The 72,089-nt window shown below is 33.1% G+C and overlaps 4 protein-coding genes across 7 annotated transcripts in view; 2 read left to right on the forward strand and 2 right to left on the reverse strand.

Moving 5' to 3' along the window:
• Positions 1-1,821: 1,821 nt before the first annotated feature.
• On the reverse strand, positions 1,822-59,742 carry BomSIFR (neuropeptide FF receptor 2-like; the record flags this gene model as incomplete). Its single annotated transcript, XM_013308667.1, has 3 exons — positions 1,822-2,590; positions 27,837-27,936; positions 59,196-59,742. Coding segments are annotated over 3 exons (1,416 nt in total), but the record flags the coding sequence as incomplete, so codon positions are not given.
• Positions 13,317-13,992, forward strand: LOC106115309 (cuticle protein LPCP-23). Its single transcript, XM_013308671.1, has 2 exons — positions 13,317-13,412; positions 13,539-13,992. The coding sequence occupies exons 1-2, from the start codon at positions 13,401-13,403 to the stop codon at positions 13,935-13,937; spliced, it is 411 nt and encodes a 136-aa protein (XP_013164125.1). The 5' UTR covers positions 13,317-13,400; the 3' UTR covers positions 13,938-13,992.
• On the reverse strand, positions 36,100-39,971 carry LOC106115308 (uncharacterized). Of its 4 annotated transcripts, none has more exons than XR_001227748.1 (4): positions 39,470-39,971; positions 38,286-38,410; positions 37,149-37,198; positions 36,100-37,073 (listed from the first exon to the last, which is right to left on the reverse strand). XR_001227748.1 is itself a non-coding variant. In XM_013308668.1 (4 exons), exons 1-3 carry the CDS (start codon positions 39,810-39,812, stop codon positions 37,892-37,894), a joined length of 525 nt encoding a protein of 174 aa, XP_013164122.1. In that variant the 5' UTR covers positions 39,813-39,971; the 3' UTR covers positions 37,182-37,198; positions 37,867-37,891. The 4 variants fall into 4 exon arrangements, 2 of the variants coding, with proteins under 2 accessions (XP_013164124.1, XP_013164122.1); XM_013308668.1 differs by lacking the exon at positions 36,100-37,073 and adding an exon at positions 37,867-37,948 and having other exon boundaries at positions 37,182-37,198; XM_013308670.1 differs by having other exon boundaries at positions 36,100-37,198.
• A 9,541-nt stretch (positions 59,743-69,283) lies between the features above and the next one.
• The window catches only part of Pdhb (Pyruvate dehydrogenase E1 beta subunit), a 4,254-nt gene continuing 1,448 nt past the window's right edge, over positions 69,284-72,089 (forward strand). Inside the window, exons 1-4 of the mRNA XM_013308542.1 lie at positions 69,284-69,695; positions 70,437-70,590; positions 71,405-71,591; positions 71,793-72,017. Coding sequence (XP_013163996.1) covers positions 69,487-69,695; positions 70,437-70,590; positions 71,405-71,591; positions 71,793-72,017 — 775 coding nt within the window. The 5' untranslated portion in view covers positions 69,284-69,486. The remainder of the gene's footprint in view (positions 69,696-70,436; positions 70,591-71,404; positions 71,592-71,792; positions 72,018-72,089) is intronic.

A 72,089-nucleotide genomic window follows, 5' to 3' on the forward strand; every position in this document is an offset into this window, starting at 1 on the left:
AATGGTAAATAATTAAAAGATTAAAAAATAGATTTTTTAAAGCTAGATATAGTATTTATCTATATAAAATGAAACAGATTAAATCTTTACAAAACATTCGTTGGTAACTGTTCGGTTAATCAAATAATGTTCAAAGTTATTCGGATTTATTACATTCACAAGCTAAGCTTAGTGTTTATAAAATTAGCATAATTTAAAATCCCTCATAGTATCACAAATATTTCCTTTTAAAGGAATCATCCTTTGCTTTTACAGCATCAGTCTCGCAACGCTTCGACTTTATCTTTGATATTCGATGGATTTAAAAAAGAAACAAAAAAAAAAACAAAATAACAAAGGAGAGAAAATACTTTTTTAATGCAACATAACAGTGATACGCATGACACTGGCCACATACAATTGTTATTTTTAGTAGAAAAATATTAATCTGTTTTTTTTTGTTTTAAAATTTTAACTACTAATTCGTAACTATAATGTGCCATTAATGAGTATAGATTATTAACTTAATTATTAAAAAGATACAAAACTACATATTACTAACTTTTTTCCTAAATATTTGTATATATTTTATTTATACAAATTTTTGTTTATTACTTAATTAATTCCGTTTAGCCAGAAATGTACGATTAATTATTTTTGTGCATCGTAAGCGGCTTCCTGTCCACACCGGACAGACTAAAAATATATTTAGAATCAATAAAAATAACATAATCAATATGACATTTTTATCAATCCTAAAAAATTATAAATATATTATGTACACACAAACTTTTTATTACTAATTTCTAATTATTACTTTAAGGGATGACAGAGGGCGACAAACTTGTAATGAAGTCCATTATATTTTAAAGTATGGTCATTACATTTATGTAATAAATAAAAGGATATAGGTTTTGGTATATTATAAAGTGATAAGTGAGCGAGGGGCCGCCTGAATTCGCCGAAATAGCGAAGCGACGACCACTGCTCAAAGACATACGCAATTGCGTCTCTTTCTTTTAAGAAATAGTTCATATTACAGTTGAACTAGAAATTTTGAAAATAAGGATATTCATTAAATTACTCTTGAGGGATTTAAAAGAGACATTACTTTAATGTTTTTACTTTTATATTATTCACTTTTTGTTATTTTCTTTTATTTTTTCTACAATTGTACTAAATGTTTATCAATAAACAGTATATTCAAAATGTAAATGAAGAATCATTAAAAATATATATTCAAACCCAGATTTTAATGAAACTATAAATTAGTTTTTTATAATGTCATTTCAAAGAAACATAACTTAATATATTGCTATTAATAGATGTTATGATGTTTGTATTATTTGTGTTGTGTGTGTGTGTATGTGTATGTGTGTGTGCGTGTATGTGTGTGTGTATATGTGTGTGTGTGTGTGTGTGTGTTTGTGTGTTTGTGTGTGCGTGTATGTATGTATGTATGTGTGTGTGTTTGTGTGTTTATGTGTTTGTGTATGTGTGTGTGCGTGTAGCGACTGCGGCAGTTCAATGTAAAAATAAATTCTTTCATTTACATACCTTCAAACTTTACACGTAAAAAAGTTATTTATCTTAATAGTAGTAAAAACTATCGAATACAACAATGATTAAGTTTAGTTATTATATTAATATTATTGAATTTCACGATGGTCGAGAATTTGGTTCTTGTATCATAACAAAGTTCCCAACGCAAATGTTCTTGATGTTTCAAGCGTAGAAAATATTCGTCGATATGACACACGCGCCCCAACCTCTCCGAAGGGCGACATCTCTCGGACTCCAGCGGCACTATTGTAACCAATTCCAGTCTCCGTTGCGGAAGAATTAAACTCCTGTATGGTTGAAGATAAAGGACACGGCATTCTTGTCCACGGGAGGTGACCGACGTGTGATCGATGCGTGGTTATTGTTGTTATAATGCCATGATTTCCTGGTCGACGTACTCGAGGACTGAAGTGCAATCGTCTCGTAATACCGCAGCCTCCCGCAACACTTCCTGCTCTTAATGATGGCGACGAATCCCTTCCTGTATTTCTTGTTGAAGAAAGCATACAGTATAGGATTGATGCAGGAGTTAGAGGCGCCGAGCCACTGCGCCAGCGGCGTCACCACGGGGAAAATGTCCTCTTCCCATTTCTGCACCGGACCGCCCAACTTTATCCTCGCGAATATCAGATACAAGGGAAACCAGGAGAGCACAAACAGTATGACCACCGCGACCAGCATCTTGACAACTTTCACTTTAGACTTTTGTTGCATTCTTTCCATCTGAGCATCCTGTGTGTCAGTGGGTATAGAGCGCCTCCACACCTTGATCCAGATAAGTATGTAGCACATAGTGATAAGAACCATCGGCAAAATATAGCAGAAGATGAGGTTTCCGATGACGAAGTATAATATCTCGCTCAAGGGGTTGGGCCATACGTCAAGACAGAGGCGCACGTGGGGGCTGTCCTCGAAGACTACCACCAGGTCGAAGAAGAACACCCAGGGCGTGGTGACGGAGATGGCGAATATCCAGATGAAGACGATCATCATGCGTGCGCGCCGCTTCGTTATTTGGCATTTGAGTGGCCACCAGATGGCAAGGAATCTGCAACAAAAAGAGTAAAAATTAGTTTTTATTTCGCTTCTATCTTAGAATATGCTCGTGGTGTGTCACAGAGGTAAAGTGGCAAACCTTGAGGTGTCGCTACATAAGTCTCGGATAGGTCAGAAATAGACAAACGCGTTTGATATTTCAATAGTTATCGTGTCGTTGTTGATACTTTTAGTCGCCTTGCTGTTATTATTATTATTATGAGGCGTTGTTACATCGACTAATTTAAAACAAATTGTAGAAATTAAGTGTGAATTTTGTATACACAAAAATATTAACCTAACATATTTTAGTAAAGACTTGCTGACCTAAAACATAAATTTAATATGTCACGTATTTGTTACTAAGAAACAGAATAAAATTGACTTCTAGTGCTTATAAATAGAATGTTATCTACCAAAGAGCTTTTTTGTATTAATCATTTTATTTTTAGGAGTTTTTTTCCGAAGACATTCTCACCTGGCCGCGCGAGGACGGCTGACGAACTGACAAATGGTTCTAACGTCAGATATGGGGTCCACCGGTCCGGACATTGAACCCGATTTCAGTATAGTCCCAAAGGGTCTTTGTCGACTAACTAATTCCGACTGTGAGGCTTTGATATGTGGTTTATATGCTAATTAATGGTAAAAACACAGCCGTACCTTTTAAATATTTTACAAAAAAAAAAAGAATTTTCCAAAATATATTTGTGTAATTTTTGTAAAAAGGAACTGAAATAAAGGCCTGTAGGAAATACATTTTTGTATAATATCATTGAACACATTAGTTAAAAATTATATATAATAATTTGGAAGAAATGTGGCAAAATTACCATTAGGTTTTCCTGTTTTTTTTTTCTTTGCATTTTGTCATAAAGCAATAACTGCACGGCAGATGCCGAAGCGACCTCGTGTGGAATACACGCACATTAAATTGCGTGAAATCTTCCAACACTCATTAATCACAGTCTGCCGTAATCCTGCGTTGACATTCGAGATGGCATAATCAGGAATATTTTAGCACAGATGCCCTTTTACAGTATATTCGAAATGAAATGAAATGCATCATTACCATAGACCTTTGAAAGTTAGAGTTGACATGAAAAGCGAAAACGTAATTTAATTTCCTATTTTTAACACATGTATAGTTTGATACGAATCCACTAGATGGCGCTAGTAATACTTTAGAACGCAGTATTCAGATAATTTGACAAAGCACGTTGTTAGATGGTTTTCGAGGTATTCAAATGACGGTTCATTTATTTTGCGAGTTTATAAATTTACAAACATGATGTGATATGAAAATTATTTACCTTTTTACTAAAATAATTGCTATTCTATTATGTATAGATCTGTGGTTGAAGATTGCTACTGACAGTAAAAAATAACGACTATACGAATATAACTTTACACAATGTAACCTCACTAACATTCTTAATTAAGAAGATACATATGTAAGCAATATAAAATCGCTACCACCGGTTGTTTAAAAAATGTTGTTTTTCATTTATTGATATTATCAAACAAAATTAGACTTTGTATACTTTACTGAATCGATTATATTTAGCATCATCATCAGCTCATTATACATCCCCACCGAGGGGCTCGGAACCTACCCTAATTTAAAGGTGATTTGGCCATAGTCAATCACGCTGGCCAAGTGCGGGTTGGTTGACTGCACACATATCTTTGAATTTCTTCTCAGATATGTGCAGGTTGCATCACGATGTTTTCCTTCACCGTAAGAACGAATACTTTAGCATATTTACTATTAAAAGATAAAGTATTTTTAATATTTTATTTATTTATTGTAAATCTTAATCATTTAAATAACGCCTTAGGGCGACAATCAGTGGTGTAATTGTTATGGAACACTTTATCACAAAAAATTTAATAAAAAAAAACAATCATAAAAGAATAATTATAATAATTGTTAAATGCCTCATTTTATTACTTTAATTAAAAGTTATATTTTGATGACAATTAAAAAAGTCGCGCTATTAATTAAAGCATATTTTAACTGGACGTAATTTTGCGGACGCGAGCGAAGTTTTAACTCTTTTTTAACTGTCGCGATTTAAAATGATTTGTAGCGCTGATGTTATTGAGTTTGACATTGACATCAAAATGGCGTAATTTTCTTCCTACACTTTTTATTCATGAAAATAAAACTGAGAGATTGAAAATATTAAAAGATATTTGAGGTAATTCAATATTACAAGATGATAATAACATTGGTTCCCTTGAATCTTGAGAAGTCATTTACGACTTGAGAGCCTAGCAAGAATATACGTGAGAACATTTTTGTAACGTTATGGAAAGAATTGTATTAAAATTAGTGCAGCGCCGGGTGTACTGTACAACATCATATTTTGTAGAACGCATTATGTAGGAGCGTGTCACAAATATTCGCGCTAGGCCCTCTGATTCCAAATTGTATAGCACTCAAATAAAATATCAACCTTATTTGTTTTAAAATACGAGTGAAGTTATAGAGTTGTAAAACGTTTAATATTTGAGCCAGTAATACACACAAGATAAAATAACATTAAAAAACGTTAGTAAGAGATTCAATTAATGAGTACAGTAATCTACGTATTTCAGTTGTAAATCAGTTTAATAAAGTTAAGTTAATACAAATATCTTACAATCGCGCAATAAATAATGTTTAGCATTAAACCATATCTCGAATGGATATCGTCGACACTCATTACTTCACGCCGATGTCATATCGTAATAATTTAATTACAACGAAGGCGCTAAATTAATAAAATTGCAGTAAAAATCTCTTTTATAACAGATGCAGTAAAAACAAAATTCCATTATGTACCTTATTGCATTACGTTAAGGTCTACAATTATTTCGCTTGGTACGTGTATAAGTGGTCCCTTTGTTGTAGGTAAAGTGTGAATTATTTTTCTGTTACCGCAAAGTTAAAGGTCATTTTTACGAGTCGCCAACAATGAATGATTTATCAGCTGTCACTTCGTGCAAGTCGCGATGCTAATTAATAACATGAGCCGTATAAAGATCTTTAACCGACTTTCCTAAATTTAATAAAATCCAGGAATATTATAATATATTGAATAAAATTTCTAAGAAAATTAATCTACAACACATTGTATTCAATTAAAGTTGGCTAAGTTAAAACATTTAGAGCTGTTTTAACAGAAATTTAAATTAAACATTGTATAATCGTTACTTTAAAACAATTATTCCTATGCTAAGACTAATACTGTTAAATTCTGCAGAATTTAGAAAGAAACTTTATGTTGTCTGTGGTAATATAATTAATACATAATATGAAAATTAAAAAACATAATTATAAGAGACATAAAATCACGATAAGATAAAACACGAGCTGATATCACATACATATTGACCATAAATATCATTTTAAAAATATTAAATCTGTACTTACTCAAACTACATTTCATATTGAAGCTTATTTGAAAAGGGTAAACGTGAAATATACGGACAATTAGTCGGAGTCAAGAGATATGGAGGGACATAAAGCATCCTGTCTGTTGCAATTATCTGGAGACGATACAGCCTTGAACTGAGCCTTAAGGCTACCAATACTCGTACTTGGATATTTTAAAATAATATGTATAATATTTATAATCAAAGAATTAAATTACTTTCCCACATAGGATCGAATATTGTACTGTAAACTATACTTTGAATTACCTTATTGCTTTGTAAGTTTTTTTTTAATTCAGCACGGGCGAAGTTGCGGGCGACAGCTAGTGTATACCTAGTTTGTAAAGGAGATTTATAGTACGTCCAAGATTAGAAGACAAGCCATAAATGCCGTGATTCAAAACATTATTAGTATAATAGTATGTAGTAGTCTGAGCATGACTTTTTAAATAAGTAATTTGTGGAAAAGTTAAACTTTGTAATCAAGGTGTTTTACAATATAACAAGTGTTAAAAGCCATTTAAAGGAATTACTGTAGAACCAACAAGCTCGCGTGCCCGCAGAATTGGCTCGAGTGCAATTAGCGGTTGACCAACACATATTTTAACCTTAAATCCTCAAGTATAAAGGCGGTGACACACTAGCAACATACACGTGTTAATCTAGAAAAAATCACGTGACGATTTCTTTTTATATGAAGTAGTCAAAGGGCCTGTTTTAAGTACTATATTTTTAATTTACCGAAGGCAATCCAGTAATAATTTTAAATAGTGCAATTATTAATTCCGTAAATAGTTTCCAGGTATGTTATTATATAATTAAATTAAGTACTCCAAAGTGAAAAATAATAAAAATAACATTTTTTACTTTCCATCATAGTGTGTCGCAGTCTTTACATTTCGCTACCGGCACATAGGCGCCAAAAGCCGGCTTGTCTGTGAGCTGGTGCAAAACGGTAGCTCGTTGATAAATCACATCATTTAGCTTAAATTATAGTCGGTTTGATGGAGGAAAGTATTGAATATTTATCTGGCCTTTATCTTAAGTCATTAATATTTTTATACGTACAAATTATTACTTAAAAAGCAATATCCTTTACGATGGGCCATTCATTCATTCTACCGCAAATGTTTATAAGAACCGTTACTTTACAAAAGCTACAACCATAATATTATAATAATTAATTTAATGTAGTGGTGAGAATTGATTTATGTACGCGCGGACTTAAAAAAGAACTTAATTAGTAGCCTTTGTATACTTCACGACTGTTTTACACATCTACACCAAATATCAGTGAGATCCATACATCCTTTCTGAAGATACATTCTTAAAAACATCCATTCATCCATCTAAACATTGGCATTTATAGTATTAGTAAGAAGTACGTATTGACAAAAAATTACCTAAACTCTTTGATATGTTGCAATGATTGCTTCACAGACATTATAGTATAAAAGAAGCTATATGTGAAACAAAAGAACTCATTTATGTGACTGATAATAATATATGTGAAGCCTTTATTACCCGCACTGACCATCTGGAGGCTTGCATCACCAGATATAATACCATTCACATTTTTGAGCGGATCGGAATTTCATACGAGACAACGCTAAAGAGAGCTAAGAGATGTGGCGCACTCGTCCGCTTTCTTTGCTTTACCGGTAGATGGCGCACCTTGTGAAGATATGTGTTGGCAGCTAACCACAAGCACGCGTAATTTTTGAATCTTGTAATACCATCGACTACCATCATGTTGGGACTAAAGCCTCTTTAAACTATGCAAAATGTTGCTTACGAAATGCCTGACACTTTTAAGTTGTCATCAAGTTATTTAACTTATTTGCTCAGTGAACTTTATTTCATATTTCTCTGTTTTATTTTTGGGGTTTATTGCAGTATTATTTTTGTATTTATTTTTATAATCTAACTTATGGTGCTGCATCTTTATAAAAGTGGTTTCATTAAATTTGTTAAAAACCTATTTTTACTAATGTTAATGATTTACACAATCATAATACTTAAATAAAGTGATATGTTACATTAAGCATTAAATTTAAGGTTAATTACATATATTTGTTTCAATACTTTAATGTTCACTTAGCAACTTCCTGTGATTCATTAATGTGATCAATCTTTCTAGACGTTTCTGTCAAATAATCAATTACATATTGTTTATGCTAATCATAGCTAATCGTATCATTAAGCAGGATCTGGTAATTCAAGGCTCAACTTTCGGTGCGTTTGAACAGTGACGAGTTTTGCAATCGATATAAAAGAAGTTATTTCTCTGTGTCATGTCTAAAGAAATTTTTCAAGTACGCGCCCCTGTAATTTTTGCAATCTTGGTCGATCGATAATTTTGTACAATATATAAGGGACCAGCCAGATTCTTGATCCATCAGTTGGACCTCAGACTTCATATCTACCACAATGCAATACATTGTAAGTGTTTATTTAGTATTCAAAGTGAAGAATTTAATTTTTAAAGTCGCTGCGAACACATTCATATACTTATACTAATCAAAAGAATAAAAAAAATATTTAAACGTAATTTATCTGAGCTTTATAATTTAAAATAATAAGTAACGCACATCAAAGGTTCGACTTCAACATTAATCATCAAATTAATTCTCACGTCAACGGCTTTTGCATGTGAAATTACTATTCTTACGAATTATAGACTTTAAGCATATAAATCGATTATCAAAGACGTTAACAAAATTGTAGATACATTTTTGCTTTCTTTTTTTAGTTTTCTTGAAGTTAAGATACTTTTTTTTATCTGTGGCTGACAGCTTAACAACAGTTGTCTTTTTTAATTACGAAATTATAAAAAAACGTGCCTAGAAAACTAAGAATGAACCACTACTCTTTCTATCATTTATTTCAGATCCTTATTTTGGCTACCATCGCCTGCGCTTCTGCAGCTCCTGGCTTTCTCCTAGCTCAAGAACCTGATTATTACCATCTACCTTTAGCCAAGTCTACTTTTACATCGAGCAGCCAAACAGTGGACCATGGCAGCACACACGTCATTCATCCACTACCTGTGGTCCATACTGCACCACTGGTCCATGTACCAATGTCAATTAGTACTCAGTCACACGAGCGTACATCGTACCACGCGCCCGCTGCCAAGACTACGGTGACGAACAGCAAGCAAGTGGTGAACCATGGCAGTACCGCGGTCTACCACGCACCTGTGGTCTCCTCGGTGGCACTTCACTCCTCCCCATTAGTGTACCACTCGTCACCACTGGTTGCTTACAAGACTCCAGACTCTGCAATCTCTCACCACAGTTCAACAATCCACGAGACAGTTCCAGTTGTGAATTCATTTCCATTGTACGCATTGCATTAACTTATTGTTTCAAGAAGTATAATTTAATCATTATTTACAGTATTTTATTTCCTTTCCTTTGGAATATTCATAACGACGGAGTTATTTGATTAAATAACAAATTCTCTAAGTATCCTGAAATATAAGTAAGAAAGTATTCAATTTAATAACAAGGTCACATAATAACACGAAAGAGGTACTTATTCGTTGTCAAAGATTCTAAAAAAAGGCATTTTATTTCAAAGTGGCTACTAAAAATACGGAATCTCTTTAACAAAATATAGTATCTTAACCCGGTTGGTGGATTTAAGGAACATTTTGTACAACTTTAACTTGGGCTAAAACTGTATCCATAACCCTTTTTCAATTACATTTGTAAATCTCGTTTTAATTATTACGTAAACAGTACTCAATCACACTAATGTGTTATGAATTGAATGATTCACTTCATTATTTTTTCAAGTAACGCATTTGACAGTTGTTACATTTGAAATTAACAAATCGTTACAGTTATGTACACGATCATTGCATCGATTGATAAACAGATATAAGTTATATTAATGACATCAACGACATGCGAGAAACAAATCGTCTATTAACTCGGCTCATTTGCGTTACGAATTGGTTAATAATTTCATAACCTCGTAACTTTTTGACAACTTACATGTTGTAGTCGACATACATCCGTTGCAATGTCGTTGAATGTTATGTTTTTTTTTAAGTTTCTTATTATAGAAAAGAAAGATGCAACTTTTTGTAGTCTTCTACTCAGAGACTGTAAAGTAACCAAAGATACAACTAACAAATAACAAAAGATTCACTGTAGGTTTTTGAGACCAAAATCCTCGATTAATACAATGTTATCTGTTTTGTCAAAGATGAAAGACAGGGATGATGATATATTTTATGCAGAGGTTTTGGTTTCAGAAACCCACAGTTATTGACCTTCACAAGATCCCATGCAAAGACGCCACATAATATCTGCGTTCGTGTATTAACAATCGATGTCGAAACGATTTATGACGTCACACGAGTGTAGAGATGTAATCGATGGCTCCCGTCTTGCGGATTACGACACAGAGTTATTATTGTCTGTGGTCTCAAGGCTCAGTAAAGCCGAGGATAAGCCACCTCTGGACTCGTCGACCTTTAGCTCTGCTATTTTAGATCAATTAAATTGATTTGGCCATTATTCATTGCATTCATAATTCTTATAGTTGTTTAGTAATAAAGCATTCAATTGGAATTTTCAAGTACAAACTTTAAGGTATTCAATTTAAAGAACAGCGATTAAATAACATTTTGTAATAATTAAAAAAAAACCTTAGTGTAATACCAAATAATATATCCTATAAAAATAATTCATAAACATTTTCAACATATTATACTTATAGTATAACACTTAAGTATATCATAGTCATAAACTGGCAATATTTTAATCAGCAAGGTTTAAACAGATAAAAATGCAGATGTTATCAGAGGAGAGGTGACGAGACGTCGAGATTGCAATCTTATGTACACGTTAATATCGACGTTAAGTAAATAAAACAATTAACGACATCATCCCGAAGTTTTGCGCAAACGCAGATGTAAAAAGCGATACAACAGACAGGCATGTCCAATTTATGTGTAATGCTTATGAGATGAATTTAAGCGCTAGAGTAACCACAAGTTATAGTGAACAGAATTATGTGTATGTACACTCTAACTGTAGCTTTCGACTGCAGGGAATCTCGCGTGTGATGTTGGTGTGTGTTTTTTTTTCAAAAAGTGTCAGAGGAATTACAAAAATATCAAGACTTATTATTCAGCAAAAGAGGCGTAAAAATAAAGCGGTTATATTTATTAGAAACGGTAAATATATAAGTTATAGTTTTACCAATTTATTTGATATCAGTTTTTATATAATAACAAGATAAGCATTCCGAGATATTCCAAACGAATGGTCACCCTACTTTCGACTGCTGTAAAAAAACGTGTCGTGTTAAAGTACTACACGCTGCGCTTACGCATTTCAATTTCACTCTCCGTCAGACGGATCCGTCAAAGCCTTCATACATTAATATAAATGGCAACGTACGCGCAATGACCTTATTTTTGCGCCCTAGTTAATTTTTTAGGCAACTTCAAGTCAAAACATGTAGGTTAAGTAAACTCATTTAATTAAGTAAAGGTTATTTTGAGTTTCTAAAAGTGCAAGGTCGAGTATATAATAAATTGTTACAAGTAAAACGAAAATAAAATTTTACGTTTTTTTACCAAAAAAAATCTTATAATGTACTTAAAAAAAAATCTAGTAGGATATCAAGACTTTAAATAATACTGGTATGATTTAGCAAATAAATAAAAGGAAGAAGTTTAGACATGGGAAGTCAGAAACAAAAGACGGCTACGATGTGTGAAAACTAGGGAGCAAATAGGCGTAAACACGAGAGAAAATATTTACATACAAAATAATATGCATTTTCTTGAATAACTTATCGTACACGACACAACTGTACAAGCCAATTTATTTGAGACAAAATATCACATATTTTAAAGCATCTGTTATTTAAATGCTATGCGAAATTTAGTACATATGACTTTTGATCAGATAATGAAGTCAGCATATGATAGGTAGCTGAATTAAGATTGATTATTACTGTTACGTAAAACTGTTTTAACTATCATAATATTGATCACTTATTGGATAGTTTGTAAATTAAACCTTGAACGAAATATAAAAAAAAATCGAATCAATCGATACTTAATAAAGTAATTAACAAGTCCGGTCCTTTCTCCCGCGCAATATGGTGATCTTAATCATAAACAATATTACACGATATTACTATTTATAGTGAATTGGATCGATCGAAAGTTCCAGATACAGATCGCTAAGATATTTCAATAAGAAGGTTATATCGGAAAGTTGAGGAAAATAATTTAACAGAAAAACATTGAGAAATTTATACATGTTCGAGTCACATATGATTAAATAAATATTGTATATCAAAATATTAACTGGAGCGGAAACATTTTCACGGTCGTGTTAGAGTGACGGAAGTAAAGCTTATCTGCATCGAACCTTCACTTGAAACGACATAAAACATAACAGTTCAAATGTATAAGTCAATTAAACAAACTTGGTAATAACTACATCAAGTCAAAATTAACGATAACATTCATCGGAGTAAAAATCTATCAAAAAATCTTAAAAAAAATTATCTTATATACTATTAAATATGTCTAAGTTAAAACTAATATTACATAATCATTATTGAACAAATTCAAACGTAGTTTATCTAATTTGCTACGATCAATCAACAAACAATATCATTTAAAAGCATTTATGACATGAGAGCACACGACAACAACCGGTCGGTAGCATTTCTCTCGTCGTGCCGTGTCGGTGATCTTGGCATCGGCCCACAAACCCACTTGAGGCGCTGTTGCTTATGTATTTATTTATTCATTATAACCCAACCGCTACAGCCTGAAGGCAGCCTCCGATGATCGAATGACAAAGCTCAATGGATGCGGCAATGCAGATATTTATCTATTATAACAATCTCAAATTAAAAATATTACTAAAACAGCTACTTCTTTTATCAAAAGATAGCTTTGGTGAGCTATATACTCTGTAGATTATATTATACCACAGCGACATATGGATACATTGCTAATGTGTAATAAAATCACAGGAATGTTTAAAAGGGGTGTCAGTGTCCAACAACCAAATCACATACAATACTCTAATGAACAAAGTAAACAATTGCACTGTTTGAACAGCTAAAAGTACTTGTTTCAATAGTCAATAATTTAATTTCTTCGAACGTTAAGATGAAATGTATAAAAGTATATACAATTAATACAATCGCCATATCCACGAAAGCTCTTACTTCGTTACGTTCGTACATCGTTGTGCGCGCCTCAAGTACGTTCATTGCATACGTTTATTGTACGGTTTCGGCAGGAGCTGTATATATATACCGGGCAGTGGCCGGTATTTATTAGATAATTCGGCCACTCCAAGTCGGACACAACTATTCATAACCAAACAAATAAACAAACAACAATCAACATGCAGGGATTCGTAAGTTAATATTTAAATTGAATTTTAAAAACAAATTATTTTAATATTACTGTTTTTTCATTTCTGTGATATCTTACAACACTATTATTGTTCCTGTTTGTATTTATAATTATTTGTAAATTTCAGATTGTCTTCACCGCTCTCTTGGCTTGCGCCGCTGCGGCCCCTGGCCTCCTCTTGGCACACGAGACCCCTGTCGTGGCCGCTGTCCACGCCGCTCCCGTAGTGCACGCCGCTGTTCCATTGGTGGGCGCTAAGACCACCATCACCAAGAGCAGCCAGGTCGTCAACCACGGAGCTGTGGTTGCCCCAGTCGTGGTCAAGACCGCCGTGCCCGTAGTGCATGCCGCCCCAATCGTCCATGCCGTCCACACCCCAGTCGTCCACGCAGTCCACACTCCAGTAGTCCACGCTGTCCACACCCCAGTCGTCGTCAAGACCGCGCCCGCCGCAATTGCGCACAGCAGCTCTATCGTCCATCATGGTGCTGTTGTCAAAGCCGTCCCCCTAGTCGCTATCCACTAATTTGTACCAACCTACCCATATTTATATCCCCACGTTATGTAATAAATCAAATACCTCCATAAATATTGTTTTTTATGTAAAAGCTTAACAAAAGTCCCTTCTGACATCATGTAATATTGGCGACAGAAAGTACCCAATACTTTGTTTTGCAATTCCGCTATTCATAAACTGCTTGTATTTTTAACTTAAATGCAAGTATTTTAGTATCCATCTCTGACCATCATTACGAGATAAGCGGTTAAAATACCTTAAATTTAAAACACTTAAAATAAGTCTTTGCCCAATTTTGGTTACATTATACCATAGCTATCTCGGCATCTACGAAGCTTAAAAAAGCATATAGATGCAATCTACAATAATTACAGTTTAGTTGAATGAACGTGTCAGTTTATCGTGAGATTAAATCTGTTCGTTATCATGTTCGTGTGAGGTGTAAGTAAGCGTTGCGCAAGTTATTTTAAGATTCCTGAGATCATGCAATACGCGAAGAATTTCTTTGACAAACTTGTATAGAGCAATTAATTTCAGAAACGTTATCGTTAGTACTTTGTAGTGAGAATATATCTCAGATCTTATAAAAACAAGCACCTAATCCCTAATTCTTTTTCAACGTATTTTCTTATATTTTCTTAATTAATATTGAAAAAAATAAAGACTTATAATCTAATTCGATATAATCGCATAATATATTTCTTAGAATAGTTCTTTAACATTTGTACGGTCTGAAATAAATTACTCTACATCTGTGTCCGCGAGTTATTCGTACTAAATTCTGTTCAAAGTAGAAGTTTAGGTTAATTTACATTACTGAGAACGTGTAAATGAGATCTACGAGGAAAAAGTGATTTAAAATAATCAACATGATTTGTCCCAGATATATATTTAGAGCAACTAGGAAAAATTGAAAAACAAGACTCTTTAGTTAATAATATACACATAAACTTCATAGATTTGCTCCGCCATCTGAAAAATTGCAGCGACTTTTCTCACGACGGACTTCACAAGCAGGTAGGGAGCGAGTAGAAAGACGACGAAAGCCTCAAGCGAGACTCAAATTGTCAGGTTTTTAAAGATTTGTATAGACTTGTGTACAATAGCCGTAACATATCTTGATTTTATACATGGATTTGTTAAGCATAAGTCTTAAAATTTGCCTGTTTTTACTGATTCTAAAAATTACTTGCATTGCTAATGTTTTGACGATTTTTATCGAGACCTTTCTGGTACCTTCAAGCTATCTTAAGGCTTTGATTGCGCAAAGAATGTACTACGGTCGTACGCAAGTTAAAAATCCGATCACATGTTTTATAGCAGGACATTCCTTACCATGTTTAGATTACATTGGTAGTGAGATAGGATTTAGGCACGCGACAAATTTCTGTGTGAAATATATAAAAGAGACACATACGCGAGTCATTCAGTCGATACTGAATTTATCATCGATTCGGTTTACTGATTTTCTGACAAAATGTATCGTTTGGTGAGTATTTATCAGTAAAATAAATTGACTAAAACCACACAAGTCACATTTTGGTTTAAGAATATAAGTAACTTAAACCAAATAAATAATAATTATCAAGACTAGGTTTATGACTCTTAATAAACTAATTCTTTGCAGCTGGTCCTGGCAATTGTGTTCTCGGTGCACGCGGCGCCGGCACCCAAGCCGGGTCTGCTACATCCTCTGCCTGTCTACCATCACTCTGTGTTGCACGCGCCCATCCTGCACGCGCACACGTCTGTCGTGCACACACCGGTGGTGCATCACGTCAGCTACCACCCAGTGCACACCTCGGTGTGGCACGCACCGTTGCATTCACATTGGTGGTAAAGTGCACAAAGATTTTTTCTTTTCTATTTTTATTTTAAATGTGTATAACAATGAATTAATTTTTAAATATGTATACATATGTAGGTTATAAAATTATTAGTCTTATGATTTTCTACAGAGAATCAATATACATATGAATCAAGACTGTTAAAGATTGTACTTAATATTTTATCACTTTGGTTCAGGTTAATATAATACATACTCCAAAAACTTTACATACTTTGTGTTGTTGTCCTAAACTAAGCTTTCTTTAAAATTGTAAATCCAAATTTATTTTTTACAAACAAAAAAATACAGACAAAACCAGGTGTAGTTACAATATGTAAATGTTAATAACAAAGTTAAGTCCGCTACAAACTTGATCATTTTAAACACGCCACTGTTGTGACGAAGTTTATTCGCTAATGTATTTCTAACTTTGTTACTTTAACTTCAATTATTAAGTTAAAACTTCCTAACATTTAGTCACAGAGAGATCAATAGCTTTGTTTAGAGATTTTAATAAACATTATATTCATAATACATACAAATTGTACTGCTATGTACTTATTTACATATTATAACCACATTTATTTTGCATGTTTCGTATCGTGTTATATTTATGCATGTTACGTAAGTATATAATAGTGTCAAGAAACTGATAATTTTTCATATATTTATGTATTCTATATATGCATACAATTTTTTCTTTTATTTATAAATCACCGAGAAAATATAGTTGTATTTTAAGTTATGTAAAATGTACGAATGCTTAGATATAATATATTAAAATGTAATTTTTATGTCAATTTATTTTTTAATTTTATGTCTAGCTTCTGACTGTTTATTAATGTTTTTGATGTCTTTATAAGAACTATCCAGAGAATAGATTCCAAGTTTATGTAACGTTTAATGCAATCAATCAGAGTGGCGCTGGAGGCAATAATCATATCACAGTATTTGGGGGCGCCAATGTCGCGATCTGTCTTGTTTAGTCTTAATTAATGAATCCGCTCGAGCCCAGCCTATCTGTGTCACTCCTGACCTTCTTGTCTCAGAATAACTAATTCACAAGTCTGTAGGGAATTGTTTAAATGTGACATATGAGGCAATCTGATATCTACAAAGCATATCTCTTATATTTACTGGATATTCGTAAAAACAAAGTCGTATGATAAATTTTTAAATGTCAACAAAATGAAACATTTTTGAACAAATTGAATTTTAAACATACTGTATACTCATTGGTAATAACAAGCAAATATTCGTTGGTTTTGTTTTATTGACTGCAAATTTCTTGACAAAGCAAATGACAGTCTAATTATAAAGAAACGCCTACAAAATTAATCATAGCAACAAGATCCGTGATAAGAATCTTTGCAATTTTTTTTCTAAATCTAATTAAATAAGACTCGACATAGACAAACAATTAAACTAATCAAAACAATCTCAAATTACGTAGTAAATAATTAAATTTTTTAATCAAGAAGACAATTGAAGTTACATTCGTTAGCGAGTGAATTTATTTACTGTAAGAGACTTCACTTGAAGATTCTTTTCTATAGTAATATGAAAAGTTGGCGGATAGTTAATGAAGACGCGGCAGACTAATGTCTCAGACATTGCGGTATTTAATGTTTCTTTGATTCATTTTGATGAATTCCTGAACAACAAAAATGCTTTTAACAACAAACTTTGAAAGGCTTTTCATTTCATATATACTGTTATTTAAATAGATTTGAAATAAGAGATGTGAGTTAATAATTAAATAAGACAAGTAATTAAAACACTAACGTAAATAGAGTCCTTTACTAAGGTAGACTCTGAGTGTAGATCTACACTAAGTGAATTTTAAAGATATTATTAAAAGGACTATTTATAGAAATAGCAGTAGTTTTCCCAATAAATATTGAAAGAAATATAGAAAGAAATTAATTATCACACGCAATTGTAACTTCCTCAGTTTGTGAAATAATCATATTTCCTTGTTACTAAAACATCTGGATTTTCCTTTATTATGTCGTAATCTATTGTTAATATTCCTTATAAAGTAAGTTTTCTTCATTTATCTGCAGTTATAAAGGTCTATGGGCAGTTAGGTAAATCACACGGAAAGAGATATTTCTATGAGATGGATTATTGCTTATTAATTGTAAGTATTTTTACGTTATTTTTGTGCGCTGTTTTATTGACTTTTTACTATATTAGAATCACTCCGTTGTACATTCGGAACATCCTGTATTAAAAGTGTTACCATCATATCAGATCGTAATAAAGCTAATATTGTTTGATGCTTTAAGTTTATTATTATACGTATTTTACAAAATAAAATAAATTCCAATAAGCTTTCTATGAAACACTTGAATTGGTGGCGATTTATTTCTTTGTAGGCAGTTCGTTGACCCCGGAATCTTGTGTCAGCCAAAACTAATATTTGTCCAAAGACGAGTTATTAGCTGCCAGATAAATGTATTGTGCGATCAGATGCCGAAACGTATTCCAAACGGACATGCTGATTACAACTTCCTAAAACCAAACAGTCAAATAAAGTCAATCGTATTACAAATAGCTCTGAAATTATCACAGACATTACAAAATATTCCTATTGTTATACAAAAAATACCATCGATATAAATGTTATTTTTTATTTTAGGTGATAGTGAGCATCACACTATCTTTGCCACAAACATCATCAAAGCCCATAACTATCTACACATCGGAGCCGATAAAACTGGAGCAAGTGATTAAAAAAGAACCCGAACCTAAGACTACTGAGTCTCCTATGCATGCTTTTATTCATGCGTTAATGACCGCGAAGCCGGAAGAAAAGAAGAAACCGGAAGTTGTTGCACCGACTGTCCTGCCTTACTATATGCTATATCCATACTACGGTTTGTTGGCTATGCAGCCAGTATCAGTCGCACCTACCCCACCGCCTTTCTTTTACAGAATGAAGATGTTCTTTAATTTGTTCGGATAATATCTACAGTAAATATTCTTGTTATTATTATTTATTTTTAGTTATTTAATGAACTGTTATTATAAATGTAAAATGTCGAAACAGTAAAAAGATTTTAAAAAAAATTCTGATCAAGTATACATATACGTTTCATTTGGTAGCAACTAATTCATAGTGCCTTCTCTGCTCTTCTTCTGCCAACAAATTCAAACTTAATCCGCAAAATTATTTGCTTTTATACAAACGTATTACTATGATTGTCATAAATAAAAAAGTATTATGTTACATATAATAATATGTTTTTAAAAAACAAATTTCTTTCCCTTGTAGCAATTAACAAATAATAAGGCAGGTTTCTAAGCGCTGTTAAGTCATTAGTGATCAGTTCGTTAGCCCTGACAATGAGAAGGTCAACTATTCAATACCTTTCCTCCAACTGCGATGTTCCCTTGTTTTAATTAAGTCCCGCGTGACTCAGGTATGCAGTCAGGTAATGTGCTAACACCTAGAATGTCTTTATTGAAAATTGCTTCTAAATTTATCTTTGAAGGATAAAAAGGACATTTCAAAGCTTTATACTTACAGCAATAGAAATTATGATGTTATGTTCAATACTAGCGGTCGGCCGCGACTCTGTCCACGTATAATAGAAAAAAAAAACATAATTTAAATAATTTGCGATGCCAAATTTCAGCAAGATCCGTTCATCGGTTCTGGTGATATCTTGTAACAAAAATCCATCCATCCATTCATACATTTAAACATTCGCATTTATTATTATTAGTAAGATAGTAAGATAACACTAAGAAGAGAATCGAACCATTACGTTTCTACGACCAACACTTTGCTGTTTGTACTGTTTTTGTTACGAGCATAAGTTTTCCTTAAATATGTCTACTACATTGTCATAAATAAGATGTGTAATGCGTTTATTATACAAACATTAAAAGTGTCAGAATATAACAAGTGGTCCGAACACAAAACATATTTGTCCAGCTCACTCCATTGTATGGAGTTAGGGGGCATTGACCCCGACCGGCCGATAAGCCTTAACGATCTTACTAGAAACGATCAGTATAGGCCGAAAGAGGCTTTTGTTGATTTCTGATATACTTTCTCGTATAAAAGAATTTACAAGACATTTTCACAATGAATTTTCTCTAAATTTGAAAGGTTATTTTTATTATTTTATGAATAGATTTAAAAAAACATCTGTTATCATTATTAATGAAATATTTGTTTGTTGAAATCTATTACATATAAGAATAAAATTGGAGTGTGCAATATTACCTTTAACTTTAACGAAAAGTTATATCATGTTCGTCTGTATGTATGTCTCTTCAAAATGGTTCAGCCGATTTTGACGCCACTGTAGTGAAAGTCCCATTAAAATTCCAGTAGAAAGGTAGCTGATGTGTGCGGATATATTTTAAGAAACTGTTTGTTAGTTTTCACGAAGTCGGGGTCGACCACTAGTATATAATAAATTACGAAGATGCGATTGTGAATAAATTCTAGATGAATATTTATAGTTTGCAATGATAAAGTAATTATAAAAGTAACCGAGGAAATTATTGTTTAATGTAAAAGGTAAAACGATGAAATACAAAATTAATTTAAATATTACGTCATACTCCAGTAAAGGGCAACCATCGCACGATGGATCTTAAAAGGGTTGTAAGCTCATCAAATTCATTTTCATTTACACAGGATCCTGAACATTTCTCTTATTTAGGTCACTTTATGTCAATCACATTGTTTTAAATATTCAAGTTTATTAGGACAAAGTACTCTTAAGATTGTATCAAAGCATATCTATTTGTAGTCGTCATGAATAATATGGTAATAAAAAATTACTTTCAATAGTAAACAGGAATCCAAGATCAAGGCATTCACTCGCGACGTTTGAATAGCAAAAATACTCGGTCTAGGTCGCAGATATAGAAAAAGGTCTGTCATTTCTAGGCTATACTTTGCAACATAGATAAATGCTTAATTACTTACAAACGTCTACAATAAAATTAATAAAATAATTAGTAATGATTTTGAAAAGAAGTTACTGTTGTTTGGTTTACTTCGAGTTTTTATACTAATATAATATGTTTAGTATATGTCTACAAAAGACGATTGACAAAAAGCACATTATTAAACTTTATAAAAGGAATGAAGTTGAAGCTAAAAAAAGAATAAACATACACATTTAAACAATGTAAATGTAGATATACTTATTACTTTAGAGGAATAATATCATAATATATCTTACAAAAGAACCTCGTATAATTCGATCCTTACTTCACGTTTCAATTTTACAAAAAATATAAAAGGAATATTGTAATCAAATATACCGCCAGAGGACGACATCTGCCTTACATCTTTACATAATGAAAGAAAGCTTTTACGTTCAAGGTCAAGGGAAGTTAATTCTGACAAAAGGCTGCACCTTTGCCGTTGATTACTAAATAAATATGTAGTAAAAGTAATACATATAACAGGAACAGTCGTCGCCCTGACTCCGTCAAATTAAAAAAAAAAAAATAGCCTATGAGTTCTTCCTGACTATGTTCTACATCTGTGCCAAATTTAATCAAGATTCGTTCCGGAAATTCCTCGTATCAAACATCAATCCATCCATCCAAACTTTCGCATATATAACATTAGTAAGATATAAAATACAGAGTGCATTAATATTGTTGTAAATGAGAGCACGCGTTCTTTTAATTTAGTTTACAATTTCGTCCTAAACATCGTATCGTCTGTAACTGTGACAATGACCCTTTTCTTAGTCCTTACATTTACTATGGACCTTAAATGAAGCGGCACGGCACAAGGCCTGCACGCCGCCGACATCCTGCGAACATACACACACGTTATAATGGACCTAGTTATTCTCATACTTTTGCGAAACATTAATGTACTTAGCCTGGGACCTCAAAGACAACGCTTAGAGATCCTTTAATAAATTTACTTTAAATTATGAAAGTAAATAAACAAGGTCCTTTTTCTAACTTTATTATACTAGCTATTTCATGTATCATTACCCTAGCCAGACCTAGCTAAAATACCTAGATTTAAATGGATGTCATTTTTGTGATGTCCTCCAAAGTGTCAAGGGCAAGTCATCGGTCGTCGTTTTATTTTTTGTCGTCATTTTAATCTATTTTTAAAAAGTTGGCAGTGATAATTCTGCCCGAACTAAAAAAGATAAAAATTATACGGAATCCATATGTATTACTGCATAGATATAATTTAATTAAATGAAACCGTTTTGTAAAGCAGACAATAACAATAATATTATCATTTATCTGGTCACAATCTGCAGTTAACACTCGCCTTCCGTTTACTTCACAACATTTATATCAATGTCACTTCCTTTCTGTTGCGATGTTGTGTTGCGGAACTTTCCGATAACTACTTATCATTAAAAAAAATAAACGAAAAAAAATATTATGTTTTGATTAATATAATACGTAAACGAAGAAATGTTAAGGGAGGAAAATTCTAATATAATAGAAATACGTTATATGAATTGTTTTCCTTTGTATTGCCTTCGTTCGAAATTTAAAAATAAACACTTTTTATTGTTAGGAAAGTAATTAATACAAGAGAAATGTAAAAAAGGGAACTTCTACCACAACGTGGTCTAACGCATTTAAATTCACATTGTTATATCATTTTCATACGTTTTATTAAAGTTTAGACGATAAATAACGATATAAACATAACACTTCTAAACTACATCTTACAAATGTTTCCGATTGATTTCAACTCCGTCTTCCGGTTGTGGCCATTTACAATATACTGCGGAAGAAATACCGATTCACGTTTTTTTTAATATGTTATTCTAAGCTAAATAAATTAAACCCCCCCTCCTTCCCCCGCCCTCTTGATATAGTTTTGTACTTTTTAACTATTATATATATCAATAAACTAGCTGTTGCCGGCGACTTTATTTGCGTGGAATTGAAAAAATATATTAACATAAATAGCCTATTTTTTTATAGGATTTTTTTTAAATAAATTCAGTAGTTTCGGTGTCAACAAACAATCAAATCTGTCCTCTTTATTAGTATAGAAAGACAATTTCACATCGCACAAAGGATTATATTGCACGCAGTATCCGCGCTCAGGTTGCACGTTGCAAAATATCAGCGTGGTGTGTTTGCAGCCTTAGACCACACTTGGACCTATAAAAGGGCTACATCAAGACGATGATTGTACAGTCTCGATACATTCTTACAAACAACCACACAATTAGATAAACAAGATGTTCAAGTTGGTAAGTGCTTTTTTTATTTCAATTAAATTCTATACAATAAAAAAGACCTGCTAAAATTGAGAGAGATATAAAACTGCCTCAAGAAAAAACATACTCGATGAACTTTTTTCTGTGACATTAAAATATATTAAACACATAACTAACATCTTTAGCCTACCTAATTAGATTTACTGTACTTACTTCATACTTAAAAGTTTTCATACTCATTTACATATATGTCAAGTTAAGAGGTCACAAGCTACGCATTTTATTCCTTTCATATGATTTAATATAAGTTAACAAAAAGGGCAAGGCGAAGCGCCATCTGCCATCTGCTGCCATTATTCATATCCTAATTGATTGATTGAGTCATTAACATGTCCATACAAGCACTGAGTACGAATGTAACTGAATAAATTAAACATTTTAATATATAAAATCACAACCTATAATTTTATTTTCAGACGATCCTCCTCCTCGCATTTATCGCCTACACTCAGGCCGGTATCATCGCGCCTGTGGTGCACCCCGTAGTTGCCCACCCCGTGGTGCACTCTGTCCACTCAGTGCACCCAGTCGTGCACCCAGTAGTGCACCACGCCGCTCCCATTGTCCACGCCCCGGTCGTCCACGCTGCGCCCATCGTGCCCATCGTCAAGCACGCACCAGTCATAGCAGTACATCATTAATTTTAAAATTAGAGATGCATTTAAATAAATATTTATAACATGAATTTGTATTAATTTGCGTAACATCCAACTTGAAGAGAATAATCCTAATTTTTTATTGCACTGACCAGACTCAAAGAATTATTTCTTTTATCGCCTTTAAATTATAAGTAAATGATATAAAATTTTCGGGTAAAGGCCCTGAAAACGCATTTCATTTTGCATCATTAATCGAGATATTTAAATTTAATCAAGGTTACAATAACCAATTGCTCTTAAGTCTATCATCCTTGGTTCACTTGGCCGGGACTCCGATGTGTTTGACATTGAAGGGAAGGCAGCTCTCAAATATTTGCAACATTAACGTAAATGATCGCTTCCGTCCCCGGACTGGGGCTAGGATTAACGGAAACCGAACATAAACAAGGGCCCTACCATACCATAGTATTAAAATAAAGCGTATCTTCAAGGATAATTACCAAGGGGTGAGCAGTAATAGGTGCCGGGAGTGCAACCTATCGGCGTAATGGGCTTTTTGTTGAGACTCCCGGAGAGTTCCGGTTCGGATCGTCCTTGATAGTTAAGAACTTCGCTCCTTGTCAAAGTTAACCGAGCGGCGTTTGAAGACGCCGTTTCCACGCTCGTCAACTTCCCTTAAGTGTTCCATTTAACGTTTTCAGTGACGTCAGAAGTCATTCTCATTTGTATTTTGTATTTTAATAAACCTAATTAATACATTTATATTTTTGTTTTAAACCTTTTTTGATAAATAACAAGTAAACGATCGGATTGTAAAGTCTAGTTCACAAATCACAAACCATATTTCTTCTTCAAATAAAAGAAATATGATGAAAACCTACCTATCTAATCATCTAATTTTCTTACATATGTGACCTAGACATGGAAAAAATGCTTACGTGAAACAAATGTGATTTATTTCATTTCTACGTTACGTCAAAACAACGTAAAAATATGACATGTAAGTATAATAAATTTGTTTTGCAGAAACCACTGCTTCAATGTTATTGAAGGTTTCTTGTTGTTATTGTTCCAACGATGGCTGTAAGTTATGTTGTCTGCAAGTTGCGGTGACGTATTAATCAACATGTTCCCAACTTGTTACAGTAACTATACCCTGGGGGTGACATTCAGGGGCGCGTTACGCACGGACCTTGAATTAACTTGTTACGGTTACATGGCTTATTGAAAATAACTATTGAGTAACTACAGTAATAAGGTTTCTCTAATCTTTATTTAATAAGAAAATATTTAATATTTATTTATATTTTATTTATTATTGTAAAGGAAATAATAATAAATAAAAAGCAATTTAAATTATTAATTAAACTCAAGTATAATTCTTCATAAGTGAGAAAATTATTAGTAAAATTTATGGACTGTATATTTTAAATACGACCTTCGGTTTAACTCGTAACGATACGTGCCGAAATCCTAACGGCCCCACTTTATTCTACTCGAGGCAAGAATAAAACAAGTGCTTAGACATCGAAGCTTATCTCTTAACTGACGTGCAAAAACTTTTTGGAAAACTTCTCTACTTCCTCAAGTCCCGAAAGTTATTTCCTTTTTGATACGATGTCAGCATAAACTTTAAATTATTAAGTGTCTGACCTTGTAATCCAGCGTCATGAGAATTAAATAATACGAAATAATTTATTTCAGGTTGGTATTTTGGAAATAAAAAGTTCTGTTGTACGAAAGGGACAGCTCGACCGGTGAAATTCCACGACAACAGACCACAGGCGAAAAGTGGAAGCAATTGCGCGTTTTATCTGTTGAGTGCGCCTGAGGCCTTATCCTTCGTCCTTTTTCCTTTCCCGAGGAAAGAATGTTAGAAGAACTTGAAATTATTAAAAATATTACATACAGCAGTTACATGTCAGATGTACTCGTATAGATGAATAGGAAAAGCTCTGGCGGAGATTGAGGGCACCCCGCACAGTCAAGGCCGCGCTTTGTCTGCCTTGACGGATGGCACTCGCGTCGCCCACATATGTCACGCTCTTACGTGATATATACAGCTGTTTAGTTAATAGGAGCACGTGTATACTTTTACTTTATAGTCTACAAATGAAAATATTTATAATTTTATAAATCATCAACTCGATCGATTACTTGGTTAATCTTTAAGGTGTAACTTTCACTATATCCTTTAAAACCTCAAATTTTCTTAACATGAATTTGATTATGATACAGCGCCTGTAAAAGTTAGAGCTAAAGTAGCGTTGTTTGCAAGTTATTGCTCGTTCGTAAAAGTAGGCGCTACCAACGCCTCCAATATTTTTTTCCTTTACTTAAACGTATAGATAAATGTACAAAATCTTAAATCTTTAAAGTAAAAAAAGTTGTTGGAAATGTCTATTAGCAGGAGTCGTTTCGCTTTTTTAGCGAAATCATGTGGCCACTTGAGTGTTTGCCAGCTTATAATAAAAAAATAATATGTTAATGTATGAAGATTTTCAAAGGTTACTAGATTGCGACTAAAGCACTCCCTTGTGAGTGAACATTTATCATCAAATGTCAAATTTGCTTTGAAATATTCAAAAGATAAACTTTAAGATGGGGTTAAAAATACAATTGAATGATTCAAAAGTTATCAAAATATAATTTTAGATAAAAACTAAGAATAAAATGAAACAAAATCTTTATTAACTATTTAACTAAAGCTTCTCCTAACAGCTTTCTCTAATATCAAATAACCCAAAAAAATAAAGAATTTAAAACTACACAACCAACTCTTCATAAACTCAAAAATCAAAACTTCATGTTTCTAAGACAGCATTTACCCAAGTCATATAACATCCCTTTATTTCATAACAACTTTTGATATCAGGAAAAAAACATAAAACATCTTCCCATAGCAAGAAGTCTTTATAAGTCGATCAATCAAAACCGCCAAACATTTTTTTCCGGAATCTCGCTGATAAATTTTTGGCACGCGAGTCCTTGATTTGCGGCCACCGCGGCGCATTATGCCGCCGTTACCAATGGGCCCCATCACTAGTGGGTCAAGGCAAGGACCAGGTATTCCGGCCTCGCGATCTTTTTACATCATTTATAGTCAATTTGAAATTAATTCGGGAGCAAGTTGTAGGGATCAATAAAATGAACCACATTATAAGATTTTAGAATGAATTCAAAAATATACAAAAAAACTGCAAGAAAATACTTCGTGGAGTGAAAGTTATTTATGTAAAGCTATTAAAACATTACATTGAATTATTGTAAAATACTATAATACATAACAAAATAATAGTACAATCAGGCTACAGAGACACAAAATAAAGTCATGAAACAAAGCGTAAGTTACAGACTTTGAAATTGATGAGCTGTCAGATCAATACTCTATCAATACTCTACGCGCAACCTACGCTGTCATATACATAAGAAAAACAATCGCGTTACGAAACTTACTGTAGCATAATGTTGGCCACACACGTTAGATTTTATATGGAGATTCTTCCTCCATGGTATAACTTACAGGCAAATCATGGCTTCTGTGGCAAAACAGTTGCCGTAGAATTTGAACGCCACGACTCTTATGTAAAAACATAGTTATAAGCCCTATCATTATTTCTGCCAAATCGAAGACACAGTAAATTTGATTATGCCTGTTAGTTAAGTCAGAGTAAAATGGTCATGCAAAACCTAACGTGTGTGGCTTATATAACAGACTGTCGATGTCTCGAGTATACAATAGGTTACGCAACCCGCGTGGTATCGGACCGAGATAAATCTTGTCAATGGCCGAGACCTTGAGTCTGATACACATCTTAATTAATAGTCCCGCTGCCGCTCTATCAATTATATGGGATTATTCTACGGAGATAGCAACTGTTTGTATTTCACGCAAACAAAGCTCTTGAATCAATGCGAGTTAACTGTTCAGTATTAAGAAAGTAACTGACTATGAATCTTGTTTTCTTGTTCATCAATCAGCTGGTCCTTATTAGACAATTATGTAATTGCTTTTAGTTTTTCGCTCTAATTTGGCCACTTCTTTTGCAGAATATATTCGACATTGTTAATAGAATACTTTATGTGTTACGCATTTTTATGACCTTCCACATTTCAAAGATAATACTTAGAAGAATGCATGTAATGATTCTTATCCTATTTCATCTAGTTTTGCCATTTTCCTTAAATTGGTGTTGTGTTATGCTTCTTTTCTAAATGGTGTACTGACCTGTCCAGTGAGACGGCGACGAGACTGTACACGGAGGCGGCGACAGACAATCCTTGGACGTACGGTACCGTCTTGCACATTAGCCAACCCAGCACCCACGCTGCAACAATGAACACATCTTATTAACGTACCTACTAGATTTGATAGTGCAAAAACAAATACTACCTAGTAAATGAGCACTGAAAACAGAAATGAAAAAAAAATACAGAAAGAGAGATTAACAGAAAGAAAAGTAATAAAATAAAAGAACGTATTTATTTAACATAGTTAGAACTTTTATAACGAGATATCTTGCTAATTTTTTATCTTCACAATATTTTTTTTAATTTAAAAATTACAAGAAGAAGGCAATCCATCTTGGATCAATATAAGCTTAAAATCCAGTAAGTCGGTTTGGAAAAAGCATAGGTCGAAGTCGCGCCGCACCTGAGCAACAAGTGCGCGAATCAATATTTACACGGCGGCAGCGGCTGCAGCCACAACTGGGTCAGGTCACTGTACCTGCGACCCGAGGCCTTGCAACCCCCTGCACCTGTCTCTGTCCCACAAAAGCACGCCTGATACGGGCGTCCCTCTCGCCCGTGCCCTTGTAAAGCATTACAACACGAAAGGCGGAAACGATGAAGACGACTCTAATACAATTTGTGCTTTAAAAACGTTAACCAAAGCTATGGTATCGTTTACTCTAATGGATGCATTTGAAGATATCGATTGGAAGTAAAAGATTTGCTTGAACCAAAGCTTTGTATTTCGTTGGATGGAATACTGATACTGTTCGAGTAATCCTTGACCGAGGTCAGTGGTAATGTTAACAGGTGAAATGAAAAGAAATTTTCTATTTGAAAAAAAATTGTTGAAATCGACTACACTCCAAAGTTTGAAAATTACTCTCAATTATTTAATTGATAGGGTAAATCATTAAGTTTTTATTTTTTAAATGTACGTTAGCTTTAATAAATTTGATCTCTACCTGAGCAAATGATGTCTGCGATATTTTATATCAGTTAAACGTACTTAAGTTTTTTTTAGGTTCCATATGTAAACAGATAGTTTCTTGTTAGCGTAGCTGTAAGTTTCGGTTGAGCTGCACACGAGGAAAAAGGTTAGCATAAATTATGTAATTGGGACGTGAAAGAAGCAACGGGCACCGGGTACAGAGCACCGCGGCGCAGTCGATCGATTTCATGATTCGAATACGATTGTGCGCCAGTTCATACGCGGGTCAATAGCTATAGACATGCTATACTATTTACTAAAAACTACAATCAATAATGGAATTTAAATTCTAAATGTGGACGTGCAATTTAAATAAATTCGCGGTAAAACGCAAAGGAGAATTGCAATTGATTTCCCAGTTTTATGACGGATTTACAAGGTTTTAACGAACTTTATAATTTGCATTAAACTTTCTCAAAAAGTCACTTTCATAAGTAGTTTTCAGTTTTACCAAGAGTATAACTTAGGAAAAGGGAAGAGGGAATATGGTTTTATTTCATAATGCATGTAGTGGCGCTGGGCGCAGGGCGAGGAGCGTGGGGCGCGGGGTGGAGGTAGCGATGACCTTGCCCGCCTAATGTTTTAAGGGAAGCTTTTAATGAGGATGAATAAATAATTCCGACCATAACTTGAATGAGAAACTCTCTTTAAAGTAACATTATTACAAGAAATGAATTATTTAGACTTTGGACGCGAGTATTCTTTTAAAACTAGGATGAATTATTCTTAGATAATGAAATATTAATTAAACAAACAGCGAATCTCTTCCGCTACAATATAGAAATTTTCGTGACAAATAGCCTTATCACTATCTAAAGCCAAACAAACCTGGTCTTACTTAAGCGTTTATAAACATTTGTAGTTTTTACATAGGGTAGTAATATCCACTTAAAAAATTTCCACAAACAAACAGTGCATCAAAACGCACCCTATCTCTGCCGGCAGTCTGCGGCCGGCGACCCGTGCCCCAGATCCGGCTGACCCAGTTCCTTCGTGCCCCCCGCGCACCGCGTGCCACCGCCCGTGCCCCGCGTGCCCCCGCTCACCTGCGAGCGATAGCCCCGCGGAAGCAAACCGTCTTCACACTTTTATAGGGTATTGCTGTTTAATATCTTATGCCTGAAGGTCTCACGGAATCGAAGTTTCCCACGAGGGGATTGTTTTAAGAAAACCGATTTTTTGTAAGACATTGCTGGGAAAGTTTGCCTAAACCATAAGTAACGTTACATACCAAAGAAAATTTTTATATTGTTACATTTTGCTGATATGATACTTGAAAACGAAAAGCTTCTTTGAAGCTGGCTTGCTTGATTTCAGGAAAAACAAACTATTTACATCACCATAATAATTTGAAAAATATATTGTTTTCTTAACTTTAAAGATATTATCAAGTAACTGTATTTTGTAAAGGAAAGTCCGCTATCGATTTCCAAGCAAACCCTCCCAGAGAGCGTTATTAACTGCCGGCTAACGAGACGGTCAGCTGTGCGGAAACAATCTTAGCAATTCAGAGGACACTAACACAATCTCAGGCTATTTGGGTCAAGCACTTATGTTCTTCGCTCTATATTTTTAGGTTTTGCTAAGTTTTAAAGCTGTGAACTTTTACATTTTAGGCACGAAGTTATTTTTTCTGAAATAATGCTTTAAAAATCATAATTATTTGAATGAAGAGTGACAACTATCGGGCACAGACGTTCATAATTTATTAATTTACACTTTACTTCAACCATAAAGTTAGTTAAATCAATCGCTAAGATTACACAAACCTATTTAATAAAGTTTTAACAGTTTGTTTGTTCAGTTCAAACTGTGCAGTTAAAACTGAAGGTTTGTAGCGGGCTTTATATAAACATGAGTACAGTTTACATAAGTTCAAAGAAAGGCAAACAACATTTCAATAGCAGGTCCTGACCTAATTCCACGGGCCGTTGTTTAGTTTCCCGCCCTGCCTGAACCTGGGCAAGATAAAGAATGAATTAAACAACAACCTGCCTCTCACCCTGCTCACCGACGCTGTATTTATTCTAAAATTAATGCTAATACTTAGCTTCTGGCACATAAAACGTGGAAGAATATTTTTTAAACATTATATATATATATATATCTTAAGAGCTATTCTTTACGCCGGATGAGTCGATCCACTAACTAACCGTGGATTTCTGAGTCCAAACACACTGTTTAAAACGTATTGTTATCTCTGTGTCGTCAAATATAATGAAAGGGATAGCGACATATCTTATACAGATTTTTGGTATCAGAAACCCACGGTAAGCTTTATTGATTATTTAACTTATTCCATTAAATTTTGTTTTATAATCACATAAAGATTTGCGAAGCATTTCTTTGAGATATTTCCTTTTTATAAGAACGCATACGAGAGTGTGTAATAAAATTTAAGTGGTACTCGATCGAGACATTTACTTAACAGTGACCAACATAACATAAAGCTAAGTCAATGTGACCAACATAACATATCAAATCTCGCTGTATGTGACCTGGATCCTTTAAACAGGCTCCGCTAAGTGATTCTAGCGAGCTTAGATACGAGTAGATCGCCGGCCGAGCTGAAACATTGCCCAATACTGCCCTACTTTCCCTAAACCGCCCTTTTTAGGCCAAAACCAAATATTACCTATAAACTCTGGCAAATGTTAGACTCATTTCCATAATGTACTGACCCTAAATCTTCCGACCAACGAGGGTTAAGAATTTAATATTAATGTACTCTACATAAGTAAGTGTTTACACCTCTTACTTAAATAGTTGATATGTAACTTATTTCACTGCCTTTTAGTAAAATATATTTTAATAAGTTATTATCTTACTAATATTATAAATGAGAATGTTTAGATGGATGGATGGATGTTTGTTTGAAGCTATCTCCGGAACTTCATAGTCTAGGAGACTCAAGTCACACGATAATGCAACTCGTTCGTAACTTTCGAAAAGTTTAGCAATAAAGAATCTTGAACGAAGAAAGCGTTAATAAAACGAAATTGGCGCGAACAACTCAAGTGTCAATAAATGGCGCGAAAAACACAATATGCCCGACCCCGAGGCGAATAAAGGAAGCAATGCAACCTTCGACGTCTATCAAAAACCCACTGCAAGAGATTAAAGGCCCGGCCTTCGGGCGCAGGATATTGGAGTGGAGAGGTCGCGGGAAAGCGAACACACGATTGCATATGAGACGAGAATAATGACAGATCAGAAAGGGCCTCAATCTCTTTACATATTGACATGGAAATAATCTATTCGATTTGTTTTATGAAACGAATGGTTCAAGACTGTTTATATTATGTTAGCAATTTCGTTTTGTATTATTTAAATAAATTCCTAGGCATTTTAATTGATTTCGAAAGTGAATTTTAAACAAATGACGAATGATATCGTATTTTAATCAAGTATCAAATATTACTTTTAGTTAATTTTTAATTAAAATAACAACGATAATATTTGCTAAATAAACTACAATTATAATATATAATATCTCTGGACCATGAAATTTATTTGCTTTGTAAATAAATATGTAAATGTAATAAGATAGTTCCGTATCAGAATGTTAGCTATGATCAAAAAGCGATAAATATCAGATATATGTTAGTCGTCGATGCGTAGAGATGACTCGATCATTCCCTCAGTATTGTGATGGTGATAAGTTAGCGCCTCATCCCATCAATTATGTCTACGAAAGTGACGCGACGTTTTCCTCTTGTGAGGAATTGATTTATGGCATTCCCTTACACAGATTTCGACTTAAGTGATGATATTTGAATCAATTTTATGCCTGTAACTCGATTATTTTATTATCAGTCTTATATACATGGATATGTATTAAAAAAAATATTGAACGAAAAGTTAACACAAGCTGGGTCCGAAAGAAGGTACGATTAATTAAGTACCAACTATGTACGAGTATAATGTAAGTTTAAACTGTAACTCTTCTGTTTCTCAATATTTTTTTAAATACTCACGTTTCTTTGCGGCCATTACTTTTTATATATCAAAAGAATTTCTTGGATTTTTTATTTGTTTACAAAAAACCCCAAAAAAACGATTTTTATATTCGAGGTCCAAAACGTGTCAGGAAACCAGATACTTATTCTGCCCACAGGAGACACAATAAACATCTTTTTGTCTCTATTATTAGAACTTCAAAAGAAACATGTATAAAGGTTTCATTAAATAACAAAACAAATAGACCGAAGTTTTATCTTTTTCTATTTTTAAAAAGTAATTTTAATTTAATCCTCACTAATTTGACGGAGGCGTTTGAACTTTAACTGCTTTGAGATTATTTTTGACAGGGCAATTACGACGTTGAATTTATGCAGTTTTATTAATAGACTTTTATTTATACAATATTAACCAGCGGGCGACACAGGACCGGGCATTGTGGCAATCGATGGGGAAGGCCTACGTCCTGCAGTGGACAAGTTTAGGCTGAATATGATGATGATGATGAACCAGTTGTTACCAGGGGACACTCTGGTTGCCATAGTGGCGAGATTTTATTAGCCATTAAACATATTTATCATAATATATTATAGTATTTTGTTTAGGCTATATTATATATAATTATACAAAACAGACATTATATTAGTATAGTTACCCGTTGTGAATTTATCAACCGTGAAATTAATTACATCACATTATTAATATACCTTATATCTTTCATTAATGTGGGTTTTTATTAATAATGTCTTAGTAAAATATTATTATTCATAACCGATATTTATGTAATAAAAGTATGAGTCATTTTAGAATTCTTCTTAAATGTTTTATTAAATTCGAAACCAAAATCTTTTATCTTTTAAAAGAAGGATTAAAACAAAGATCTTTAGCGAAGAATAAAATTAAATAGAAAAATAATAGCGTATACATGGAATGTAATTTATATCGTCTTAGTTTAACTATTCCAGACTAGAGTATAATCTATTCTTTAATTCCAATTTTAAATATAAACTAAGGGTATTAGGGTTATGTAAAAGAATTGATCTCTAAAAATATTTTTAAAAGTATCCAAAAATCGTCTGAGTCTCTGTTATTAATAAATGGGTTTAGTTTAATTTATTTTCTAATACTGGCCACTTTATTATGGTAAAACGATATACAGAAAAAGAAAAGATAATTCCAAATATTAATTCAAAAAAAAAAACTTTTTTGCCGTAACATCCATTTGATGAATAGTTTATATTCCTTCTATGTTGATTCTGACCTTCAATTGAAGGTAATATTATAAAGTAATATAAGAAAGTACAAATCACCAAATTTAATGGATATCACTCGAACATACATTAAATGTATGAAAGTAAAACACGATCCTTATCAATTCAATGTCCGTTTCCCGGCGGCGGCGCGAGAGGGCAGCACTGCTGAGGTGAGATAAATGGCCCAACTCTGACCTTGAGATTGATATATGTGGGATTTGAAGGCTTTGCAGTGCATTTGATATCGATATCAAACTGGACTTTATATATTACAAAGGTTATTTTTTTTCTGAACGAAAATATTATATTAAATTTTTATTTACATTGCAATAAATTAACCGCTGCCCATAGTCATCTGCAAAACGGAGGAGTAACCTTTAATGGGCAAAGGAGGAGATGTACAAAATTCAGATATACCCTTCCGAGTTTATACAATCCGTAAATTTCCCCTGCCGAATCCATTTCTAATTTAATGTTTCTTTTTATGTAAAATTAACGGGTGGTTTTTTCGTAATATCCACTTAATATTAACTAAAAAGATTGTTTTAAGTGACCAAACATCTTAAGTTAATTAATTAAGTACTCTAAGTAAAGGCGATGTAAGGTAGATGTCGCTGACCGCGGACCTACGCAGATTTCATTTGTTTACAATTTTTGGCCTCTCCTTGATTACTTATCTCGATGATTGATATTGTTAACTTAGCTATTTAAAGACTACTGAACTGGACAAGTTTTTTTTTTATTACTAGGTAGTAATTAATAATAGAAAAACTATATTAAAAATGTTATTAATCTTGATAAATTATAACCGACTTGGTTAATTTCATATACGCAAAAACATCCAACTAATCTTCCAGATTAATTTGATTAGAAATTTTGATAAAAAAAATAATTTTAAAAGCTTAACAAAGTAAACAGTTTAGATTCAATACGAAAAAGGCATCCAAACTTTATCTGCAAGGTCGGACGCAAGCTCTCCCGAGATCGTGACAAATCCCAATTGAGCCAGGACACGACTCCATTGAAATTTACTTTGTATAGCCCGATACGAAGACGTTATCTCTAAAATCCATATAAAATATACTGTATTTCAATTGAGTACTATAAGCAGTGTCTTAAATATAAACAGTTTTTTTCATATGAGGGTTTCAGTGACGAAATACATAAAGTAAAAAGTTTTCACGTTTATCTGCATTTAAGTTATTAAGTTTTTATGTCATTAAGAGCATTAGATTACCCATTAAATCTATACTAAGGGACTCCTTAAACGAATTCAAGAGCAGCAGAAGTAATGTGAAAGGGCTTTTTAAGAACTAAAATATTTCATAATGCGAGATTTAAATAATTGTCTCTACTCTTCAACTATACTTTTGGTCTGATTTCTTTCTCTAATCTCAATGTAGAAACAGATCAAAATTTAACAATAAAATAAGACATTTAAATTTATAACTATGACTTTATAAAGCCAAGATTTTTTTATTTAAAAGTAACAAACACTTGGATTTTGTTTATTTATAAAAGATGCACCGTCGCCAGTGACTTGACACATAATGTACACAGCCAGCGCCAGACACTGTGGCAAACATTTGTGTAAATACAAATATTTGTCAAACTTTGTCATCGCATTCAACATTCTCCAATCAAAGACTAAAATCTAAACCCATACAACCCTAAACAATATCTATCTTATTGCACCGTGAATCTTACCCTTTATTGAGCATGGCACTAAAGATTTTTATATTTAACAATAATAATTCGCCATGATTTCCTTTGCAAATAAACTTAGCCTTTGTTATTCGCTAACTGAACACCTTCCATCGGTAAAAGATTTTTTTAAATCTGTTGAGTAATTTCTGAAATTATTAACAAAGTAACAAAACACAAACAAACGTATCTTTATACTCATTTTGTTAGTGAAGATATGTAACTATAATATGTTTAGGTTTTCAGGGACATCATTAAGTAGGTCTGTTTAGGCCAAACACAAGTATTTGGTTGTAATGGTTTAATAAGCGATAAATACAGAGTTGCAAAAGACAAATTGATCGTTGCGCGTATGCATCGGCGGTCGAAAGCGGAAAACCAAGTGACGTTTCGTGCCACCGCACGTCGGTTCGCACCGGTAGTGGTGTTGCCCGCACCTCAGGCGCGAACATCCTCCCCGGGTTGAACATCTTTGTTCAAAGAAGCAGAGTGATGGGCCCATGGCTGTGGATAAGCAGACGAAAGTGGTTGTAAGGCAAGAGTCATGATGTAAGAGTGGTAAGAAGATTCTAGTCGAAGGGAAGCGGACAGATGTTTTTGTAGCTTCGCAGAACAGTTCTCCCTTTCATCTTCAGTTCTGCCACTCTTGAACCGCCATCGACGCCAGGGTAAATTTTGGTGACTCGTCCCAATGGCCACAGTAGGGGAGGTTGACCTGCTTCCTTCAATAGTACAAGAGTCCCCACAGATAGATTTCCTGTTGAATGGAACCATTTAGTCTTAGTTTGAAGTAAAGAGACGTATTCTTTAGAAAATCGCTTCCAAAAGTGTTGCTTCATATAATTGATTCTTTCGTAACGTTGCAATTGCTCGACCTTCATGTTTGTCACCTGTGGATAAGGTACAGATAAAAGAGATCGTCCGATTAAGAAATGGGAAGGAGTAAGAGCAGATAGGTCAGTGGGATCAGATGAGAGAGGGGTGAGTGGAAGGGAATTCAAAACGGCTTCAATTTGAGTTAGACAAGTGGTAAGTTCCTCATAAGTAAAGTGAGTCATTTGCATCAAGCGCCTAAGATGATATTTTGTCGAACGAACCGCTGCTTCAGCAATGCCGTTGAAATGTGGAGAATATGGAGGGGCAAAGGAAAATTTAATACCCTGCTGAGCGACCTCCGACGGGAGGTTTGAAGTCTGCAAAAATTGTTCCAACTCGTTGGAAACTCCGACAAAGTTCGTTGCATTGTCTGACAGGATGGACTGAGGTTTGCCCCGACGAGCCACGAAACGGTTCAAGGCTGACATGTAGCCTTCCTTAGACAGATCTGTAACAAGCTCAATATGCACAGCCTTGACTGCAAGGCAAACAAAAATACACACATACGATTTTATAAGCTTACACCCTCGTCCTTTCCGGTCAGCTATCAGTATAGGTCCGGCATAGTCGACACTGCAATGTAAAAATGGAAATTCTAAGTTGGTACGAGAAATTGGTAATTGTCCCATGACAGGCTGTATAGTTGTATTTTTATACCTGAAACATCTTAAGCAATTTCTTACGATTATTCTAGAAAGATTTCTGCCCCCTAAGGGCCAATATAATTGACGTATATTTGCTAAGAGCAGTTGAGGTCCTGCGTGCAATAAATCTATGTGATATTTCTGAAATAACATTTTAGTAACGTGATGTTTACTACACAGCAAAATAGGATGTTTTATATTATATTCGTAAGATGAGTTTTCAAGCCTTCCGCCTACACGTATGATACCGTCGCCGTCTATGAACGGACTCAAAGACGAAAGTCTATTCTTACGAGGTAACGATTTACCCTTTTTTAACAAAACGTATTCGTCGGGAAACATATCAATTTGAGCGTTCTGCATTACGCTTTTTAAGGCTTGATCTAATTCATCCTTAGTAGGTAAACCGGTTTGTTTGTTATTTTTGTTTTTAAGATTATATACAAAACGTTGCACATATGACATTACTCTTATAAGACGATTAAAGTTAGAAAATTTATTTATTAAAGATCGAAAACCTGACTCGCAATTCAATCCAGCTGGATTTAATAGTTGTGATGCGTTGTAATGGCAAGTGGATTCGGAAGATGGCAAAACCCTTTCAAATTGTTGTCCAGATTTCTTATAGACAAGTTACAAGACTGCGTAAAATTTGATGTTGACTGTATCGGTAGTTGGCCTGTAACAATCCAACCTAATTTTGATTTGACTAACTTAGGCTTGTTTTTCCCTAGGTTAATTGATTTATTGTATATTACATCCCAGAAAACTTCAGCCCCGACGAGAATATCGACTACTGACGGTATGTTAAACGTAGGGTCAGCTAGATGTAGATCTGTGGGCATCGAAAGTTGACTGACGTCTATAAAAGTAGAAGGAAGTATTTTAGTTATCTCCGGTAATATATAACAATCTATATTCGTTCTATACCTACAACACTGGGACTGGATTGTTAGGTTGCAAGCTTGGGTACTAGTTAACGATTGATTATTAATGCCATTAATTTCAGAACTTACGGAACGTGTAGGTAATTTTAGCTTACTGCAAAGCGACTGCGTTATAAAGTTAGCCGTACTGCCGTTATCGAGTAGAAGCCGTGCGTCCATGCTGTTGCCGTTGTCGTCCATCACTTTCACCATAGCTGTGGACAGTAAAACATGCAAAGAAGTAGTAGGTTGTATGGAAGTATTACTCGACAAAGCAATATTATTTTGATTAGCGCAAGCAATGGATGATGAAGATTGGTGAATAGGCAATGCGACACTAGAACTACTAGGCATCGGGTCTTGAAATGAAGTAGGCTTAGACTCTTCGGTGTGCAAAAGAGTATTATGTTTACTATTGCAATACTTACAATGCGTTAATCGACATCGCTTAGTACCGTGCCCGGGACGTAAACAATTAAAACATATTTTTAATTCCTTTGCCTTTTTTAATCGTTCCTCAACGGTTAAACTACGAAAATATTCGCATGTAAATAAAAGATGATTTTTTGAACATAAAGGACATGACAAATTATAAGATTTCATGTTGTTATTTTTTGACTGTGCAAAGGAACGACTATTATTTATATTTGATGCGACTATATAACTGTTATTTTTCGAAATTGTTTTATTTACATTTGTACTTTGTTTATTTTCTATAGTTTCCAATAAATCAGCTTTGTTACTAATAAATTCGCAAAATTGTTGCAAAGATGGTGGTTTCGATAAGCCATAACGATATTCTTCCCAATGTCTGCCGGTTACGTCGTCTAATTTGTTTGACATGATGTAAACTACAAGCGTATCCCAATGTTGCGTCGGCTCGTTCAATGTTTTTAAGGCTCGAATATTTTTGTTAATTGTATCAAGCAAACGACGTAAACAAAGACTCGATTCTTTAAAAACCTGTTCAACATTGAACAATGCCTGCACGTGATTATGCACTAATTGACGACTATTGTCATATCGATCACATAGCAACTGCCACGCCATTAAATAATTGTCGCCTTTAAAATCTATATTTGAAATAATGTCGAGCGCCGCACCCGAGAGCGAGGCGCGCAGATAGTGGAACTTGCTTATATTATCGATAGAAGCACTACTATGAATTAATGATAAAAATGTGTCCCTATACTCAAGCCAGCACTGATAACTACCATGAAAGCGAGGTAAATCAATTTTGGGTAAGCGAATAAAATTGCCTTGTAATGAGTCACCTGCTTGTTTGCATATCGAGCCTGCAACAGAGCGGCCATCATCCGTTGCCCCTTCACGGCACAACAGACTGCGCGCTTGCGCCATCAGCGCGTAATAACGCTCTTCGAATTTTGAACGTTCCTCATATTCGTCCTCTGGCTTGTCGGAACACACCTCAATCTCCACCTGTAATTCATCGAATTGATCGTATAAGGCCTCGTATTTATTTAGTCGACATTGTAATTCATGTTGAAGTTCGGAAATTATGCCAGAAGCGCTAATTGAGCTAATATAATTAGAAAAATTGGTAAGCTTGGCTTTCATGCCACTACGTTTTCGAATTAAAACATCTAGTTGGGCCATTATTAAATTAAAAGTAAAAAATTATCGATAAGTTATACGACGAAATAAAAAAATATAATGTGGGTACTTCACTATTTGGTAATTAGTCGCTCGTAAATGCGTAAGCGTGAAATTGAACAATTATATTAATACAATAGGAAGCCAATTGAAGAGGATTTAGAAAGGAAAATATGGAACGAACTCACTTTATCTTCCCTTGTCCACACAGTACTTCCTTTGTCTTGATGTTCGATGTTTGATTCCGACGACCGTTGAGCCGATGTCGCGATAATTTGCTGCACTCCGTTCGCTCCAAACGTTTTAAATTAGCGGACTGTACTTTTGTTGATTCTTGAGGCTCGAAGGACCATTTGTTTAGGCCAAACACAAGTATTTGGTTATAATGGTTTAATAAGCGGTAAATACAGAGTTGCAAATAGACAAATTGATCGTTGCGCGTATGCATCGGCGGTCGAAAGCGGAAAACCAAGTGACGTTTCGTGCCACCGCACGTCGGTTCGCACCGGTAGTGGTGTTGCCCGCACCTCAGGCGCGAACAGGTCTGTAGTTCAAAGTGTGGGAGGATATGTGGGAAAACATGTGAAGATAATTTCTACAGCAAATTATTTAGTGTTGTGGCATTTGGGAGCCGTCCAAATGTAAGTTAGTGTGTTCGCGACAAACGACTTTTTAATACTTATTTATGTTAGACATTTGTATATAGACTAGGTTAGCCTGCGGCATCGGCATGTTACTTTTTCATTCGGTCTCTACAGAGTGGCTTCGAGCCTACCCTTAATGTGCTTAGTGTGGGTTGACTTCATATATTTTTTTCGTAGATTTGCACAGGTTGCATCATGATATTTGCCTTTACGAGAAGAACGTCGGATAAATATACTTAAGAAATTCGAAAATCGCAAAACACATTGGTACATAGCGGGGACAGAACCTGGACGTTTTAGATTAGGGTCCGGACCAGCCAAGCGCAAACAACTACACCAAGGACGCTCTCTTCTTTTTCTACTTTTAAAGTACAAGACAGAAAATTTTTCTGGTCTTATAATACAATACACTGTTAAAAAGAACTCAAACAACAACCTCCAAAGTTATTTCATTTCAAAAAGCCAAACGAAGTTTGAAGGATAAAAATATGAGAGCTTAAGTATTATCGACAAGTTATTTAGAAAGCACGTGTTTACAAAGTCAAACATGATTTCGCCCTTTTAGTTGATGACGTCGCCTGTTCTTTTCAAAGGTTGCGCGTGATATTTGCACGTGACGAAGAGGTCGGGACCTTAGTTCGAAGATAGAGGTCAACATAGTTATCGTAGGCATATCTATTCAAATAGTTTACACAAGTTTAAATTTGAAAATAAGACACTTTAACCACATATACGAGTGTAAATGACATTTACCTCTGTCCAGACCGACGCGACCTCGAATCAATCTTCGTTAACGAATACCTTTTGGGATTAGAGATTGCTTTTTCGTGTTATTTTTATTTGCTATTCTAATTTAATTTTAAATCATCTATTTGGATTGATGCAGCACTTCACATTGATAAAATTAATATACTTATATCTATAATTATTTAATTATTTAGGAAAATTGTTTCCCGTATAGAAATACTTGTGGAGTATCGAGTTACAAGTCATTGCAAACGCGGGCTCGTAAATCAGCCATCTACGTCTGTATTTTATATGTGTCGTTGCCATTTTGTTTGGCGATGCTGTTAACATTTCGTCCAGATTATTTGACAAAGTGAATAGTCTACTTTATGTTATGTTATTACATTTGTTTTGATTATCTATCGTAGCTCACGACAAACATTGGTTTAAGTAGTTAAGAAAATATAATTATAAATATTAATACTAAGTATATCAAAATGGATAGAATGGATGTGTTTATTATCTTATTTAAGTAAGCAGACACATTATGCCAAAAGGCCTTTTTTCAAAAAAAAACTTAATCACTTGTTCAACAATCCATCTCCTTGGCTACCCTTGACCTACGCATTGATGTTGAACTGATTTATGTTTTGTTAGAATTTTATTGGCTGTACAGATTTATTGTTGCAAATCCTGTTCCCGCTTAATGCTTTGAAATTCTTCAAAAATGATGTATCCGTTAAATTATGCAGAATATTTTACTATTTTTAATTATTAACTGCTTTTAACTGCTAATTGTAATTATTAAATAGCAATATATATCAAACAAATTGCATAGTCTGTAGACTAGTAGTGTACTATATTTTATATTAATTTATTAAATAAAAAAAAACAATTAGGTAGAGATTATTCAACTTACAGTTCAAAATTTGTACTGTACGTAGCCTGCTGTAGTAACGCAATGACTCACATAGTCCTGTGAAAACGATTATAAATTCATGAGAGGATTTAATAAATAAAGAGTGGCAGATGTCAGCGAACGAGTGGCAAAATTTACAGAAAATCGTGTTAAAAATTAAAACATGCTACAGCGTGTTTTAAGTAACATTTTACAATTATGTTTTCGGGTTTTTCATTATTTTTATAAGATTTATAAAATAAATCATACTATGTGTTACTCTTACTTTTGATTTTTTAATCTTACTTTTGAAATAAGACAAAACAATATCGATTGAAAACTGGAGTACAACCATGTCAATTTAAACCCAATTGATTTAGGGAAGTGATCCTGATTTTAATGTGTGAGTGTATTTGAGGTAGACACACACACACACAAGTGAGGCCGACCTACTTTCCCAAGATTGCTTACATTTCACATATTAAAATAATGAAATCTCAGTTCCCTCTTTACCAATTTCCTTACAACAAACTCGATTCTCCTTTGTTTTACATTTTAAATTATATTACTTGAGGCAAAATTCCGTTCATTGATATTTTAACAATTTTATTACGCGATTTATTTACAGTCCAAATTGTGTTTAAGTCTAGTCAAAAAAGACACCAATTACATTAATCTCATTAATTCAAGGACTTTATTAGCTGCTACAAACACAAATACAACAATCTAGTCGCGCATAGCAACAAATTTTGGCTGAATATATCCGTCCTTCTTGACCCGCTGACCGCATCTATCCCTCTCAAGAAGCCCTCACAACATCTAGGTTATTGAAGACTTAGTTTCGACCACTTAACATCTAACCCAAGCGAGTTATAACTATAACATTTTCAAAAGATTATCCTGTATAAAATATAACCAAGATATTTAAATATATAGGTTGTTTAGGAGCGATTGCAGTAGTAGTAGTAATAGTAGCAAAAAGCAAAGCATCCCAGGAGCATTAGTTCCGTGTCGCGTGTACATTAGGAATGGCAGTTGTAGCAGAGTGGTGTGCGCCGTGCGGTCGACATCGATCGAGTGCAGCTGACCGGGTCAGGGGACGTTGCTACTGCCGCCGTCGTCGCTCAACATGCGATTGCACACATTTCTTGCACCGATACCTTAAATCTCAACGTTAACATAGAGCTATGACAATCCTTGAAAAGGATCATGTTAGTTTAGCCCAAAAGGTACCGAAACAAGCTTTCTTGAATATTCCAAAGCTTTGTTTTCCACTAAGAATATAAAGAATGTGATTCCTAGATTAAAGAATTAAATCAAAGTTTAGGATCTCATATAGCCTGGTCTTCGTAATTAACTTGGCAACAGAACTACATACTTCTAATTAAGTCTTCCTCTAACGTATGAAATGCCTGTAATAAGTAGTTGATGGATAAGTTTTGAAGTAAGAAGTGAAGGCATTGAACTAAGGCCATTGCCCGAAACATTCGTCATAAGATTAAAAGCTAAGTAATTACAAAGTTCGAAAGCGAAGTGATAGAAAATTTCAAAACTTTCATTGTCTATGAGCGCATTTCGCTAAGAAAGGGGCAATTTCATCTCCTCTGTCATATAAATCATGTGAATACTAAAAGAGATTAGTGGTAAGTGACACAAGTTACTTACTTAATCTACAGATCATTTAACTTAACGTTTAAAATCAAAGAACTAAACAGTAATCATATAAAGTTAAAAAATGTATGTTTTTAATGAAAACATATTTTGAAGCTTAAACAGAGTTGTTTTTCTAAAGAGAAAACTGCTTGAAAAATACTTTATCGACTTAGTAACATATAAAATGAAAAACTCAAGCTTCGATCTCAAGCAAGTGTACATCATTAAGTGAATACGAATAAGATAGAGTTAACTACATTTAGACAGGATTTTGAAATTTTGTCTTCAAAATTAAGTAGAACTATTTTTATCTACGTGTAATTGAATTTCACAATGAAATATCCTTTTCATTTTTAATGTACTTTTACTCAATCATTACGTAATCACCAAGGGATTCTGCTGCGTTTCTTAAAAACTTTTATAATGGCCTGTCAAATTCAGCTGAGATCAGTACAGTTTCTAGGAGTTACGCTTTTAAACTAATTCTTCAGCTGCAGCAAAGTGAATTTTGAATTAAACGCTTCATATGTCAAAATCGTTTGAAATTTTTTATGACAACTCTCATTCGTTGTCTGAGAAAACATTTTGAGTAACAAAACATTGTAAAAGAGGGATTTACGATTGCGTACGCTTGTATGAACGTCATTTTTATTACTTAGGCATGAGTACGTGATAAAATCAGATTTGATGAGATGAAACATACGTTGTTATGTAACATCGAATTTGTAATAATTTTAGTAATATTTATTCTTTTTATTTAATGTTATAAGATCGATTTTATGTAATTTTAAGCAATATATAAATGCTATTTATTTAGTCAGGAGATTGTCGAAGTTCATTTAACTATTCTCTTACTCTTTTCTATTACCGTTTATGTTTATAAAAGCTATAACATATACAGATTATGTATATTATTCTGTCATATCTAGTACGTTGTTAGGCCGCATTCCCCGCATTTCTCAGGCTATTACTCGCTGGAAGCTGTAACGAGCGCTTTACGATATGTTTTCGAGATAAATTCACTTATTTACATCACATGAGAGCCTCTCTTATTAATGATTGTACGGAAAAGCATCGTATATTTCTTAGATTCGACGACAGTTATAACAAAATATGTGTTGGTTTTTATTATTTTTTGCAATTTTATGGAGCATTTATTACTGAGTAACATTGCTTTAGGTAAAAATCAACCCATATAAGTTAAAGGAAAATATATTTTTTAAAATAATCGATGCAACGCTCTTCATTCGATTCCAAAACCAAAATAACATGTGCATCACACCTTTATCAGTCGCATGTGAAATACGTCTTCATACAGACAGAGACAGAGTAAGCGTCAATAACAATAATGGTCGGACAGTAAAAAGCGAATCAGACGATCGTCTCTCTAACAAACTCTCAAGCGCCAAATACATTCAATCACAAAAGTTTTTGTGTAAAACATCACGTATTCTTAAGTGAATGAGCCATGAGATAATTTTAAGTTAAACGTAATATGATAATAACTTTAAAAAGGAAATTGTTTACTTGAAATGTGAACTTTACCTTGTTTTTAATGAACATTTTATTAAAGAGTAACCACATAAAACCATTACAAGTGATGGAGTCACTGACTTCTGAAGGTAAAATGTATTTCTTAAAAAGCTTCTAAGAGAACAATAACTATAGTTATGATAGGTTTAAACTAACAATATAGCTTCAAGTTGATAACCACTTTCTTCATAAAAGTCAGAGTTATAACCAACAAAAAAGGAAACTACGAGATAAGAAAAATCATACTAAAAATTAATATTTCACTTAAGCATTATATGTAATACTTCATATCTTAGGATTTATTTTTAATTTCTACACTAAATAATAATTTCAACAATTCTACGAATCAATCTCTCTAATTTTATGAAACAAAGAGAACGGTGCGTAGTAGGGAGGGAGGAAAGCTCACACAACCCGCTCTCAAAAGAAAGCGGCGAGATATCGAAATGGCCAATTTACGAAATCTGTTGCAATTTATTAAAGTTATTTACAACAACGAGGGAAATGTTATATTAAATATTGCAACACGTCAGTGCTCTCCCTCCGGTCATTGAACCTTGCACGGGGATAAAACTTTATTTATGATAATTAAATCAATTACTCAATTGTATTTCAAAATAAAACTCAGATTGCAATAATATGACTTCATGTAAAAACTACCCTTTTATATGAATTTTATAAGTACAATTAAGAAAAAATCCTAACAACGAATTCAATAAACTAAGAAAAATAACTACATTCTAACTTTAAACCCGTTTTCTGTAATTCAAGCTTAGCAACCAGACGGTTGTTAGCAAGATTTAAAAAAACAAAACAAGGATATATTCTCAGACGGAGTAAATTGCACGAGCACCGAAATAAGAAAAAAGAAAAATGTCGCTAGAAATCCACAAGCGAAGCTGCGACGCAAATTATCTTGAAAAAGCTCGTTTTGGTTGATTTGTGATTCAAGTCACAAGCGCGTGGAATGTAGTCAGTTCGTCTAACGACGTTTTTACTCCCAACATTCAATTTATTGCAATAACAATAACAAACAATATTTCAAAGTGCCTGCAATCAACCACAGTGCTGTAGACAATTCTATATTTATGTTGTCCTGGTAACTGTGGCTGAAAACCACCATTAATATTCTATTTCAAATTTAATTTAAACATCTTTAGTTTACCTTTAGTTTATTATAGTAAGTATATTTAGTTAACATAGAACTGTAGCTGTTTCCCGCGACTCCGTCCGCAAGGAGTTAAATAAATAATTTTAAAAAATAGTAGCCTGTCTTTTCTTCAAGGCTATATTCTACATATATGCCAAATTTCAGCGAGATTCATCCATCCATCCATCCATTCATCTAAACATTTGCATTTATACTATTAGTAAGATTGCAAATTAATTTATTATTAAATGACACGAGAAAAGATAGATATTAATTTCTTTCTCTTCGTATAACCTAAACAAAATTGTTACTTTCCTCTCTTCTCGAGTAAAATGTAAATCCAAATCAATTGTTAACGAATCTCACTAATATTATTAAAAGACAAAAAATAACATTTAATTATTGCTAGAAATTGAAAATACAAGAAAATTTCCGGACGAGAAAGTTTGTGCGCCCACCGCCAATTAGCCTTTGTGTTTGCACAAAGCAATGAAACTAAGAATAGAACTTCATAAAACAAATACGACTCGCAATAAATTTAACCTTAATTTACTATTCGACACTTTTAAGAAAAAAAAAGCTTTAAGTGTTAATACGAAGGTTGCTTTTTAAATAACCTTTGTGATGTTCTAGGAAACTATTTCAACGATTTATGTGAAAATTGAGTCACTTAATTTAAGTAGGTAAAGTGCGGACAGTCTTGTAAACATTTTTAGGAAGATTAATAAAATATTCTTTATTTTATCATAGTATTGTTAAAACAAATATTTGCGCTTTATATTCACAAAAGAAAAAAAAAATGTCTATCAAACTTTTATAAAAATCTACATCTTAAACAAATATGCTCAAGACAATGGAATGGGTTCTCAGTACATTTTCCAAAGCTGCATTTTACAACATTATTAATCGAATAAGCGCGAAGAAACATGCGACAATTTTTAAATCTGAGCACGTCACATAAAACAAGACTAAGTAATATTAAAAGCAACACAGCATCATGCCAAAAACACTTCAGCAAATTTTCACCCGAGTCACTATCGTTTAAGCTATGTAGAAGAAATATTTAGTGTGATTTTTGCGCTCGACTGTACTGGGTGCAGCGAGGTCAATGACCGCTGCACACTCGACGCGCCTGTGTGCGTGTAATACACATGCAAACCATTGACGCTATACATGTTGTTTTTATTTATTATTAGAATGTGCGTTTCCCCACACAGGCATACCCCAAGCTATACAGGGTGTTTTTATAATACTATGTGCATGCTTACGCTTCATTGAGGAGTTATTTATAAACTTGACAGTCTCGAGTGCTGACGTTCTATGAAATAATATGTTAAACCTCTTTTTACGATTCTAATAAAATTCAAAATTGAAAGCTAATTTGTGTACATAAATAAAATTTTATTAAAAAAACTATAAAGCTCTATTCAAAACATAAGAAAACAATATGAATTTATTTATATCGAGTTCCAATAAGTGCTCTTCACTTGAACTTCTAGATCAATATGATCCTAAAGTTTATGAATCACAGTTGTAAATAACAAAAAAATTTCATCATCTCTCAACGCTTTTACTGAATATACTTAGAAAAAAGGCTTTAATAAAATAAAAATAACGAGAACTGATAAAAACATGTTTAACATATCGTATATCGTTAAGAAAATTTGTTATGTCTCTTGCGCTTCAAGGTCGGGAAAAAAACAAAAATCCGGAAATCATATCGCAATTCTATAACACAACTTATTCCATAAACTAGAATGATAAAGTATGTTTTAGTTGAATATATCGAAACAGTCAGTTATGTAGGTGACCGAGAAACCTCGAAGCACGGTAACAACCTATTACTCAGTTCGCGAAATTGTGTAAAAAAAAACACAAATCATCCCGCTTATTGGATTTCACCGATCTATAGACCGATCTCCTCTTGATTTATGGCTCAAATTGCGATTCAATTTACAAATTGATTTATGTAATCATTTAACAACGGTAACAATGTTTTTCAACATTTTTTACAGTAAAATTTAATAGAATGTTACCAGTTATGGGCCATTTATTTATAACTTACTTATAATTTGTTAATTCTCCTTCTGATTAAAATCTAATTACAAAAGTAAAAATACAATAATTATATTGTAGCACAATTCTAACCCATTTACATATAAATAACCAGTTCACACGGTCTTTTGCAATCAGTGCTTTTGAATAGCAAATTACCGCGTGCTAATATCCTAGTAGATAATAATGGTTCGTTTACCTCATCCGTCATATTTGAGGTTACCTTAATGTGAGACGTTTTTAGGGCACGTAGTGTTTGGAGTTAACGAAACGTCTAATACAATACTGTGGCCTCTATTCATTTATTTAATCGTTGTTTGATACGGTAAATAATGAAAAAAGGCTTTTACTTAATCTAAAATGATGATGGACGAAAGCGACATTGCAAAAAAAAATTTTAAACTTGTATACAAGTTAACTTTAATGAAATATTTAAGTTATCGCTTAAGTTAGAAATAACGTACGCAATAAATTAACAAAAAATATTTTCCTTGTCATTGATAATAATCTCTGTAGGTTTCTAAGTTATTATAACATTCATTAATCAAGCGCTGATATAAATGTAGCAAGATTTTAATTAAACTCAGAGCAAAAATATCTTTCATCTTAATTTCCTAAAGCAACAGAGCGTAGTGTTGAGTTCGAAAACCCTAATAAGTATGTAAGTTTTAGTCTTTTGTACAATTTCGACTTTTCGTTTTACTTCAATGTACTCTTTTAACTAAATATGAACATGAATGAAAATATTCACTGCTAAATGAATCATGTAATGTAAATACTTTTCACATAAATTTGTCAATTAATGTTTCGCAAAATATATCATGAATCACTACTAACTGTTCACTAAAAAAATACGGAGTTATATTTATCTACAAGAAATAATATTTAGTATAGATATCGTAGCAATATCTATCATTTAAAACTAAAAGTTAAATACACTCATATAAAAAAATGATAATAACAAGTTTCCAAATTACCCGTAACATGCTCCAAATTGGCATATCCCAAAAGGAAAGTATGCAATTCCACAAAAACCTACTACCCTAAATAGAGGCCTAACTTAATCAAGTGGTCGTGTTCCCCGAACTGTGTCGGCTACTGTTTTTATCATCGAACGACTAACAATTGAGTTGGATAGTTTTCCCAATCGACCAAACTTACGTGAACTGAATGTTACGAATTATGTGAGAAATATCAAGAAAGGTTTCTACTTGAGAAGGAAAACTTTTTTTACACATTATTTAACACATTTTACGTCTACTACTCTCTTTGATTTTATCAGGTATACTATTTTATTTAACTACTAGCTGTCGCCCGCGACTCCGTCCGCACGGAATTATCCAATTCTCAGACCTACTGAATATGCGTATATAATTTCATAAAAATCGGTCAAGACCTCTCGGAGGAGTATGGTAACGAACATAGTGACATGAGAATTTTATATGTAAGATATATACGTTCTACATTATGTAAACAGCCTTTTATATATTATAATTTCCGGGGTACAAATATTCCGCATGAACTAAAATCTGGATGACACATAAATCTTTGAGTTTCCGTGCATAATTCAATTTCAACAATTTTGAGGTTAGTTTCAGTAGGCTCTTTATCTTCTCTAGCCAGCGTTGTTTTTGTCATTTTAGATATACGGTGTACCCTGTGGTGTCAAGATCTCATTTAAATATTGGGTTAAAACTACTGTAACACGTAAAGGCTTTTGACATTGGATGTCAATTGCAGATAACGCTATTGATTTACAGCACTATCATTTTCATATTTATTAAGAAAAGATCATCGACAGCAACCGTATGTTTCCATTGGCGAACAACTTATACAAAAAGTGTTGCCATATTTCTCATTGTCTTTGAAAATGCAAAGACAAAATAAGTTTTAATGAACTTATGTAAAGGATTGTAAGTTTACGAATAAAATTCAAAATTGTTTCATTAAACCTTAAATTTACCGATTTTGTCGTGTAATTTTGATTTTTGACGTCAAGTGAAAGAAAGTGTTACATAACAGTACAATTTATTCCCTATAAAAATTTTAAAATCTTTGTTTTGAAATTGCACTCAATAGATGGCGCTATTTACTCTGTCAGTCGGGTTTTTTGCTTTTTTTTTGTTTAAACTACTTGTAGGTTGCAATAAGGAATGGATATTAATATGACAAATTCTATTTTATTAATAAAAGCAATTTGTTATTTGATTGTATAAGTGAAAAACACAAGCCGAAGCGGCAGGAAGTCGAGAGATTATCGAACAAAATCCCTCTGGGCCGGGCTTTGGGCTAAGCCGGGGTCGATACTCGCCGCATATAAGCTCCCAACTTTCAATTTAATTTGACGGAGACTTCTTACAATGACTCTTGTGCAAGAAATCCATTAACATCTCGAAATAATCCTTTTTGTTTCATTTTGAAATATCCATTATTCTATTTATAAAAGCGGGTTTTCCATTTTCTGTATTTTTAAAAAAGCTAAAAAATATCTCTTGAAAAAATATTATTGGTCCATAAATATAAACATATGTAACTTACATCGAAATAATAATAATTAAGCAAGAGAATTAAAAAAAATGTTGTTATTTACAACACATCGAAGTTAGAACAATAAAACAAAAGAGAAAAGCAAACGAACCAAAACCATCGTTTCAGATAACTTATTTAAACTTTATCTCAAACTTTGGTTTTGTTTATGACTTTAGTTTAAACATTTTTAGACACAGCAGCATTTACAACGCACAAGACGTATGTTTAAAGTTTTCGACACTCAAATTGCTTAAAGTTTACTCTCGTTTGTTTTGACTCGCAACATCTTTAAAAAAAAATCTAATATTCATCGTAAATCTTCAAAACCTTTCCTTGTTACTCTTAGAGATAATAATGCTTCAATTAATTTTAGTGTATTTTCATTCAATTAACTTTTCAATTCCAAGTTCATTTACATCAAACGTTCTTCTTTCGAGATAAGTTTAAAGTTTTTTCTTTCTTTTTATTGGATCTTGATTGTGAATAGTACTATAAACAAACTGACGTTCGTCGAGACAAATGGAAGTTTCTAACTCGTCATGTGATCGACTTGAGTTATTTCTCAAAAGTTAACGGAGTATTTGGTGTATCTTTTGATTATTGCTCAATACTTTACATTTTTGAAATTTATTAAATGTATGTTTCTAATTGAAATATAATAATAAAACTTTTTTGTGACATAATTTTTTTTTTATAAAATATTAGCAGATTTTTTTTTGTAAATTTAGTAATATTTCTTTTACCATTCCAAATAAGCTCTAAGCTTGTTCTAGGATATGGTTTACGACAAGAGTCGAATGGCGGGATTCGAACCCCCGACCATAATATGTCATTTATTTAACTTTTTTTATTTTAAGTTGTATATATGCAATTACAGATGCGTTGTCTACCTAACTAGTGCCCTATGCTGTGCTTACACGTATTTTGTAATATAAATGTTTACTTTAAATATAAACCTCAATCCAATATAAAAATAACTCCTGCTTACAAAGAACCGATTAATCCAATTGACATTTTCCCGCTTACAACTTTCTTCCTCATTCACGAACTTAATGTATCGAGAGAGGAAATTATTTGCCACAATACAAATTACTTCGTCGCGTTCTAAGCTGTATTTTTTATTAAACAAAATACGATTTTCTTAAGACGTAGCCTGTAGCCGATGAAATCTTTGGATCATCTTAACTGAGGGGCAATGACCCCATCTCTTGTTTGGCACTGAATAAATAAAACGGAATCGAAATTTAATTTGATGAAAGAGATTTTATTAGGCGGCACTTAAGGCTTTATGCGTACGTTAAGATGAGCAACTGAATACGGTTAATGAATTTTATTATTTTTTACAATTCATTTTCGAATACATCACAGAATTTTACTGCTGCACAATATTTACTCTATAAAATTTCACTGTTTCAAAATTAAATTATGTCACGATGATATTATCTTGAGCAAAATCTAGTCATGCAAATAGAAAGGTAACCTTTTTTATTTAAGCTAAATATTAAACTAAAATCTAATTCACAAGTATTATATATGGGACTATATTAAAATTACTTGTTTATGTTTGTTACCAGCGGAGTCCATTACTAATTTGTTTATCTTTACAAAAGTCGGGTATGTATTTGATATTAAATTACAATCAATTAACAAAACATACAATAAGTATTATATTTACTATACTTTAATTTACTACCATACTATTACTACTACGCCCGGTAGTACACTTTATATGTAAAACTCACTCTACCAAATAATTATATTAGAGAAGCTGTAGAAATAAATTAAAATTACAAAATCTCTTTAAATAAATATTCTTAAACGTAAACCTAATTAATTTTCTTTCATATTAATACCTTAATTTCAATATAAAGTAGTAATCGTATTAAAGTCAAAATAAATTCATGAGAAAAATTAAGATGCTATCATTGCTCTACAGAGAGGGGTTTCAGATCATCGCAGCATACATGCCTTTGACTTAGAGTGCAAGGGATTGTGAGCTATCATATCTTAGTTAGTTAGTTAATTATGATTGATTGAACTGAAACATGGTTATTTGCTGAGATAAACCTAAGTAACAGATAACATATCTACAAAAATTTACCATACCTTTTTCGTCGTTTACTTAAAAACATTTTACACTAACTAAAGCCCGCGATTCCATCTGCACGAAATTAAAATAGACTGAATTAATAGGCTATGTGTTCTTCCAGTCTATGTTCTACATCCATGAATAAATTACATCGAGATCCGTTGAGTCGTTCTGAAGATACCTTCTCACAAACATCCATCCATCCAAACTATCGCATTTAAATTATTAGTAGGATAAGTAAGATATGCGATTTAACAGCTAAGAATTAACCATGTTAATGATCTATTCGTATGTCAAATCATTAAAATTGTAATGAAATTTAAGTCTCGGATGAATTTTGCACTACTGTCTTGAGTACTTTATAATTAAAGTTATGAATATCTTTCAGTTAGATGACATTTAACCTGCCAATCATTCGAATAATTAAATTGCTTTTGCATTCAATTTTAACTTTTTTAATGTGTCATATTCTGGAGACTAACGATGGCTATAGTCGGGAACTATACAAATCCAGAAAATTATATTAAAAATATATAATTCATTTATTTTAATTAACATGCACGCCTGCACTAAGTCATAGCACCGAAATTGTTTGAATGATTGACAAGTAATTATGAGCCGATAAATAAAATGGATTTTCACAAAAACACGGCATTATAATCTTCAAACTGAAAAGCAATTTACTGGCAATCAACACCCTGTATATAAACATATAGTGTTAATAGAGAAATATCTCCAAAGCGACTATTACTTGATATGTGAACATACAAAATTAACCTTTATTGTGTAGTGTTTAAGACTAATGTTGTTTAATTTGCTCGGACGCGCCGCTTTACCGGCCTCGAGGGCCAGCGGTCATCCCTCGAGGCTCATTCACTAAAACCTTTCTCGTAATTAGAACCGTTTATGTGGAGAAAGGGTGTTTCATTTTTATACATCCATGTGATATTTAGGTCAGCTTCAAGGATAAATGAGGAAATGAAAAAACTTTTTCTAAAAAAAACTTTTATTAACAATGGTTGGAAAGAAATCGACAATATGATTTTTACATTATGACTCGATGTTGTTTATATCATAAATCAAATTTTTTATAAACAGATAAATCAAGACACTCCTTCTTTTTAAAGTGGATTAAAATGATAAGTCGCTAACTATGTTATCTGATGTTCTTAAAATAATGATATCAAAAACATCCCATATAGTCATACTCGATGTGTATCAAACAACGTAAATTTAAGAGTCGCGAATAAACAAGATTGTTGAACTCTTAAGTAAACGCCTCATATAAGCCGTAAGGCGGTAGTTTAACGTACTAAGGTGTAATCACGTTCAAGCTTAAATTTAACGAGCTCACGTGTAACGAAGGCTGGGTAACTAAAATTAATTGTATTTAAAACCATAATTATATTTGGTTTAACATTAATATTGTTTGGCAGAAGATTCCCGTATTATAATTAAGCTGTAAACAGTATTTATAAACCTTATGTTATATTAAAATATTTTATCTTTTTAAGGTATAAATAGAGTATAGAGATACATCAAGTTTGAGTTTATTCTCTGAGACACAAATGATAAAATCAACAAGCAATGATTGACTCATACAAAATAGAGATCATGGAATGCATACTTTCATTTTCCATTCCTTTCTTTCATTATCACCATAATTAAGTCGGTTTAATGTCGGAAAATGGCAAACGAAAGCCGACATAACGGACCGACATAATTTATGGCGACTTCTTTACGATTCCACGAGCTTGTCCGTTTATAAGTGATGGGTCCGATTCCCCTCCCCTGCTCCCGGGGCAAAGACCGCGCCTTTTGTTCGGCCACCGCGCGTTTACTTAGACAATATTGATGACAAGGACTGCTCAATTAATTTGATTAATAAGCTTTGGAAATCCGCTCAGACATAATTACTTTTATAAACTTTAAATCTAAGCTATTTTCATAATGGCGGACGTAATTACATTAGAAAGTTTTTTTTATTTTATAAAATACCAAAAGCTCATAATCTTTTGATTTTTATTCAACTGATTAATCTAAGAAAGAGGCTTATATTTATTTCAGCTTTTTATACTCGACGTCGTTCGTTTCAAAGGCTCTACTAAAGATATTTAAAGAAGGTTAAGGTTTGTTTTACAGATATATAGGCATTAGTAGGGAAACTTTTTTGATCCACAACAGTAGTCATCGTAACAAAATTTTTATCACTTAAAATAATGTATTGCGTTCAAAAGAGAAGCAACAGCTTTAACATTTCAAGATGGACACTTCATCGTTAGTGTAACGACATATTCTGACTATAAAAATCTAACCTTGTTAAATAACTAGGTCTGTAGCTCAATAAATTATATCTTAAAGACACCGAAGCCAAACGGTCAATAAAGTGTGTCATAAAACAACATCGGTCATAGCCTAAGTGTTCCATCTTGATACAACCGAGTTTCATCGAGATGTAGACGTAAACTGTTGTACTAATCGTGAACGCTCACACGTTTTATGCATAATAAACTTCAGGGAAAACATTGGGTTCCGTATAATTTTGTTGAATACTATGTACAAGTAGCGTCCATTGTAAACATTAAAAATACTAGAAACGAAATAGGCGTTATTTCTATTTAATAATTATTATTTTTAATTATTGCTTACGTGTTCTTTGTTTTTTTTTTATTTAAAATTTTTAATTTTTTTAAAAGAGATTACCCACGACAATAATGCATTGGCAAATATGTAAATAAATATTTTTTTAATAACCTGATTATAAGATTAAAAGTCAAATACTGCGTTAAATAAAACAACTCATCTTCACATAATACAAGAGTCAATTGTGCGAAGAATATTTTCCTTAAGAGTTTCACGTTTAGCAGACGGACCCCAAAAGCTACGTAAACGTTGCTTAATGGCGTTGAAAACTATGAGGACATCTTGCGGGAACGACGTCGTTAAAGGACCGGATTGCGGCGGTTAACGTTGACCGACAACAAGCGACGAACGACATTGTACACTTCCTCGCGGCTATTGCAGCGTCTAGACTATCATTCCAACAGCTGTAATCATTCTAATACCCAGAGTAGTAGTAAATGAGTTGTGTTTCTAAGAAATGCTGTAATAATTCTTAAACACTTTAAAGTATTTTTACCCGCATCTTCGGATCGTTCTGGTTGCAATGTTACTGTTATCCACATAAACTTTTACATTTCTAATAGTCTGGTCCTCACTTCAAATTAGGTATCATATTAATATAAAGAATTTTAAAAACTTTCTTCAATTTCAATTTGTATCTAGATCAAGACAAGTCATTCGTCATCCCTATAGTGTATACGTACCCTTAATTTTAATTTATAAATTATAAACTGCTATAAACTTTTAATATACAATTAATATGCATAACAAATTATTTAACAGGCCAGATGAATGTTATGACAACATTTCTTCAACAAGTTTATTCGGGTCGCTACAAGTTCCGAGTGCCGGGAACTAGTTAGGGAACTAACTAGTCGAGTTCCGGCAGTCGTCGGAACCTTGTTACTTCCCGTGTCCCGGACACTCGTTTGTCACAACTTTACCGGACAATAACTAACTGGGTGTATCGTTTCGTTTTGAAATGTGTCCAGGTTGGAACTTAGTTTTAATGCTTTTGAATTTTCATCACTTGATATGAAGTTTTTTTAACGTACCTACATTTATGAGTTGGGTGAAGATTTAATTAGATCTTACTCAAAAACAGAAAAGTTAGAGTTTGCCAATAGCTATCTTCGACTTGTAATTGTTATAAATATGCTCTACTTCAAAACGTCGAATTACTGTAAAAAATACTCTGTAACCCGTGAAGTATTTTATTAGGCGCACGTTTATTCATAAAATTATTTGTATTCTCGTTAACTTGAATGTGTTTCCATTGCTACAATGTCAGGTAATTTTAAAGTTCATCAAACTTTTTAACAACAAAGCCTTTAAAATTACGAAGCATCTGAAAACTCGCCGCAATAAAAGCCCGCCTTTACTTTAGAAGTCGGTAACGGCTGAGAGCTCTAAGGAAGACGATCCAATTAATTAATTTAAAATATCGTATTCAATTCAAAATGTTCTTTACATTTTCTTTTTTTTAAATATCATACAAAATTTATAAAAACAAAATGAGCAAGTCTACATATGAAGATGTATGATATGAGATTTTACAAAAACGTTAAAATGAACTAATCATGCAATATAAAAATCCGTAGTCTGTGTTTATCCATATTGCTGGAGAGTGTAAATATTTATTTAAAAAAAAAACTAAATCATTTTTACCAAGAAACATATAATTGAATAACTTTAAAAGACAGACGATTTGTAGACACTTAGACTTGTGAATGTGCTGATAAAAATACTAAAAACACTAATACCGTAATAAAAATCGTGTAGATACGAAACAAGCAGACGTACAGAGTGCGATAAACACATTGATATTTTGTTAAGGATCTCTCTTCTGTCGTCTCCGATACAATAGAAAAGAGTGTTGAGCCAAAAATGCAAATATAAACGCTCGAGCGACAGCAAACTTATGATCAACGTGTCAAAAGATAGAAATCAAAATTCAAACACATATTTTAAGCAACTTTTGAAAATGTTGCAAAATTTAAAACTTGAAATACATTTTTTCTGTTATTGTTTAATCATTTTAAATAATGTCGTTGCCTATTGTAATTTTAGATAGGATGGTTTTTATATCAGATTTTGATCTTATATACACACAATACCATTATATACCATACTTATATAGAAATCAACAATGACATAAATATGCTAGCTGAAATAGGTCTATAAAATCTGTAATTGTATGCATTACATTCTACAGCTTTTGCGTCGAAGTGAACGCATGAGTTATACTACTACGCCGTAGACATTAATATACGCGAAACTCCGAGCCGTAGACTCGTAGCAATATGTAAAAGGTGCAATTAAATTATTATTTATGATAAGTAAGTATTCCACTCAGACATAAAGGATCGTAAAAAAAATCTAATGCATTATGGAAATTTATAAACGAAGTTACCGTCCACTCTCACCTGGTGAAAATCGAGCGAAAACCTTTGATACAAAAAGTAAATTTTTTATAGAATTCTTAAATATATTCAGTAAAGTAAAGTATAAATTTATGAAAATAAAAACACGAATATAATTTCTTGCATTTCTAGTGCATTTAGTTTTACCTAACTGAATAAATTATTTAGAAATTACTCTCTGAAACTTATTCATTTTAATCTTAAATCAGTTAAATTTAAATTCAATATTTCATCATAAGTTATCAAGAGAATTCAATCAAATATTCACTTACCTCGTCTGCTTCTTGCACGTACTACATTACTGTTGATAGAGATTTGATGAAATGAACTGCTACTAATTTAAATCATAATAAATCTTATATTTCAGTAGAGATCGCTGTTTTTTGATTCAACGTTTAGAAACATGTTCGTAAATTGTTTAATGACATTTGTCGTTGGGAATTACGTTAAGAATCTCATTTTAAACATAATTAGTCATTTGTGAACATCAAACGAGCTTGTAATAAGCGATTAAATTACATTACTCCACCAAGAATCACACTTGAGAACCAGAAAATGAATATATAATATCGTATTACGTATTTATGTAGCTCAAAAATAAATTATTTCTTCTTAATAAAAAATAAACAGTACACTAATAAAACATAATTATTGACTCTGTCTACTCCGATTATGACAAGCAGACACGAACCACCATAGATAGTAAAGTATTTTAAAACCGCAAATTTTTTCCTCTTAAGATCCCGCGCTACATGCGAGCCCATTTCACTTTATAAGTTGAGTTCTCACTCTTGACAAGTTGTAAAATAACTTTCACACGACGACGGAACTTCTACCGGATACAGTACTGAGATTTATACAAGTTTACAAATTGATGTTGAGGACTGGCGAAACTCATAAAAAACTAGAGAAATACTTATTTAATAAATTGATTAAAAAACATAGTTTAACCTTTACTATTTTGTCTCCTACTGAACTAAAACAAGAACTAAATTAAAATCCGTGAAAATAAATCAATTTACATGGAGTTTTTAAAACAATTAAAAAAGAAGAAGAATACTCACGGACAAATATATTAGACATCAAAGTAGCAGGCAGACAAAACACGATCACCAGGATATCAGCAACGGCGAGGTTCACGATGAAGAAGTTGGTGACGGTTCGCATCCTCGGCGAGCGGTACACCACCGCTATCACAAAGCAGTTGCCCACTAGGCCCACCACGAACACCAGCAAATACGCCACGCAGTAGACCGCTGTCATCGCTCCGCTATGCCGGTACAGCAACTCCTCGCTTATCACACCGAAGTCAGACCGATTCATCGTTATATTCATCCTCAGTGGATGCCGTTCCTGTCCGTCCATATGAGTTGAAAGTGGTTCCATATCCGGCAAAACACTATTGTCCGGAATAAATTTTGTATTTATCACATCCATTATCGAATTTGATAGCATATCGACAACATTGTGATTTCTCGAATGATCGCGAGAATGATTTCTGTGGCGCAAGTGATGCCTGGGCGATTCGATTCCCGGATGCTGTGTCGAATAGTTCAAAAAGTCAGTCACATCATCCGTAAAAAAGTCTGTTGGCACTCGCAATGGAGCCATTTTAATTTAAATTCAACACTAAGTCATTTGTGAAAAGAAAATACACACACAATTTATGAGTTTATACACAAAACTTTAGTTAGTAAAAGGACCATAGTTTTCCGAAAACGATTCATAAATTTTATAGAGAGTATGAAAAGTTCCGTAATGTATGGCTTGAGTTCGTAGCGGGGTTGTCGCGCGCGTTCTGTGGCGGTCGGGCGCCGTCTGAGCGTAGTACCGCTACGGCGTAGGCTCGAGAGTCCGACGCATGTGCATTCTGATACCAACAAAAATACATTTGCGCTTATAGAACTTTTATTCCTATTGTAGTAGAGTTCATATTTCTGTATTACAAATGCAAAAAGTCACGTTAGGGAATAAGCAAGGTCGACGGTATCGCATCCGGCTTGGAAATTGGAAAATACAGCAATTTTATTATTTATTATAATACATCAATCATGTGAATGTCACAATATTATAAAGCCTGTTAGTCAAAGCAAAACATTTTTAAATAACACATAGATGAATAGATATTCCATAAAAATAAGAACTTTAACGTTATACTATCTTTCTTAGAATTTAATTGCTTATATTAATTTTAATACAAGTTGTCTATTTTTATTAATAGTCGTACAATGTTTATCTTTTTATATACACCGAAGGCAGTTTGACGATAACGTAAACACATCGGCCGACCAGTATTTTAACCTTCTGTCCTATAAAAATATATTTAGCAATCGAGACGAAGAACAAGATTAATATAAGGTTTTCATAATTCATATATTCAGTCCCTTCCGTCATTAACCTGCACGTATTCGTTTGCCGAGCCACTGAGTTGTATGTGCCTGACCGAGCGTCTAGACACAGAGGAAGTCCTGGGTTCGAACCCGCATAAATGAGCTACGTTAACGCCCTATCGTTAATCATACTGTCGGTTAACGTTGTGGTTTTAGAACTAATAAATACCAGATTCGGTTAAATCGACAGTTTTAATCTTTTTTTAAATCACATAATTGTTGTGATGTCGCAAAACAGTACTATTATTTTACTTCCTCCTGCATACAACAATTGTCCGCCATTTTTTTTGTATTCTATTTTGCTTTATTATGTTGCAATATTGTACTCAAACACCTAAATTCATTTTAATGAATTCAAAAATTAATTAATTGAATAAACGTAATTAAGATAATGATTTATTTTATATTAATTAATGAAATTTTATTGCAAAGCTTCTGTTTACTAGTTAAATTGAGTTATAACTTGGTAGCCACGGCGAGGCTTTGTCGAAAACTTTAGTCGTTACTGCCTCGTCCCTAACATTTTCTATGTTATAACAGCTTATTCACGAAGCGCAATTAAAATGTAGTTAACACAAACCCAATCGATGGTAACAAGCTACAACAAACATAATATACTGCAATTAAATGAAATAATAAGTTAAAATGAAAACAAACTGGCCACAATCCAAACCTATATTATTTCTAAATTTAAACACGATTTTTTAACGCCAAGGAACCTTTGGCCACTAAGATACAGATAAACTAAGAATTGGAGAACTCAGGAAAACTATCTCAAAAACTCCTTTAATTCTTATCGTAATGTACCGCTTTGCATTCAATGATTGTTAATTTATTTTCAACCTGTTTATGAGTTTGTTTACTAAATAAATGATTATTAATTATGCATCAGTTTGTTCAAACTCTCATATAATTTATATCAATATTAAGAAGAGTAGCAAACAATATATATTTACTCAGCGACGCCTCCGTGGCAACAATTATTGCTGTGCAAACATATGCCATGAAGTAGCACCTCGCGGAATATCTCTGATCTATTCAAAGGTCAATCACCTTGCCACCAAACATTCACACGTCCTTCATTTAGTTTCAATTTGTTTAGAACATAATGCTCTATAAACATATATCTTATCAAAGAGAACAACGACCTTTAAAGAGGCAGCAGTTGTAATATAGTATTTTTGGGCTAAATTTGGTCAAGTAATAAATTTAAAAGATTCTAATATTTCTATGCAATAAATCTACAAAGTAAAAATGTATAGGAAATGCATTACATTTTATTACTAAACTTATAAAACTTCACACGAATAAAACTTCTTTTTTAATTGTTACATTGAAAAACAATACGTAAATTAATTAAGCTATAAGGTTATCAATTGCTGCCTATAGATCACCAAGGGACAGCGTAAGGCCGTGCCATTGGTCTGAGGACGCGCGGCTGATTCCTGACCTCTACCTCGTGCGTGACGTCACACCCAATGTCCCCGAATGCATAGCCACTTTCCTTATTACCTTATTACTTTCAATTATCGGCTGTTAGTGACGCCAGCAAATGAAGGACTTATCGTATAGAACCCTTTATAGTTTACCTTCAAGCATTTTCTCTTTGAAGTAAGTAAACATTAAATATAATATAATAATGAAGTTTAACTTCCAGGATCAGGCATCAGTCTTAAAAATCACTCATATTTCTAGTCACAAATAGCCATTGCTAAGCAACTAAATCAAATAGTTAAAAAAATCTTACTTTTTAAACATCAAATTGGTCAAGATACAACGAACTCAAATTTAATTTCCGCGGTACTACCTTCCCCCCCACCTCCCTCCCGTCCCGATATTCTCTTTCTAGATGCGAGACTCTCACATCCGTTGTATAATTACATACTGTATATTGGGCACGGTTCACTGCGTTTCTTTTCAGGACATCGTCACTTGACCGCTATCTTATGGACATATGGAGATATCTCAAATTATACAAAAGATGGAATTAGAAAAAAATTGAATATACCTATAGTTGAAGAAGAATAGTTTAATAAAAGAACATAATTTCCGTTTGAATATAATAGAGATTTGAATTCGTTAGAATCGCTGTGAGTTTGCATCTTTTGTTCGCTATATTAAACTGAAAATTTAATTTAAAACAAGATGTTGTTTTTCGCAAACAAATTGTCGATAAAACAAAACAACAGATTGCTCAGAAAACTTTCCAAGTTGAGAAATTCTATATAAAATTATTCCACAACTTTTATCTTATAATGTGTCAATTTAAAATATATATTTTGCAATCGAAAATCGTCTTTTTGGGTCTCCAAATATTTATTTAAAGATTAAATATATTATGTTAGTAAAATATAATGTAATTCCTGCCAAAGATACGAGTTTTTATTAGAACAAATCATATTACTTTAGTCTTTAGGAAAGTTTGTTTATTTAAAACCAATCATTTAAGATATTTATTCAGCAGATTTCAACACTTCAAGAAAAGCCTTGACCACAGAACTAGGTTACAATTCAAGAGCTTAATTAATACACATTTCAGCTAAAATCTTGTAAAATGTTTATTAGATCCATAAAAGATTATGAGCGGCATAATAACAGATGATAAAAACAATTAAATTTATTTCCGTTACCAAAGCTTTAAAAGTTTTCGATGAATGTTCGTTACCAATTTCTCGAGGAAAAATTAAATATTGGAAACTTATCCAAGAGGATAATCAAAGAATTTGATGTATATTTTTTTCTTCGTTATTATAAAATTAATTTAACAATGTTTTACTTAATATTGACTAAACAACTAAAAGATATTAGAAATATGTAAACAATGAGCTTAAAATTTATTTTTCAGTTAAGCATACAAAAGTCCTAAGCCATTAATAAAATTAATAGCACTATAACTTAACAGTGACTTAACGAACTTAACAAAGACGTTAAGTACAGCAATTACAGTTCGATTTGAACATTTAAAATTTCTAGTCACGTCTTATGTACATAAAAGAAAACTAATACTTGTTAAGGTTCTTCATTCTTAAGGAATTGTACAACTCAGTTAAATAGAACGTCTACATTTTGATCCAATTTAACTACTAATTAAAAGCAGTAATGCTATCAATCTCATTAAATTACCTCAAAGAAACCAATACATAAGGAAAAGTAACAAAGGAACAGCTACACTTTGCTGTTTATTATATTATCTAGATATCTTTTCAGACTTAGAACCGCTAATTCTGCAAGTTAGTGGCGTGTATACAAATAAGATAATTACTATCATATATCATTAGTTAATCTTTTTAAATATATTAATAAGGAAAACACGACAGCTCCCACCCCTCATTTATCGTCGGTATGGGCCGCGAAAAGGTTATAAATCAAATGCGGGTGGACTAAGGGTTACCATGGATTTGTTGATAGATTCGGGATTTTTCATTAAAATGTCTCTCTTGATTTTTCAAAAAAAACTCTTTTTTAGACATAAAAGCATATGTAAGCGATAAAATAAAAATTAATTTTGTTTAGTGAGTAAAATGCCCTGTCTGTGATCAATGATTAAGCTGACGATTCACTGGCCTGTTCCTGCCACCTTCCACCATGCCATCGACCATATTCGCTTCTGCGTGTACCCTATTAAACGATGTCCTGCCGTCATCCGATTTTTTTTCATAAATTTATCGTCTTTATGATTTCCAATAGACGATTAGAATTATTATTACATATCATCATTGTGTCTTAGTAATTAAAATTATACACAGTCCTAAAGTCTCAACGAAGACTATGCGACATATGGGCTCTAGCCGGCCGACGACCCTGCGGCAGACATGACACGATCTAGTAAGTTCCCGTTGCCAGAGATTAGAAAACCCATCTTTGTTAAACGACGCTAATTTGACTGGTGTGTTGGTATGGGTGGGATATTGCTAAGCTGCATACTGCTGTGCGGTTTGTTGGGATTTGACAAATATTAGCGGACACTAAACGGCAAAGACTCTGCAATACACGAACACCTTTCTTCTTTTAGCATCATTATCAGTCGTAATCTTCCACTCCGTCAATGTAAAGCTTTTTTCTCATAGACATGTTTCAAAATTTTACTAGTAACGTTGAAGCCCCTTCTTGCTATGTTTCTTCTTTAATTTTATTTCCCTCCATTGTGCACCCCTGTCAAGTCTTCAGAGGACTGCAGAGGTTCAAAATTTTGGAAGTTACTGGCGTATTAATGAAACAAACTAATTAACATAATTAAAAAATATTACGTGACCAATTTGTATCGTGGGTAAACTTAGTCCTTATTGATATCTTAGTATATCTATTTCATATTACACGATACCAAAGCCCCGATAATTCAACGACATAGATAAATATCGCTTATCTACGCGAGTGTGTACACAAGCTTCCAATCCGATGAGCAAATTTAAGTAAAACTCGCCTATGGCTTTAAGGCTTACCAACTTAAATATATTTGTTAAGCACAAAAGATAAATTAATATAAACATTATCAAATTATACATAAACTTTGATACTCTGCCTAACTATTAAAGAGCTTTTGTATTATCAGGTAAAAAGAACAATCTTTTTATTGACCTTTTTATAAGTCTTGTCGCTATTTTATAATCTAGTTATTTTATTTATATTACTACGCGTTTGCTAAAATTAGGCTAAAACTTTTTTCTCATTTGTATGTAATTTATGTTATGTGATTAAGTTATGTTAAGTGATAGATTTTCATTAAGTATTTACTCACACATTCACTCAAAATAAACACGTCAAAGTGAATAAAGAGCTCGCGAGATTAATTTGTAAAAGTTTGTCGTCGCGGAGGTGAGGTGGCGCGTCGGAGTCTACAGCTTACATTCTTGTTGAAACAATTTTCAGTGTCATTGAATTTTAAACAACTATTCGCGTTTAAATCTGTTTAATACGCTATTAATATAAGATGTAGATTAACTATTTAATAGGAATATTTTGTTCTATTTTGTATAATACATTAAGAAATATTAACCTTGAGTTTCAGAGTAAGATTTCACATGTAAGATTTTTTAGTAAATAATAGCAGTTTTTTTTAACAAGCTCGACGTTCGTGCTTTGATATTTATAATTTGTTTACGACAAATGAAGGGATCGGAACCCTTGATCTCGTGATTGGATTGGATTGGATACGTATCCTTCACTGGCCCTTATTTGGCGCTTCGATATGTTATTGTTTTAATTTGAAATTATACATTTGTAAGTATTCGTATACAGTTATAAATTGAAATATACAAATTGTGTGGTGATCAAATAATACTAAACCAATTTGCAGTAACAATATAAAGTCTTTGAAAGCTCGTTTTATACTTTTGCTATCTTACAATCTAATCTAACTTTAGCACTAGTCAGGACGAATGACCCTGACAGTAGATAAACACGACAATTCTTATACGTTACTTTTTCTGTTTATTTCTCGCAGCCGTTTCTATTTATTCAGTGTTTAACAAAATTTTGGTACGTTTTATAAGTCTATTTACGAATACACTAGAACCTGGAAAATGGAGAGTCCAAGGTACCGGCATATTGTTCTCGCTTATTGAGGTTTGTCTCTAACCCGAGTTTCTCGCTTATGGAGGTCGTTCATCGAGATCGGACAATGACTCTCGCTTATAGATGTTTCCCATTTATCCAGTTTTGACTGTACATGGAAATGTAAATTGTTTCTCTTCTATGTATAACTTATATATATGTTCCCTGTATATACAGAACAGCATACGTATTCTAACCAATACGAACAGTTCGTTTACTTATTAAAATCGAACATAAAAAAGTAGAATATAAAAAAAGTCCTAATATGTGCAGTTGTTGATTAATAGAAATCTAGAATATCTTCTTAAATAATAATTTTATATGTAAACACAAAGGTCATAAAGAGCACTAATAAATATACTTACATTTTTATCACCCGTAGTCGACAATTAATTTAATTTATCCTATCACGATACAGCTTAAAATAATGTTGCCAATAAATATTTGTAAGTTTTGTTCAAAGAGCTCAGTTCATAAGTTGGGATCCGGACAACTTTAGATCTCACACGTGTCATAGTGTCGCGCCCGGGTCCTTTGACCGACGGTAGTGATGTGCTTAAATATAATAAAATAAATTCACAATCTGCAATTTATTGTTTTATTTATTTATCAAAATATTTTTGTAAAATAAAATAAACTGTACTGTACGCTTTATTTGTATGTCTTACATGAAATTTAGTAATAGACTAGAATAGACGTGGAACCCTCTGCTTAACTTCAGAAACGTTCTGTGTGACGCGCGACTCCATCCGCTCGGAATTAAAAAAGAAAATGTTTTCTTCCAGTCATCTATGCAAAATTTTATCAAGATCTGTTCTGTTAAGCCGCTCCGGAAAATCTAACAAAAATCCATCCATTTAAACTTTAGCATTTATAAAATTAGTAAGAATTTTTTTATATTCTCGTCGTACAAGATACATCACTATCGCTTGTCCAAATATTTAGCTTTAGGTGAGTAATTAAAGTGTTTCGACTAAGTTTCAGACGTCTTATTGAAAACGACATTTTGTTTATTGCTTGTGCATCGGCACGATCCGATGTCAACTTGACAGTTGCACTAGGATGTCCATAAATATACAAATATTTTAAGGATAAAATTTTCACGATGTGGTGTTTCCGAATAACATTTCTTTAATTTATACAATTTTTAATAGTTTTTAATCTACTAATGAAAATATAAATCTTACTTATTGAAAAGTTAAGGATATGACTAAATAAAAATGGACTAATTCCATTAAATTACGACAAACTTTTAACTATAAAAAGGCAAAAAAAACAAGTTTAATATATGCCTTAAACGATCATTGACGTAAAAGTATATTGGCTTCTTAAAATAGAATCTATTATATCTATCGATTAAGGTTACGCCCACGATATATGCTTATACTCTTAAACAAAGTTTTCTACGTGATGAAATTAAACTCGAGAAATGGTAAAGAGAAAACAATACTGTCTTTTATTTATCAAAGACGTTCGATTCAGACGATAATCAAATTATCAAAAATCAAACGTTTTTTAGCTAGTAGCCAATTCATCAAATAAGATTTATATTTTCCTCACTCTTACAACATAAACTTGAACTTTGTGAACTCTATGCATTAGTGAATTTGAGTAAATTATTTTAAAACATTAACATCGTACTTTACACATCTCGCAAAATAAAAAGCGTTATAAAGATACATTTTTCAGGTTAATGTCATGAATTAGTTTATTTTTACATATAACAACACTTTATTTCAAACAAAAACTACGAGTTATTTGTCTAGTCTAGGATATGTTTCAAGTTATTAATAAGTTGTACTTAGATTTCGACTGACAATTTATCAGGTACAGCGCTGGACAACGGACAAATGTTATGTCTTAGAAAAACACTCCGCACAATAAATATACAGTCTGGCAACATTTACATTACACATCCTATTACACATACAAAAATAAACAACTCTAATGATTTTATCTCTCAGGTCTGAGCAGGGAGAACTATTGCTACTTTTGTACATAGAACATGTACCTATAGATACCTAATCCGGAGCAAAAATGTGGCATTTTGAAATGTCCTCAGGAGACCTTTTTGTAGTATATTACCCCAGTGTTGTCTGACTGAGTACGGAAAACTGTTATAACTTTTGTCGTACTCGTATTTTAATTAGTGGTTTTATAGATCTTTTTTTTTCTTTGTCATGATATAGCATATGTTGTATGTTTATTCCCTCAAAAATTTACTTTGGTAGTCGTGATTTGCGTTGTGAACCCGCTAGTAAAAATATAAATACCCAGTCATTGTTCACTTTTAACAACCGCGTGCAATTTCCATAAAGTTCAACCATAAATCTTAATAATAATATCAACCTCTCGAACGTTATTTATGAATTTTTATAAGTTTGTCTGCATAGACAGAATCGGTGCAGACAATCGGCCAGTATCGTAAAATTGATGATACGTAGCCACGATGAGTAGTTAAAACTGTCTCAAAAAGTTATAAACTCTTATTGGACCCTTGAGAGAATTTTGCAAACTCAGCTCTTACCGTTAGTCAACGTTATATTATAACGAAAGTATAAAAATGAAATGTGTAGATATTGCATGTTTTCTTTCCTTGTGTTACACGACACAAAACCAAAAATATTTAAGTTAAATATACAATGACAAGAGAAATAATAGGGTGAAAATTAACTGTAATACAACCTCCTTATACTTTATTTTTTACAGTGTTACCATCGTTGTACTATTCCTACAAAATAGGGAAATTTATGAAAAATATTCAAAATGTTCACTATTTTTAACATATTCTTGTATATTTTTCAAATACGGTCTTCCAAACACGTCCCTTATTTTAAAACGTTAATACGTTAACTTTGTTTCTCCATCTTACTAAAACTATAAATTCAAATGTTTAGATGGATGAATGGATGGATGTAACGATAGATGTTTGTTTGAAGGTATCTCCGGAGCCGCTGAATCTCACTGAAATTTGGCTTAGACGTAGAACATTGTCTAGAAGAACACATATTTTAATTTTTAAATTTATTTTTTATACTGTGTGGAAAGAGTCGCGGGCGACAGGTAGTATCTTCAATAAGATTTAGATTTACGTTTCTATATAAGAGGGGCCTAAATTTTAATTTTCTTATATGGTCACCCAAACTTTAAAAAGTGGTATAAATAACCCGTGTTTATGACTCTTTCTTACCAGATTGATAAATAATCTGTGGAAATTTTAACGAACGTCATTTCAAACGTCACGTATCATTGACATTGACACTTTGGTCCATCTCGACCTCCATTCATCCTTCATACTAGTATATCAAAGATTTTAACTCCATTTTCAACGAAATTAACAGAAAAACGCTCGTTATAGAGCTCCAAAAATAATTAATCTAGTTTTATATTAAAGCGAATAAACTTCAAGGTGAAAATGGCGTTGAAATCTACACCGGTGCTGTTTGGTTTGCTAACTCGCTTGTCTCGTCGTACCTTTTCTACTTCAAAAGCCTTGGCTTCGAAGCCAGTGACTGTTCGTGATGCCCTGAACCAAGCCTTGGACGAGGAAATGGCAAGGGATGAAACAGTGTTCCTTCTAGGTGAAGAAGTCGCACAATATGATGGTGCCTACAAAGTTAGCAGGTAATTTCGTCGATATAGTAATTTACAATTAGCTTCTGATTACATGCCATAGAAAGTTACTTGATGTACCTCCTAACTAATTTTTTGAGCTTCTTTATGTTACTTTTTCAATTAGCATCTATTACATAACCAAGATATTTGTTGACAGGTCTTAGTTTTCTTAACCTCAAAACATAAGTAAATTATTTTATTAACGTACCAAGTAAATAATAAAATAATTAGGACATAAAATAAAAAACAAACAAATTTGTCAACAAATATGTGAGACGGGTGGATCAAAATATTTATATTGTTATCTTTTGGAAATAGATAAACTTTATAGATTTATTGTTATTGAACATCATAGCAGCAGTATGTTGTTCACTGAGCAGGTCTAGTCAAGGTCACAATAAACATGTTTATACAATATGAATATCAACTGATCTCAACTATAGATAATTGACATGGCTTGATGTCATATCTGCATTATTTATTTAAGAGATAACTTTCATTACATAAGGTAATTTTTAAGTTGATGGAATACCTATTACTGGCCTCTTAAATCTTTGTATTTTTGGCACAATTACTTGTCTCCATAATTATTGTGTTCCAACCTTATTTTGAATCATCATGCTTAAAAACTAACACAGTTTTTGGTATTTATTTAAAAAAAATTATTTACTAAAGTTTCTAAAATTTATTATTAATCTTCAATTAACAGGCAAAGATTTTCTGTAAAGCTCTAATGTACAATGTTTCCAGAGGGCTATGGAAGAAATATGGAGACAAGCGTGTAATAGACACACCTATCACAGAGGCAGGCTTTGCTGGTATTGCAGTGGGCGCAGCATTCGCTGGACTCAGGCCTGTCTGTGAATTCATGACTTTCAACTTTTCCATGCAAGCTATTGATCATGTAAGTAACAATAGTTATGAAGTTTTAACACATTCAATGCCAACAATGCAACATGCAAGTTTTTTTATATATAAATATCCTAATAGCATAGAAAGTGTTAAATTAACTATTCTGAAACTTGTATTAATACATATTGCTATTACAGTCTCTATGCAGAGACTATAATGTATGCAGTTGAACCTGAATAAGCAAATAACCTCGATAAGCGAGGGTTATTGTCCAGTTATAAGGATAACTTCTATAAGAGAAACTCGGGTTGGAGAGAAACCTCTATAGGTGACATTGTGGGTTCTTGGACTCTCGCTTATCCATGTTCTACTTTATAAATACTAGGGTCACTGCATTGGAAAGCCATGATACAGATTCACAACTACAGTTTTGAATGTAATATGTATTCTACCTACAAAATTGTAAATCGGTATTTGAAACAGTACAAAAAAGTATTCACAAAAAACTATGTTACATTTGCATATTATTGAGTTAATGCATTTGTGCCAATCATTCATTGGTAAAATGAATCTGTGAGTGTTTCTATTGGGTCAATAAACCTTCTACTTATTTGGCGCAATGGGATTTTCTTACCCATTGGGCCAAATAACTATAGAATCATTTGGCCTCTTGGACCAAAAAGTTTGTAGATAAATCGGCCTAACGGGAAATTAGCAAATATTTCATAGTGTTTTCCTTATTATTATAAGATTGTTATATAAATATTATAGTGAGGCAAAAGGATAAATAAATTAATAATATCGACAATTAACTCCAAGCAATATTTCCCTCACTGATTTATATTTAGTTTCTGGATGTCTTGTAGGTAATAAACTCGGCAGCGAAGACATTCTATATGTCAGCGGGAGCGGTGCCGGTGCCGGTGGTGTTCCGCGGACCCAACGGCGCGGCGGCGGGCGTCGCAGCACAGCATTCGCAGTGCTTCGGTGCCTGGTACAGCCACTGCCCTGGACTCAAGGTCCTCATGCCATACTCCTCTGAAGATGCTAAAGGTACAGGTCCTCAGTCCCCACCAAGCTAAGTTTTATAAAAGAATAAAAATATTTATTGATGTGATGTTTTGTTTTACACTCACAATCAGTTATTGATTCAAACATAAACATAATAAATGTAGTTATTTGACAGTTTTCTACTTAACCAAACCATATATTTGTGTTCTTGATTTTAAATAATGTTTAATAATTTCCTTCCAGGTCTGCTCAAGGCTGCAATCAGAGACCCCGACCCGGTGGTGTTCCTGGAGGACGAGATCCTGTACGGTGTGCCGTTCGCGATGTCCGACGAGGCGCTGGCGGACGACTTCGTGCTGCCCATCGGCAAGGCGAAGGTGGAGCGCGCGGGTCAGCACGTCACCCTGGTGTGCGCGGGCAAGGCCACCGACACCGCGCTGCAGGCTGCCAACCAACTCACCGGGGAAGGTGATACATTTAGTCTTTTTCTCTAAAGAAAGCTGTTATAAAAATGTTTAAATTACTTGTATGTCCTAATGC

Source organism: Papilio xuthus, unplaced genomic scaffold (assembly GCF_000836235.2).
Source record: "Papilio xuthus unplaced genomic scaffold, Pxut_1.1 DF827870.1, whole genome shotgun sequence".
NCBI classification, from domain to species: Eukaryota; Metazoa; Arthropoda; class Insecta; order Lepidoptera; family Papilionidae; genus Papilio; species Papilio xuthus.

Bases quoted from the DNA above. Each gene is read 5' to 3' on its own strand.
- LOC106115308 (XM_013308668.1), bottom strand. From the start codon at position 39,812: ATGGCCCAACTAGATGTTTTAATTCGAAAACGTAGTGGCATGAAAGCC. The intron at 38,411-39,469 runs GTGACTCATTAC...TACTGTCCACAG, and splicing joins CTCGATATGCAAACAAGCAG to CTATGGTGAAAGTGATGGAC. The intron at 37,949-38,285 runs GTAAGTTCTGAA...GGATTGTTACAG, and splicing joins TAAAATTACCTACACGTTCC to GCCAACTACCGATACAGTCA.